General features: G+C 39.8%; 6 protein-coding genes and 1 long non-coding RNA gene across 7 annotated transcripts; 6 read left to right on the top strand and 1 right to left on the bottom strand.

Moving 5' to 3' along the window:
- The first annotated feature begins 9,703 nt into the window (after positions 1–9,703).
- On the top strand, positions 9,704–11,062 carry LOC126603656 (early nodulin-93-like). Its single transcript, XM_050270575.1, has 4 exons — positions 9,704–9,876; positions 10,457–10,518; positions 10,614–10,689; positions 10,805–11,062. Exons 1-4 carry the CDS (start codon positions 9,798–9,800, stop codon positions 10,909–10,911), a joined length of 324 nt encoding a protein of 107 aa, XP_050126532.1. The 5' UTR covers positions 9,704–9,797; the 3' UTR covers positions 10,912–11,062.
- Positions 11,063–13,479: 2,417 nt separating this feature from the next.
- Positions 13,480–14,046, top strand: LOC126603658 (uncharacterized). The gene is made up of 2 exons (XR_007616318.1): positions 13,480–13,887; positions 13,956–14,046. It is a non-coding gene; the product is annotated as an uncharacterized LOC126603658 (long non-coding RNA).
- Positions 14,047–35,837: 21,791 nt separating this feature from the next.
- Positions 35,838–38,215, bottom strand: LOC126603654 (pentatricopeptide repeat-containing protein At1g08070, chloroplastic). Its single transcript, XM_050270573.1, has one exon. It carries the CDS (start codon positions 38,139–38,141, stop codon positions 35,931–35,933), a length of 2,211 nt encoding a protein of 736 aa, XP_050126530.1. The 5' UTR covers positions 38,142–38,215; the 3' UTR covers positions 35,838–35,930.
- Positions 38,216–45,216: 7,001 nt separating this feature from the next.
- On the top strand, positions 45,217–46,901 carry LOC126601984 (RNA-binding protein involved in heterochromatin assembly dri1-like). Its single transcript, XM_050268752.1, has 4 exons — positions 45,217–45,376; positions 45,825–46,154; positions 46,402–46,472; positions 46,581–46,901. The coding sequence occupies exons 2-4, from the start codon at positions 45,838–45,840 to the stop codon at positions 46,586–46,588; spliced, it is 396 nt and encodes a 131-aa protein (XP_050124709.1). The 5' UTR covers positions 45,217–45,376; positions 45,825–45,837; the 3' UTR covers positions 46,589–46,901.
- A 3,394-nt stretch (positions 46,902–50,295) lies between these two features.
- Positions 50,296–51,054, top strand: LOC126605942 (uncharacterized). Its single transcript, XM_050273398.1, has 2 exons — positions 50,296–50,493; positions 50,576–51,054. The coding sequence occupies exons 1-2, from the start codon at positions 50,350–50,352 to the stop codon at positions 50,942–50,944; spliced, it is 513 nt and encodes a 170-aa protein (XP_050129355.1). The 5' UTR covers positions 50,296–50,349; the 3' UTR covers positions 50,945–51,054.
- A 6,934-nt stretch (positions 51,055–57,988) lies between these two features.
- Positions 57,989–60,598, top strand: LOC126606015 (zinc finger CCCH domain-containing protein 39-like). Its single transcript, XM_050273477.1, has 3 exons — positions 57,989–58,340; positions 58,445–59,339; positions 60,049–60,598. Exons 2-3 carry the CDS (start codon positions 58,571–58,573, stop codon positions 60,300–60,302), a joined length of 1,023 nt encoding a protein of 340 aa, XP_050129434.1. The 5' UTR covers positions 57,989–58,340; positions 58,445–58,570; the 3' UTR covers positions 60,303–60,598.
- Positions 60,599–61,353: 755 nt separating this feature from the next.
- On the top strand, positions 61,354–63,738 carry LOC126602522 (nudix hydrolase 19, chloroplastic-like). Its single transcript, XM_050269421.1, has 6 exons — positions 61,354–62,009; positions 62,225–62,365; positions 62,449–62,553; positions 62,674–62,773; positions 62,883–62,975; positions 63,193–63,738. Exons 1-6 carry the CDS (start codon positions 61,407–61,409, stop codon positions 63,477–63,479), a joined length of 1,329 nt encoding a protein of 442 aa, XP_050125378.1. The 5' UTR covers positions 61,354–61,406; the 3' UTR covers positions 63,480–63,738.
- The last annotated feature ends 6,629 nt before the right edge of the window (positions 63,739–70,367 follow it).

The following is a 70,367-nucleotide window of genomic DNA, read 5'->3' as shown; positions in this document are numbered from 1 at the left end:
GGTTGGTGATGTGTTGGTCAGCATGTTTGCTCTTGACTAGCATATCATCAACGTAAACTTCCATGCTCTTCCCAATCTGTTAGGCGAACATTGAATTGACCAGTCTCTGATAAGTCGCTCCTGTATTCTTTAGGCCGAAGGGCATGACTTTATAGCAATATAGTCCCCTGTCAATAGTGAAGGTTGTGTGTTCTTGGTCCGGAGGGTTCATGAGGATTTGGTTGTATCCTGAGTAAGCATCCATGAAGCTCAGGAGTTCACACCCTGTCGTAGAGTCTATAAGTCTGTCTATGAAAGGAAGAGGAAAGCTATCATTCGGGCATTCTTTGTTTAGGTCGGTGTAATCGACACACATTCTCCACAAGACCTTTTGGAGCAGGAGACTTTCCTTGGTTGGATTCTTCTTAACAAGGACAACATTTGCTACCCATGTTGGATAATTGACTTCGCGGACGAAGCCTATGCCTTTGAGTTTTTCAACTTCTGCCTTCATTGCCTCGTACCGTTTAGCGTCATAAGATCTTCGCTTCTGTCTCACTGGCTTGGTCTTGGGGTCAATACTTAAGCGATGACAGATTATATCGGGAGAGATGCCTGGCATGTCCTCGTATGACCAGGCGAAGACCTCAGTGTTCTCTTGCAAAAAAGAGATCAATGCCAACCAAATGGGTGGTGACAAAGTGGTACCAATCTTCACCATGCGATCTGGATAATTTTTTGAGATAGAAACCTTCTCCAACTCTTCAGCGGGTTGTGCTTGCTGGGTGAAAGAGTCATCTCGAGGATCGTCAGGTTGACTGTTGCCACCGTGAAGATCCAAGTTGTCTTCGTCTGGGCTGGTCTTTATGACTTGGTCATGTATAGAAAGGGTTTCCTTGGGCAAATGCAGGTGTTGTTGCTTGACCGAAGTGTTGTAACATGATCGTGCACTAAGTTGATCTCCTCTGATGTAACCATTGCCATAGGGGGTTGGAAATTTCATCAACAACATATGTGTGGATACCATGGCCTTGAGATCATTGATGCATGTGCGTCCGAATATGACATTGTATGCCGTTGGGCAATCAACCACCAGGAAGTTAGTGGTAATGGTAGCTGTGTAAGGGCATGTACCAATGGTGAAAGGTAAGTGTATGCTCCCCAAGGGTTGCATGATATCACCGGAGAAGCTTATCAAAGGGGAAATCGAGCGGTCAAGCAAGTGTTCAGCTACATTAAGTACCCTGAAAGCTTCAGCAAACATGATATTGACCGAAGCCCCCGTGTCTACCAGGATTCGTCGTACTTCAAAGTTGGCTATGTGAGCTTCCACGATCAGTGGGTCGTTGGGAGGGTAGATGATACCTCTTTCTTCCTCAGGGTAGAAACATATTGGATCCTAGTTAGGCCTTAAAGCTCGTTCACTATTTTTCATGGCTCTGTTGGAAGATTTAGATATGGGTGTGCCGCCACTTATGGAATATATCACATTTACCTGGCGTTGGTTACGGTTACCCCTTAGAGGGTGAAGAAGGAATTGATCAATTTTTCCTTCACGTGCCAAAGCTTCAATATGATCACGAAGGGTGATACACTTCTCGCCGTCATGGCCGTTATGCTCGTGGTAGTAGCAAAACGTGCTCGTGTTCTTCGTGGGCTTGTAATCCGGATGCCTCGGCTTTGGCTTTGGTATCAAGTGTGTTATGCTGGGGTAAATAGCCACGCATGTGGCGTTCAAATGTGTGTATGCCTCATACCTCAGGGTAGGGGTTGTCCTGACACGTGCTTGACCCACTGTGTTGACTGCTTGAGGTCGGGGATTATCATGGCGATACCCTTAGTTATCGCGATAGTGTCCCTTACTCATTTTACTAAAATGAGACTGGTGAGGATGGAAATCTTTCCTTTTGAACTGAGATTGATATGTCTGTTGACTTGGCAAAGTATTAAGTAAAGCAGGGGGAGACACTGCTGCCATTTGGAAGGTCGAGGTCTTCTCATTTGGTTGGATATGGCTTCTACTCCTTACTTGCTGATAAAGGGTGGTTGTGGAGGGTTTCCCTTGATATGTCCTTACCTCGACGAAGGCATGGTCGTAAGCATGTGCCATCACCTCAGGGTAAGTTTTCCAAGTGTTGGCATTGATCATGTACTTGAAGAAACAATCACGTAGGCCTTGAGGGCGGTCATGTCATCTGCCTTAATGCAGCGAGAATACTCATGGCTGAAACGACCAGCATACTCTCGTAGTGACTCGTCCGGCTTTTGGTAAATAGTGTACAAGTCATCTGTAGAATGCAAGCGATCGGTCTGGAAGATGTGTTGAGAGACAAACAGTTTCCTCAGTTCTTTAAATGAGTCTACTATCTCAGGTGGAAGACGGCAATACCAGTTTAGAGCTCCGCCGGAGAGGGTGGAGGGGTAGAGAAGACATCGTTCTTCGTCGGTGTGGATCTGATATGCCATGGTGGACTCAAAGAGGTTAAGGTGTTCAATTGGGTCCTTTATTCCAGTATAGAGTTGTAAACCAAGCTTTTGTTTTATCTTCGCTTGAAGGGGGTGTCAAGGATCCTCCTTGTGAGAGGGCCAGGCCTGGGTTGGTTCCAGTCAGGTATCTCGGCCTGACGTTCGGCCTTCAACTTGTTTACTTCCTCAAGGAGCTGTAAGACAAGGGGTCTTGAGTGGAGTCATGTATCACTAGGATTTTCTTTCGTAAGTCTCAATCGCCTCTTGGAAGTAGGAAAGTTTGAGCAAGGGCGTGTGATTTTTCCTTGGACTCGCCGTCCTGACTTCTAAGGTAAGTCTGTCGGAATACCTCAGAGTCCCATGTACCTTCATGTACATCTAGGACATGTCGTTCTTTCCCTAGATTGGCAGTTGGCCTGGGTCGTGGGAGGGGACCGAGTCTTTCAGAAACCCTTGGGTCATTAATCTTCGAGCATATGTGGAGGGGATTATCTCGACGTTGCTTTAGGAAGTCTCGGCAGTCACGATAAACAGTTTTCGATCATTCCAACCCTTCTACAAGGAGGTATCTTCTTCCATTTCTCCTGCTTCAGGTCGAAGCAGCTGGGTTGAGAGAAGTCTCATGTTGATCAATGTTTTGATGATTAGCTCGCTCCTCATCAGGGATACCCATGTCGAGGAAAGGTGACCCTCCGTGTTGGGGGGCACCTAGATGATGGTTATGTCCACAGGAGCAACAAGCTCGCGTGTTTGAGTACGTATAGTTTCGTGAAGCGTCTTAAAGAGCTTCTCATACTGCTCATGAATGACTTCATTCTTCATTGCTATCTTGTTGTTTTAAGCTTCTAGCTTATCGACTGTAGCTTGAAGAGCAACCCTCTTTCCTTCCTTCTTTCGTTGCTTCGCACTAGGTGCAAGAGAGGTGTCATTCTGTGTGATGTGGCTTTCTTCACTCCCCATGTTGGAGAGGGATGCCTAGTCAATAGAAAGTACGAATGGTGGAAACCAGCTTGACAAAGTTGAAGAAAGTGGGAATAAGTGTCGTTCCCACAGACGGTGCCAAATGTTGATGCACAAAATCAGTGAGGACTTTGGTACAACAGAAAGTGTTAAGTTTGTGACCTTCGCTAGATTGCTCCGGTCACTAATGTGGATAAATAGGTAAATGGATAGAGATAGGGAAGCAAACACAAGATGTACGTGGTTTACCCAGATTGGCTACGTCCATGGAGTAGAGGAGTTCTCATTAATTGTGAAGGGTTTACACAAGTACATAGGTTCAAGCTCTCCTTTAGTGAGTACTAGTGAATGATTTAGTACAAATGACATTAGGAAATATTGTGAGAGAATGATCTCTATTTATAGAAGAGAGTTTCTAGTTTCATTCTGACATTGACACGTGTCGTGTTGTGATTGGCTTCTGATTTTGACACGTATCGCCTTATGATTAGCTTCTGATGTCGACACGTGTCGCGCTATGATTGGCCTCCTGGTTGTAGGGAAACTCTTCTGGGTCATTGACGGTATAATGTTGACCGGTGCTCAGTAGTTTTGGGATTGGTCAAGTATGGTATAAACAAATTATAAAAGGCAGAATTACATAGGAGAGAGCAGTCGGGACATTAACATTAATCAGAATCGAAATTAGAGGCCATACCTTGGTCCATAAGCTAGGGCAACTGGTGACTGTTATAGATGTTTCCAGCATGGCCACAAGTCTAATAATTGTCCAAAGGGGAAACAAGCGAACCTTGTAAAAGGAACCGAAGAAGTTGATGATCACGGTGGAAATTATAATGATGATTATGATGGGGCTGAGTTTGCATATAAAGATAATCATGAGGTTGTGAATTTGATGATGACTCGTATTGCTAATGGAGTGCTCAGCATGATGCTACAACAAGCTCTCATTTCGCCTAAACAAGAAGGGCAAAGAAATCATATATTCAACTCTTTATGTTTTGCTGACAACAAGGTGTGTACATTGATTGTGGATAGTGGTAGTTGTGAGAATTTTGTGTCACAAAAGCTGGTTGATTATTTAAAACTTCTGACAGAGAAACGTACAGATCCTTATATGTTGGGTTGGGTGAAGAAATAACCGTCGGTGAAAGTGACAAAAGTATGCAAGATTCCTCTTTCTATCGGTAAGCATTACAAACATGAGATTTGGTGCGATGTAATTGACATGGATGCCAGCCATGTATTACTGGGAAGGCCATGGTAGTTTGATGTTGATGCTACCCACAAAGGGCATGATAATGTGTTTATCTTTGAGTGGGGTTCTTGCAAAATTTCTCTTGCTCCTGTTGATCAATTTGGAAAATTAGAAAAACCACAAGTTGGGAGTTCATATTTTCTAGCTATCTCCAGGAATAGCCACGAGTTTGAAGACATTATCAAAGAAGTTGGATTCACGTATCTAGTTGCACTTAAGGGGCTCATGGTGACAAATGTTGATATAAGTCATAGAAGTGCAGGAAATTTTGAGAAAGTTTGAAGATTTGGTTTCTGAAGATTTACCAGAACAACTTCCTCTTATGTGAGATATTCAACATCAGATTAATTTAATCCCTGGAGCAAGCTTTCTTAATCTACCCCATTATCGGATGAGTCCAAAAGAAAATGCAATCTTGAAGGAAAAGATTGAAGAGCTACTAAAAAAAAGATTTATTCATGAAAGTATGAGTCCATGTGCAGTCCCTATCTTGTTAGTGCCAAAAAAGGATAACATATGGTGTATGTGTGTTGATAGTAGAACCATTAATAAGATCACCATCAAGTATAGATTTCCAATTCCGCTATTGGAAGATATGCTAGATGTTCTTGAGGGTTCTAAGGTGTTTTCGAAAATTGATTTGCGCAGTGGCTATCATTAGATTCGAATTAAACCAGGAGACGAATGGAAGACATCATTTAAGAGCAAGGATGATCTGTATGAATAGCTGGTAATGCCATTCAGATTATCAAATGCACCAAGTACTGTCATGCGACTTATGAACCAAGTTTTGCGTCCTTTTATTGGGTCATTTGTTGTTATGTATTTTGATGATATCCTGATTTATAGTAAAACCAAAGAAGAGCATTTAGTGCACTTGAGACAAGTTTTGGATGTTCTGGAAGAGAATAAACTTTATATTAATTTGAAGAAGTGCACATTCCTTACAAATAAGTTGCTATTTTTGGGGTATATTGTTAGCGAAGATGGAATTCATGTGGATCAAGATAAGGTACATGCAATCAGATAATGGCAGACTCTAAAGATCGTAAATGAGTTGTGTAGTTTCCATGGCCTCGCTACTTTTTATAGACGTTTTGTACGAAACGTTAGTACCATTACAGCTCCTATTACTGAGTGTCTTAAGCAAGGGAAGTTTCAATGGGGTGAAACACAAGACAAAAGCTTTGCGTTGATTAAAGAAAAGCTTAGCATTGCACCGGGTTTAGCCCTTCCCAGTTTTGAGAAGATATTCGAGGTTGAATGTGATGCAAGTGGATTGGGCGTGGGAGCTATGTTGTCTCAAGAAAAAAGACCAATGGCATTCTTTAGTGAAAAGTTGAGTGAAGCTCATAAAAAATGGAGTACTTATGATCAGGAATTTTATGCGGTTGTGCATGCTTTGAAGCAATGAGAGCATTATCTAGTGCAACGAGAATTCGTTATTTATACTGATCATCAAGCTTTGAAGTTCATCAACAACCAGAAAAGTGTGAGTAAAACGCATGTAAGATGGGCCACTTTCCTTGAAAAAATTCCTTTTGTGATTAAGCATAAATCTAGATCTCTCAATCGTGTTGCCGATGCTTTGAGTCGGAGAGCAAACTTGTTGATTACTTTAGCACAGGAGATTGTGGGGTTTGAGTTTTTAAAGGAATTATATGAAGCTGATTTTGATTTCAAAGAAGTTTGGGTGAAGTGTGATCAGAATCAACCTGTTTCAGATTACCACATTAGAGATGGGTATTTGTTTAAAGGCAACATGTTGTGCATTCCTAGCTCATCCTTACGAAAGATGCTTATTTGAGATATTCATAGAGGAGGTTTGAGTGGACACTTAGGCATGGACAAAACCATTGCAGGAATTGAGGAATGTTATTTTTTGCCTCAGTTGAAGAAGGATGTTGGCAAAATTGTGAGAAAGTGTTATGTTTGTCAGGTGTCAAATGGTCAAGCACAAAATACTGGTCTTTATATGCCTTTACCGGTTCCTACCGATATTTGGCAAGATTTGTATATGGACTTTGTGCTAGGACTTCCTCGAACCCAAAGTGGGGTCGATTTTGTGCTTGTAGTGGTTGACAGGTTCTCTAAGATGGCACACTTTATAGCTTGTAGAAAAACTTATGACGCTACTCACATAGCCAAATTGTTTTTCAGGGAGGTTGTGCGTTTGCATGGTGTACCAAAACTATTACATCTGATCGTGACACCAATTTTTTGAATCACCTCTGGATTATGCTATGAAAGCTCTGTGGTACTACTTTGAAACGTAGTAGTACAGTGCACCCACAAATCGATAGCCAAACGGAGGTGACTAATAGAACGCTTGGCAACATGGTTCGAAGTGTTTGTGCTGATAAGTCAAAGAAGTGGGATAATGCCTTGCTTCAAGTGGAGTTTGCTTACAACAATGTTGCTCATAGTGCCACAGGAAAGTCCCTTTTCTCTTTGGTCTATACTTCAATTCCTAACCATGTTGTTGACTTGGTTAAACTTCCCAAAGCCCATGGAGTTAGCGTAGGCACTCAACATATGGCTAAAAACGTTATGGAGGTTAAAGAATAAGTGCGAGATAAGCTAGAAAAAACCAATGCTAGGTACAAAGCTGCTGCAAACAAGCATAGGCGTGCTAAAGTCTTCAATGAGGGAGATTATGTGATGGTGTATCTTAGAAATGAGCAATTTCCTGTTGGAACCTACAATAAGCTGAAGCCGCGCAAGTACGGACCGTATAAGATTTTGAAGAAGATCAATGACAATGCTTATGTTGTTGACTTGCCCGCATCTATGGGAATTTTGAGCACTTTTAATGTTGCAGATTTGTTTGAATACCGTGAAGATGAAGTGCTTTATCCTGAAGATAACTCGGGGGCGAGTTCTTCTGAAGTGACGGAGTCTGACGTAGAACGTTTAGCGGAGGAATTCGAAGCACAGCTTGATAGGCGTAGGGTGAAGACCAATAGGTCATGAGTTACACTATGATTTAAACAGCATTCAATATGTATAATTAATCTGATGTTACTAGTAGAATAAATAGGCAATGTAAGTGTTGCTCTAAGTTTCATCTTTTGTATTCCAAATTTATCAATATAGTCTTTGAGAATTCTCTCACTTTTCTAGTGGATTCCAGATGAATCATTAAGGGTGAACGTGAGGATCCTCTATTTATCTTCTTGCTGAGTCACCCACTCAAGGGAAAACCATGAACTGGGAAAGAGAAACCCTATCCAGGATTTTGGATGATATATATATGTATATATATATATATATATGAGTAAACTGTCGGTTTACCCCCTGAACTTTCACCTCACTTTCGATTTCCCCCTTGAACTTTTTCATTGGAAAATTAAGGACTCAAACTAATTTTTTTAGCCAATTTGCCCCCTACCGTTAGTTTTTCATATATTCCATCCATATTTCCGTTAAGTGAGACCATGTGCACAACATGTGAGGGTAGTTAAGTTATTTCACTCTTAAAAATGATTAAAAAACTGAAAATAATAAAAAAAGCAAAACTTTCCCTCTATTTTTTCCCGCTAATTCCTATCCTTGATTTTATTTTTCCCTCTCATTCCTATGCATGAGAAATGACATATGGTGTTATTGTCTACCATTTTTATTTTCTCTAACAAATTAATAATTTGACAAATGCTAATGGTGCTATTGTCTCCAAAGCAGTGCATTAATATAAGAAACCCTAGTCTTTTTTATGGACATGTTTCTTATATTAATGCACTGCTTTGGAGACAATAACACCATGAGCATTTGTCAAATTATTAATTTGTTAGAGAAAATAAAAATGGTAGTACATGCTTCAAAAAAAAGATTAACTTAGCTACTTATGAAGACAATAACACCATATGTTATTTCTCATGCATAGGAATGAGAGGGAAAATTAAAATTGAGGATAGGAATTAGCGGGAAAAAATAGAGGGAAAATTATTATTATTATTATTTATTTTCAGTTTTTAATCATTTTTAAATTGAAATGATTTAACTATCCTCACATGTTATGCACATGGTCTCACTTAACGGAAATATGGATGGAATATATGAAAAACTAACGGTAGGGGGCAAATTGGCTAAAAAAATTAGTTTGAGTCCTTAATTTTCCAATAGAAAAGTTCAGGGGGGAAATCGAAAGTGAGGTGAAAGTTCAGGGGGTAAACCGACAGTTTACCCATATATATATATATATATCTGCAACAGCAGATCACTTGGTGATCTAAACCCTTGTTTTTAGGACACCTGTCTCAATCTCATCAATTGTTGAGGTGCGTATGGAACGAAAGCACAAGGGCAAACCCATGGTATTGCGGCAGCTTTGTCCCAAACCAGTTGCAGTTTCCACTCCCAACTCAACAGAAAATGACTTTAATAAAAGTGGAATATAGTACCTAAATAAAAATAACGTGCAAAACTTTGAAAATAAGTCAGATTGTTTGATTCGTGGGTCACTTTAGTAACATCAATGGATAATATAAGCAGTGTGGATTTCAAAACTGGAGAGATATTTTAATAGAGTAATACCAAGAAAACTCTCTCAAAAGTAAAATTTTCAATAAATTTTCTGCCACCTTATTTTTAGTATAATTTATGTGTTAACATTGTAAAAAATTGTGCAAAAAGATATGTGATGAAAGGTCCATGGAGAGTCTCATTTTTTAAGAGTCTCCTTTGCATTTCTTATTTTAATACAATCAAAATTTTTAATTACTGTACCGTCTAATAAACATTTATCATATGTTTTAAAAATTATATTATTTGTCAAATAAATAATTATAAAGAAATAAATTGATGACACCAGAAAATCCCTCTATATTTGATTTACATTGGTACCCTAAAGGCCTCAACCATCACTTGGTTTACCCAATATCCCAGACAAAACCATGGGCACTTGGAGGATAAAAAGCCTGAACTGACCAACCAACAACCAAAGGTGAAACTGAAAACAAGTGACTCGGACCCCAGAATTCAATGAAACCACTCACTCACTCACGACATCTGTGCTTCCTAAACCTTTATAAATATCTACCCAAATCCAACATTTCAATTCATCCAAAGAGTTTCAAAAACCTTCTTCGTTCACTTCTTCAAATACCTATTTTTTACAACTAGTTAATCTCCAACAATGTCAAAAAATATGGCTCAGTCTCCCTTTGAGAAGACCTCAATTGACCAACTGGCCATGGCTAAGCGCTATTCCCGTGGTATGCTCGAGCTTCTTTTCTCTGTGGCTCCGCTCTACTTGTATATTTGTCTTGCAACCGGTTATAAATTTCTTTTATTTTATTCCTCTCTCATCATATCATGTAACAAGCATTTTCCGAAAAAAGCTTTTTCCCTTCGACTAACTTCATTCATATAAGCATTATATTAATTAATTACTGGTTTTTTCTATTTATTAATTATTGGCTATATTTTATATTATGATGGCTTTTGAATTTGTCATGTGGTGATTCATGATGTTAAGCATCATGGGATTTCGGATTCCTATGAATTGCAGCATATAAAGCTCTTTACCATGACCCTCTCTAAAAAGCATATACATTTGCAGACTGCAATCTGCTAATAATGTGATTAAGATTTTGTATTGTTTCCATGTAAATGGCTTTTCTTCAGAAAATGGATAAAGTATAAGGTATCCTTTTTTTCAGTGGGGGACCGCACTCAGCCATATATCCCAATATTTTCATTTATATAAATTAATTTTCTTCTCTTTTCAAGTAATTCACTTTTACAATTTCTTCCGGAAGTGTAATTATTTTTCTTTTCTAATTGGATCATCAGAGGGTGTAAAAGCAGGAGCTAAGGCAGCTGTTGTTGCCACCATTGCCACTGCCATTCCAACTGTAAGTTTTCGATCTCATCATATTTCAGGCTCTATAAATTACTAGCTACTGTTTCAGGGTTTACATCTAATTTTATATATGCTTAATATATGCAGATGGCTAGTGTGAGGATGCTACCTTGGGCAAGAGCCAATCTCAATCCCACTGCTCAGGCCCTCATAATCTCCACAGGTTTTATTTAATCCTTGCCCTAATTATTTATATCACAATCTTCTTAAAACTTATTAATTACAGCATAATTATCATTATAATTGAGGGAAAATAATGTTAATTTGATGGCATGCAGTGGCTGGAATGGCATATTTCATCGTGGCTGACAAGACTATTTTGGCAACTGCAAGAAGGAACTCATTCAATCAAGTGGCTCACCATGGAGCAAGAATTAATCACTAATAACTAGCTAGGGTTTATGCTCTTGTTGCTGCATGGTGAACCCAATCATCTTTAAATATATAAATAAATAGAGATGTGTTTCAATCTAAAAGCACTAGAGCGTTTATGTACTAAATTTTCAGCACTAATTTATGAATGCAAATTTTATAAAGCTTTTGAGAGGGAGCTGTACGTAAGCCTCCAAGTCAACGTTGTATGTGCTTGAAGACGTCAATGGAGGCCTAATTGATGTGGAGATCAGTACATTTTGGCTGTACGAGCGCAAGCAGCTTCTATTCTTCTTCACTCGTGTGCAAGAAAGTGAGAGTATTAGCTATATGGTCCGGTTTAGAGCCTCTCAAAGGGTTGTATTGTTTATGTACGTGTTTGGATTGAAACTTGATTTTTGGCCCACGGATGGAGCCGGCCCAAAAGGAGGCCTGGAGGAATAGAAGATCAAGGCCCGGCCGAAACTTAGAGAAGCAGGAAAGGGCCTTTTCTGACTAGATACAATTCATAAGGGCCACTTGCCTACCTACCCAAGGACCAAGTGGTGTAGACTGATCAGACTGCACAGCCCATAAAGTACTTTATGGGGGCATTACATGTAATAAAACTGATGAGTCATTACCCTCAGACCGCATTCGGGCAAAGCTGTCGCTACAGGAGCCAAACCGAGTCGTCTATAAAAGGAGGAAGAGAAGACAGGAATAAGGACACTCAATCAAACAAACAAAAGCACAAACTCTGCTCAAAAAGCCAGATTTGCCTTTCAAAACGAAGCTGTAGTCAGCCCAAGCCTTCATCCCCCGCGGGATAATCCTTTCTCCCAACCTTTGTAATAGCTCTGCTACCTTGTTCGAACTTGTTGTAGTATCGATTCACCTTTTGTATTCTCCTTTCCCCTCTCCCCCTCTAAGCTTTCAGACCTTTGACAGAACTACAAAGATAGGGACCTGCAAGACGATCGGCCTTAATTGATAAAGTTTAATCTTGCCCAACCTGCTTTGCTCTGTCTTTGTCTTCTCTTTCTTTAAAGTCTAGCAATATGTTGTATATTTCCAGTTATATGCAAGTTGTTTCTAGCAAAATCACGATGACAAAGCTTTCTCAGTACTTGGATCCGATTTGAATATATCTTCAGTGTTTAAATCAGATCCAAGTCCTAAGCCCTCAGGCATGTAAATCTGATTAGTTTAAAAGTCCTTGACCTCAAGGCATAAAAAAGAACTTTATGTGGACTTAACTCATCCACGACAATCCTTGATAAACGAGAAGTCCGAAGTTACTTGGGGCGCAAGTAATCGACCTACCTCTTGGTTTTATTTCTATTATATCATGATTATCATAGAACGCTTAAGTATGGAATGGATTCTGATAGGAAGCCTCAAGGCCTACACCTAAGGCCCCACAAAGGCACTTATTTGGATTCATTCTATTCTGCGGTCTAGATGGTTTGAGTATAAGAAAGGACTCTAATGGGAAGCCTCAAGGCCTACACCTAAGACCCCACAAAGGCACCTATTTGGGTTCGCTCTACCTCTCAGACTTGGATAATCAGAAATATAATAGTTATAAGACTCCGACAACCATAAAGACCAAATATAATATGCTCAAGTACTGGTTTAGTTTGACAAGAAGCCTCAAGGCCTACACCTAAGGCCCCACAAAGGCATCTGTTATATCTAACACGGTTTCTCGGGCATATGCATATTCACAACTAAAACTTGACATCCATTCGACATCTGCCATGCTGAAGATGGCAGTGGCACGCCTGAGCACTAAAATGTTAACCTTGATTGTGAGCCTCAATGCCTACACCTAAGGCCCCACAAAGGCACCTCTAAAAGTTAACACTGTCCTTCTCTTTCAGCCTTGCCCGAAGAGTCTTGCCCGAAGAGTCTTTCCCAACGAGACTTGCCCGACAAAGCCCGACAGGAAAGCAGAAGCCCGACAGCAGCCCTCAACCGGCGCCGAACCTCCAGGGGAGCTGTGTGCTCGTCGGCCAGGAAACATCCCCGACGAGAATTCCTGCCACGAACAGTATGACTTTCTTCAGGTTTCACCATATGAGAAGTTATAATATATAAAGAATTTCATATCATGGTCATCGATCTGATTGCTTTTCGAGCTTCATAGTGTTTGTTCAAGTTCCATGCAAATCTTTGACACAACGATTTATATCTGCTCAGGCCTGATTAACTGGATGTATTTGAAAGCAAAGGGCCAGTTTGAAAACTTCAAGCTGATTTGTATACCAAGGAACAAATATATAGTAAACTAAATTCAAAATTGTCGTTGTAAACACGGAATTCCTGCAATGAATGAGACAAGAACACGTGTACAAAATAATATTTGTATTAATGATTTAGGGGTTACAATCTCTTCTACGAATTTGGCCTCTGATTCTATCTTTGAAACGTGTAGATGTAGTGTTGTTGATCCAGGGGCCGTCGAGGCTTGATCTTGGACGAACAGTTGATGAATGATGAACACCTTCTTCAAGGGCCGTCGGGGCTTGATCTTGAATGGGTGGAAGTTCTTCAAGGGGCGTTGGGGCTTGATCTTGAATGAGGATTTCACGAAGAACGAAGAGGGCTTTCTTGATCCTTCGGGATTTGCTTGAGAGCTTCTAAGTTTCGAGGCTTCAAGGCTTTGGTGTGGTGTGACTTCTCTTCCAATTTGGGAGTAGAGAAAGTGTATGTAAAAAATCCTCCTTTGATTCTTTGATGGAGGAGCCTATTTATAGGCTTTGGGAATGAACCACCACCATCCATTTGTTTTGGTGGATGTTGTAGGTGAATTGGTGGATTGTTGTAGGTGAATTTGGGTGGAGGTTGTAGGTGAATTTGGATGGATTGTTGTAGGTGAATTTGGGTGTATGTTGTAGGTGAATTTGGGTAGGTGAATTTGGGTGGAGGTTGTAGGTGAATTTGGATGGATTGTTGTAGGTGAATTTGGGTGTATGTTGTAGGTGAATTTGGGTGAAGGTTGTAGGTGAATTTGGATGGATTGTTGTAGGAATTTGGGTGTATGTTGTAGGTGAATTTGGGTGAAGGTTGTAGTTTTAATGCAATGGTCAACATTTATTTCACTAAAATTTCAATGTTTACAAATGTAATTTTAATGTGATGGCTAACATTTATTTCAACGAAATTTCAATGTCTACAAATGCCCCCACTTCAAGGCGCGTAGTATACATGTTCTTGTCACGTGTAGAAGATGCGTTTTGAAGTCCCTTAATGTAGATGTCGATCCAAGGGCCGTTGAGGCTTGATCTTGAACTGGTCTGGGAGTTTCTTCAAGTGCCATTAAAGCTTGTTCTTGAATTTTGTTTGAAATTTCTTCAAGGGCCGTTGAGGCTTGATCTTGGATGAAATTGGACCACAAGGAGCTTCACGTAGTAGACGATCCTTGGCTTTGATAATGGATGAATCGGCACGTATTTTGTTGTGCTTGTTGACTTTCCACATCTTTGATCTTGAACTAGGCTGGAGGAGTTTTCTGGTTTCCTCCAAAGGACTTTCCACAGACTTAATCTTGAACTGGATTTGACTCAAGGGTGGTGGACACTTGATCTTGAGTCAGGGTCGTTGAGGCTTGATTTCGAACTTAAACATGACCACGAGCAGTTTCAGGACATGCACGCTTTGAAAGATCAAGGAAGTTCGCAACATTTTCATATGAACCCTGAGCAGTTTGGTCAACAGTATGATCTTCAAGATTGATGGGCTCTTCTTCCAGTTGGTGACTTGATCTTTAAGGATTATCGAGGCTTTGCTCTTCGGTGACGGTGCCAGCGAAGGGTTGTTAAAGCTTCTCGAGCCTTTTGGTTAGAGCAACGCTGTCCAGCTTGGATCTTTACTTGAACTCCTCCGTCTGGATTGTGTGGTTATGCAGGGAAGGGCTTCATGCTTCATGATTTATTCCAGCTCGTTGTATTGCATTCTTCTCTGCTTGTTTCTTTTGCATAGCTGAAGCGGTGTGCAACCTTTTGCCTTTAAATGGTTCTTCGGAGCACAATCTCTCAGCGACTCACCCATGCTTGGCAGCTTCAGTGCAAAGCGCCGATGTTAACAGATCCACACTCCTGAAGCATTTGCTGAGGGAATTCGAGACATATCAGCAGTTGAAGATGAGCACTCGAGAGCAACGCTAGGTAAGTAACCAGGCAAAGGTTCCGGGCAATCAGTTCCTGGTCGGACATTTAATTTCAGGTTCCGACTGATTGCATCCTTTCTCCTTGTTCAGCAGGCAAGAGCAAGGGCAAATGAGAAGATGGGGGAAGAGCATGATATGAGATACCTTTGCTTTCGACCCCAGTGATATGAGATACTTTTGCTTTTGAAGAAGTAGCGGACGATCAGCACATGCATTCGTCGTGCTTGTCTCCATATGCTTCGATGCATCATCTTCATCTGCATCATCTTCACCTGCATCATCTGTTTTCCAGGCAGACGTGGTATACGAAGAGGAAGCAAAAGATGTTGAGGATGAGTACTTGAGAGCACGGCTAGGTGAGCAATCAGGCAAGGTTCCAAGCAGTCGGTTCCTTACCAGGAGCTTGAGTGGAGGTTCCGACATATTGCTTTCTTTATCCTTGTCTTTGCAGTGAAGAGGGAGGACAAAGAAAAGGATAGGGAGAAAGCATGCTATGAGATACTCTTGCTCTCAACCTCAATGATATGAGATACCTTTACTCTGGTGTGGCTTGGTTGAAGAGGCGTTTCTAGGGAGGAAGAAAACTGAGTTTTGGTTGCAGATGCCCTCGGCGAGGAAGAAAGGTCAGGCTGGATGTGTTTTCAGGGAGGAAGAAACTGAGTTTTGGTTGCAGATGTCTTCGGCAAGGAAGAAAGGGGTCAGGCTGGATGTGTGTCTTGCTATGGGATGGAGGTCGAATTATATGGTGAGCTCTCAACATCAAGTGGCAGGGTGAGCGTGGCCTTGTCACCCACGCTTGTCGGCAGAAGTGCGGTAGTTGGCATAATGGACCTCACGCGTTTTCAACTTTGTCAGTGATATCTGACAAAGTTGCACGTGATAGCCGAAAGCTGAGATTGTGTCTGAAAAGTGTCGACGGACTTTACGCAGGAAAATCCAGGTTTTGAAATTCGGAGAGTGGTGTCTCTTCGATTTACGAACGAATGGTTGTGCTGCCTCTCATTTTTAAGAGGTGTCAATTGTATTCAACACGCACAATTTGAAGATTGCCTGCCCGTGAAAAATTATCTCTGCTACTCTTTGCTTCATCCAACCTTTTTCTTTTAGTATTTTTTGAAAATGGCTTCCCCTTTTAACATTTCCTTAGATTTGAGTCTTAGCAGTGACACAGGTGCACCGCGTCAGGGTAATGTATGGCGCCCGTCTTTTTTTTCTTCTAATGGCCCTCTTACAGTTGAGGACTCTGTGATGAGGGATGCAACCACGGCTACGGTTGTAGCTAGAAACCTCATCACTCCTAAAGATAATAGGATACTTTCACGACGGTCCGATGAGTTAGCTGTTCAAGAGTCCCAGGCTCTCAGTGTCCAGTGTGCGAACTCTGTTTCCAACATGGGCCAACGCTTACTTGCTCGAACTCGCCAGGTTGAATCATTGACAGCCTAGGTGGCGGCTCTTAGTCAAGAGATTAGGCAGCTCAAGCGTGAGAATAGAGAGTTGCATGTGCTTGCAAATAGTTATTCGACGAGCATGAAGAGGAAGCTTGATCAGCTGACGGACTCCGAAGGTCGAATTCAAAGTGACCATCGGAAGTTTGTGGATGTATTCCGGAGGCACTTTTTGCCTTCGTCATCTGGAATTCGACCAAGTATTGAGGCTCCGAATAAGCTATCTTCAGTGCCTCCCTCCTTTAGGGTTCCACCGAGTACCAAGGCTCCAAGTACTGAGGCTTCACACAAGTGACATTCGTGAAGGCTTTTTTTTTTTTTTTTTTTTTTTTTTTTGGTGTAATTTCTCGGAGATATTAATGGACATGCCTTATTTTATTCAGTATGTTGTGTTGAAACGCAAACAAAACGCATATCTGACTAAGATGCATTACTTCCTTATGCACCCACTTCCTTTTAGATGGTGACTAGTGCACCCATTTCTTTTTAGATGGTGACTGGAAGCATCATTTTGTCATCACCACCCATTTCCTTTTCCATTATTGACTTGCGAATAGTAATACACACTCGTGAGTGGCTTGACGATAGCACAGTTGGTTTTTTTTTTTTTTTTGGCATTCCTCACTGCATTGCGTTCTTCTCGCATGCGGACCATCTTTTCACTTGCACAATCACCTTATCACAATCTTCATTGGATGCGGATTGCTTTTTTACACAGTCACTGTATCGCATGCGGATCACTGTTTGCACAGTCACTGCACTACGTGCAAACCGGTTTTATTTGCAGCCTGTTGAGACCAATATATATATACACACGCATTCATACACACATGCATACATACATAGGGCATTGCGTAGTCTTTACATAGACACTGCACCAGCTTACTGCCCTGAATCTTAACTGCACTCTCCTGTTTCTTTGCTGCGACGTGCTCTTCTCGTCTGCCGTGTGGTGAGCTCGGTGTTGGACAAAAAGTGGTGCAGCTTCTTCAACCCCATCACCCTGCAGTCAGTCACGTCTATGTTCATCGTGTTCATCCGAAGTCTTCACTGCGGCAGAGGAAAAGCTCACCATCATCAAAATTAGGGCAGCAACAACAAACTTCATTATCCTACAAGCTTCAGGGAGAGTTGCATGAGAGTATGAGGACGGAAGGATGAAGGACTGCAGCATAGTTGCTACAACCGCTCGGGCTTCCGTTTATCGTCCTCGATGGCGCTGCAAATGTTTCCACCAATGGAGAAGAGGAAGGAGGGCGCTGCCTTCACTCTGTGAGGTATGTTTTATTGCTGAGGACGGTTTGCCGCATATATAAATATATATATATATATATATTTTTATTTTTTATATAGTGCTCTGTCAGGCTGAGGTTGCTAAACCGGCGAAGAACCTAGGAAGGCATCAAAAGTCTGCTCTGCTTGACTCGGTCAGAGAAAGTGAATGCGAGTGCAGGTTCGAATGACAAGGCCGAGTTGCTTTCCCCGTCTTCAACCGCTGCAGCTTCATTCTTGTTGCTACAGGTTCGTCTTTGCTGTGGCTTGGAGAGAGAGACGTCGCTGCAAAGGAGAGAGAGAGAAACACCACATCTGGATTCAGATTTTGTGCATCTGCAGGTCTTCCTTTCGTTTGTGGGTGACTGTGCAACTTTTATGAGAGGAAGAAGAAGAGTCAGCGGAAAAGAAGGTGTTTGCAGACGAGGTCGCGTGGCTGACTTGGAGGTCCACTTGCTTCGGGTGTGCGCACCATGTGTTGCAGGTGGGGTTTTGCTGTGTAATGCCTTTTGGTCACAGTTTTCCCTTGGTGGTGACGTTGGCGTAGTGCTCACCTTTGTAATATGGCTTTGTAACCAAATCATTTCTTTAAAGAAATAAGATATTCATATCTTGAATTGCTATTTATTCTTCAAAGTGTTTGTGTTTTTGTTGGTGATGTGACTGTACTTGAAGTTTTGAAGTTTCAAGTTGCCTACGTACCCCCGGTTAATGAGGGATCAAGTCATAACGTAGTTCAAATGAACGATGATTTTTTTTTTTTTATAGTGATTTTGATGATGATTTTGCCGTACACAGTTTATGCTCTTGCGGGCCAGGAGCTTTGTGCCGTGTGCAGTTTAGGCTCATGCAGGCAAGGAGTCTGGTCGTCGCCTTTTTAGGGGTAGTAACGCTTCAAGAATCTACCATTGATGGGACCGATCTTCAAGCCGTCTTCTGCCATGATTAAGTAGGTGCCGTTCGTGTAGACCTCTTGTATTACGTACGGTCCATCCCACTTTGATGTGAACTTGCTTTTTGTCTTGTGAGTCGTGATGATAGGCCTTCGCAATGCAAGGACGAGATCTCCAGTTTGGAAAGACCTTGGGCGGACCTTCTTGTTGAATGTCTTGGATAGCCGCGCTTGGTAGCATTCCAAGTGTTGTTGAGCTTCGAGCCTTCTTTCGTCGAGTGATTCCAACTCTTGAAGGCGCAACTTTGCATTATCTTCATCAGTCAAGCCTTCTTGTATAGCCATCCTAAGTGAGGGGATTTGACTTTCTAGCGGTAGAACAGCTTCCACGCCATATACGAGAGAATAAGGGGTAGCTTGGGTAGGAGTCCTATGCGTCGTCCTATATGCCCAAAGTGCTTCGCTTATTCTTTCGTGCCAGTCTCTCTTTGTTCGGTCGATCACCTTCTTTAAGAGGTTACACAATGTTTTTTTGAAGGCTTCTGCAAGACCGTTGGCCGGAGCATGATACATGGAAGACTTGTGCTGCTTGAACTTGTATTTCTCACAGAGCTCGTCTACAAGTCGGTTGGAGAACTGTTTTCCATTGTCAGTGATAATGTAACGAGGCACACCATATCTGTGGATGATATGCTCTTTGATGAAACGGACAACAGTTTCCTTTTTTACTTCCCTTAGGGGTATGGCTTCAGCCCACTTGGAGAAGTAATCTGTTGCAGCTAGGATGTAAGCTTCTCCTGCAGATGACTTTGGAGTAATTGGTCCCACAACGTCCAATCCCCATGCATCGAATGGCCATGAAGCAGCTGTAGGGTGTAACGGTTCAGGTGGTTGATGTATGAAGTTGGCGTGGAATTGGCAGGCTTGGCACCTTTTGGCATGTTCCAGGCAATCCTTCACCATGCTTGGCCAGTAGTAACCCATTCTTTTGAGCTGGAAATGTAGCTTTGGTCCAGATTGATGTGCCCCGCACACGCCTGAATGTGCTTCTTCCATGGCTTGATTGGCTTCTTCCTCACCTAGGCATCTCAGAAGTACTCATTCGAAAGAGCGCCGGTAGAGTGTTTCTTTGTAGTAGAGGAAGCGAGGTGCTCGTCGACGTATTTCAGAGCGGTGTCTAGGATCATTTGGAAGTTTCCCATACTCCAAGTAGTCAATCAATGGTTGTCTCCATTCTTCAACATCGACCGGAAGTACCGAGATGACATTTGTATCATCTAGTAGCATTTCGGTGGCGATGGGGATGACCCATCTTTGGAAAACTGGCACATCTGCAGCTTCGTCTTCTCCTAGTGTCATACTCGAGGCCAGGTTAGCGAGAGCGTCTGCCATTTGATTTTCTTTTCTCGGCACATGTTCTAGTGTTACGGCCTCGAACTTTTATAGCAGCTGAGTTGCCAGTCGGAAGTACGGAACGAGATCATCTTTCCTCACCTCGTATTCAGTCAAGAGTTGACTAATTATGAGCTTAGAGTCGCCATATACCTTAAGGGTTGTGATTTCCATGTTGATCGCCATTTGGAGCCCGATGATTAGTGCTTGGTACTCAGCGACGTTGTTGGAGCATAATTCGCTTAGTTGGAATGAATAAGGTAGTATTTGCCTTTGTGGCGACATGAATACTACTCCTGCCCCCGCTCCGTCTGCTCGTGCGGATCCGTCGAAGAACATCGTCCATCTCGGGAATATGTCAATGTAGAATACCTCCTCGTCAGGCAAGTCGTCTGAGATTTTCCAATCGGCTGGGATTGGATGATCGGCAAGGAAGTCCGCTAATGCTTGTCCCTTGACGGCTTTAGCTGGGACATAAATGATCTCGTATTGATTGAGAATCAACGCCCATTTAGCTAGTCGCCCTGTCAAAACTGGCTTGGACATGACGTATTTAACCGGGTCAGCTTTAGCAACCAAGTGGATGGTGTAAGCATGCATGTAATGTCTGAGCTTCTGGATGGCAAACACCAGGGCAAGGCACATTTTTTCTATTGGGGAGTAGTTCAACTCAGCGCCGGTGAGTGTTCGACTCAGGTAGTAAAGCGCTCATTCTTTCTGGAATTCGTTTTCCTGTGCCAAGAGTGCTCCCACTGAACCTTCCTGAGCGGCGATGTACAATATGAGCGGTTTCCCGGGCACAGGCGCCCCCAGGACGGGTGGACTTGATAAATATTTTTTTATGCTTTCAAAAGCATTGTGGCACGCTTCGTCCCATACGAACGGAACATCCTTTTTCATGAGTCGGCTAAACGGTTGACAACGCCCTGCAAGGTTGGAGATGAAGCGTCTGATGAAGGCTAGTCGTCCTTGTAGACTTTTCAGCTCGTGCAGGTTTCTTGGCTCAGGCATGTTTTGAATGGCCTTGATCTTCGATTGGTCCACTTCAATGCCACGGTGCTTGACAATGAAGCCGAGAAACTTTCCAGAGGTGACGCCAAACGCACACTTTAACGGGTTCATCTTGAGGTTGTATTTTCGCAGCCTTTGGAACACTACTCGCAAATCCTTCAAGTGATCTGATCTTCTCTTTGTTTTGACCACCACGTCATCCACATAACATTCTACGTTTTTGTGTAGCATGTCATTGAAGATTTTCTGCATTGCTCGCTGATATGTGGCTCCAGCGTTCTTTAGACCAAAGGGCATCACCTTGTAGCAGTAGATACCTTTTGGAGTGCGGAATGCTGTTAATTCCTCATCTTCGAGAGCCATACGAATTTGATTGTACCCAGAAGAGCCGTCCATAAATGACAGTGCCTCGTGGCCAGTGGTTGCGTCCACCATGATTTCGATGATCGGCAAGGGAAAGTCATCTTTCGGGCAAGCGTCATTAAGGTCCCGGAAGTCTACACAAACACGTATTTGTCCAGATTTCTTAAGGACGATGACGATGTTGGAGATCCACTTGGGGTATTGCACCTCTCGAATGAAGCCTGCTTCGATTAGCTTGTCAATCTCTACCTCGATTTGTGGAATGAGCTCGGATCGATAGCGCCTTTGAGTTTGCTTTATCGGTCGCGTTCCAGGCTTAACTGCAAGATGATGTACAGCGATGACAGGGTCAAGGCCGGGCATTTCCTTGTAAGTCCAAGCAAAGACGTCTTTGTACTCTGATAACAGTTGGTAATACTCGTCTACCTCGTCTGCACTTAGCAGCGCACTCACGAAGATAGGTCTCTGCTCCTCTTTTGTGCCTAAGTTGAGCTCCTTGAGATCATCGACCGTGGATTGCCCCCCATCCTCAAGTTGTGGTGGCGCAGCAGTGACATCTTCTTCGGGGATCGCATCTTCTTCGCTTTCTTGGATCGTGATATGGAAGACATCTTGGAATTCCTCTTCGGTGTCGTCCTCTTGGGCTGGTCGGCATGAAGATTGTCCAGTGTGGATGATGGTGCGCCTTCTTACTTTCAGTGGTCCGTTTGTGTCCACCTTCAAGATTGCTTGGCGCTTCATCCTTGAAGGAATTGAGCTTCGAATATCACATTTTTCTGCTATCATGTCGAGCTTTTCTTCCTTTGACATTGTTTTCCTATTTCTAAAAAACTTCTTGTTGTCTTCAAGTCTTTCCAAAGCTGACTGACGAGGAAGAGAGCTAGTCGTGTTGCTTTGCTTTTTAGGTTTTGACAACCTTTCAAAAACAGAGCTTTGGGACGCTGGCATGTTAAGTCTCTTGAAGACGGAGGTTCGGTTTTGACCACCAATGCGGTTAAGTGCTGACATTCTGGGTCTTGAACGATTCATCCTATCGAAGACCGACGTCCGAGGGGTGGATTTAGGCTCATCATGATCTTGTTCAATACTCACGCTGATGTGTTGAGTGCTAGCATTTTTCGCTTTGCTTGAAATCTTCACGGGTGCATTTGGTGTGAAGCCTAGTCCAGCTTTGTTGTTATCAACTCCGTAACCGTGCTTCTTCAACTTCTTTTGAGTCTCGGTGAGGTCACGTTCTTTATTGTTAACGGTGTTTGAAACCTTCTTTCCATGATTCGAAGAAGAAGCGAAGTCGTAGCCAGCTTTCGACATGAGTTTATAGGCGTTTGGATCAAAACCTTCTTCGGTCCTCTGGGTTGGGAGAAGGCTTGGTTCCACCCCCTTTGGTAGAGTTTTTATGAAGCCTTGTGGTAGTCTTGTGACCTTAGTGCCGCCTAGCTGTGTCAGAGGTAAAACTGCATTCGTCTTGAGCAACTTTACATTATCCATATGCCTCTGTGCATCGGCTTTGTTTGCTCCAGTTTCGAACGGAGATTGACCATTCTTTCTTCTCGACATCGGGATGTATCGGAAGACGGGTGTGTTTGGTCCATTTGAGGGCGTCCTACTCCCCTTTGTTGTTGCACGTTTAGCCAGTTCATTATCGTTCTTGCTTGAAGACGGCGTAACTTCTTCTTCTTGCTTCTTGGGCATGGCTTGTCGCTCCTGCTTTTTAGGTGTTGCTTTGCCCGTGGATTTGATCTCTTTTGGAAGAGCTTCGGGCACCATGTCTTCATCCATGTAGAACTTGGCGTCTGCGAAATGTGATTCGGCTTCAGTGAATGGTTTGGTGTCGCCATAGATTACCTTCACTCCTTCTCGGTAGAATTTTAAGCATTGGTGAAGGGTGGACGGTACTACTCCATTCGCATGGATCCAAGGCCTTCCTAAGAGTAAGCCGTAGGAAGTTCTTGCATCAATCACGTGGAATATCGTGCTCGACTTGAGTTCACCAATAGTCATCTCCACTCGGATCATGCCCATCGCTCTTTGTCCTCCTTGATTAAAACCTTGGATTAGTAGACGACTTAGGGACAGTTCATCCGCCTTGATGCCGATTGTAGTCATTGTCGACTTTGGCATGATGTTTATGGCTGATCCACCATCCACAAGCATGCGGTTGACTTTGTGCCCCTTTACATACCCAGAGACGAAGAGAGGACGGTTGTGAGGCTTGGATCCTAGCAGCAAGTCTTCATCGGTGAAATGGATTGCGTCCTCGATGGCACAACATGTGGCACATTCATGTGGCCGAGGCTTCAAGCCTTCGTTCTTGCTTTCTTGCCCTTCGTGTTCATTGGGACTTTCCAAGACAGTTGCTAATGCTATTCGCATCTTCTTTGGTAATCGTAACGCTTCCTCAATGCTAAAGTGTGTTGGCAGACCTTCTTCGAGCGTGAAAGTTTTTTCTCCCTCAGTGGTTATATCTTTGCCTTTTGAAGGTTCTTCCATTTCTACTTCGACCATATGGCATGCAGCGATAGTGCACCGTTGGAAGAAGTCATTCGGGAAGTACTCGTACAAGGAGACAGGAATGCGTAGTTCTTGCTCCATAGGTTCCCCAACATACGTTGGCTTATTGACTTTTACGTTTCTTTTAGGCTTCCTGCTGTTGCGGCGACGGTATTTTCTCACTTGTTCCACCTTTGGTCTCGTGGCTTGTGGTTTTGGTTTCCTTGTTTTTTTGTAGGTCACCAATGTCCATTCTTCATCATCATCGGTATACGCATCTTGTTCGTTTTCCCCCGGCGATGGTTGTGTAGAAGGCGCCGTGTAGCTTGCACATTGATGGGAATGGTCGGGTGTCGTTTGGAGAGGCACGGGATCGAAGGATCCGAACGCCACCGTAGTAGTATGTGTTGCGGCTGTGTCCTCAAGGTCTAGCTCGATTCTCCCTTGTTGCGCTAGCTTCATAATGAGTTCTTTGAGGACGAAGCACTTGCCCACGTGATGGCTTACGATACGATGGTACTTGCAGTACCTAGGATCGTTCGTTCGATTCATTTCTTCAGGGCGCTTGCACTCTGGTAACTCAATTACCTTTTTTTCCAGCAAGTCATCTAACATCGCATCCACGTCTGAGTCAGGAAAAGGGTACGTCTTTTGCTCCAACTCTCTCAAGGTGTTTTTATACTTGTCTTGGGTGCGAGGAGGCTCACTTCTCTTTGTCTCCTTTGCCTTGGTCTTGGAGGAAATCTTAATAGGCGCAGAGGTGGTCTTGATAGGCGCGGATGGGGTTTTGATGGGGGTAGTGTTGACAGTAAAAGTTTCCTTGGCAGGCTTTTTTCCAGTCTTGTCCACACTCGGGGCGAACACCTTATCCTTCTTGAAGTGGGTGATCGGCTCATTCTTTCCGTGATTGGCGATACTCAGCTCCATGTCATGGGAACGCGTTGCCAGCTCCTCAAACGTTCTTGGTTTTATGCCTTGGAGAATGTAATGTAACCCCCAGTGCATGCCTTGAACACACATCTCAATGGCAGAGGTTTCAGAAAGCCGATCTTTGCAATCCAGACTTAATGAACGCCATCTATTGATGTAGTCGACGACGGGTTCCTCCTTCCACTGTTTCGTACTGGTCAGCTCCAGCATGCTTACGATGCGGCGCGTGCTGTAGAAGCGGTTGAGGAATTCCTTTTCTAGCTGATCCCAACTGTTGATAGACTCGGGCTCGAGGTCGGTGTACCAGTCAAAGACGTTACTTTTCAGCGAGCGCACGAACTGCTTGACGAGGTAGTCTCCTTCTGTTCCAGCATTGTTACAGGTTTCAATGAAGTGGGCGACATGTTGCTTCGGGTTCCCCTTTCCATCGAACTGCATAAACTTTGGTGGTTGATAACCCCTCGGCATCTTCAAAGCGTCAATCTTCTTGGAGTAGGGCTTTGAGTATAGTACGGAATCATGTGAGCTTCCTTCATACTGCGCCTTGATGGTGTTGGCGATCATCTCCTGCAGCTGCTGGATAGAGAGAGACCCCATGAGTGTCGCCGCTTGGTCTGGCTTCAGCGTCTCTTCGACGTTCTCCACTGGAAGTTCCTCATCCTCGTCGTTTTCCCTCTTTACTGGATTATCCCCTTGCCTGACTTTCTCATCGGGCTTTGCATCTAGTTGGTTAACGAGTGCTGCGATTTGCAGGTCTTTGTCCTCCACAGCCCTTGTGAGTTTTGCGATTGTTTCACTCATCTGAGCCAGCTGCTCCTCAATTGAAGTAGCTCCAGCAACCATGACTTGCATAGCTATGCCGCTGCTTGAGTCAGCATCAGAAAGTAAGGATTCAGAGTACTTCCTCTGGCTTTCCTCTCTTGGGGCCCTGAGCGAGGCCAGGGTGATCACCGATTTGTGCCTCGGGTGCTCTTGTGCCTTCGGCGGAGTTGATGCAGGGGCGGAAGAGGCGGCAGAAAGAGCTTTTGCCTTGCTTCGAGTTATGATGCCTGAAGTGACGCCCCCTGTCGTGATGACGCTCTTGTTTCTTGCATTGGCAGCGAGAACAACTTGGGCCTTCCTTGACGCCATTTGTGCTTGTTGCGGATTCAAAGATAGAGATGAGAGGTAGAGACTGTCCCACTGGGCGTGCCAAATTTGTAAACACGGAATTCCTGCAATGAATGAGACAAGAACACGTGTACAAAATAATATTTGTATTAATGATTTAGGGGTTACAATCTCTTCTACGAATTTGGCCTCTGATTCTATCTTTGAAACGTGTAGATGTAGTGTTGTTGATCCAGGGGCCGTCGAGGCTTGATCTTGGACGAACAGTTGATGAATGATGAACACCTTCTTCAAGGGCCGTCGGGGCTTGATCTTGAATGGGTGGAAGTTCTTCAAGGGGCGTTGGGGCTTGATCTTGAAGGAGGATTTCACGAAGAACGAAGAGGGCTTTCTTGATCCTTCGGGATTTGCTTGAGAGCTTCTAAGTTTCGAGGCTTCAAGGCTTTGGTGTGGTGTGACTTCTCTTCCAATTTGGGAGTAGAGAAAGTGTATGTAAAAAATCCTCCTTTGATTCTTTGATGGAGGAGCCTATTTATAGGCTTTGGGAATGAACCACCACCATCCATTTGTTTTGGTGGATGTTGTAGGTGAATTGGTGGATTGTTGTAGGTGAATTTGGGTGGAGGTTGTAGGTGAATTTGGATGGATTGTTGTAGGTGAATTTGGGTGTATGTTGTAGGTGAATTTGGGTAGGTGAATTTGGGTGGAGGTTGTAGGTGAATTTGGATGGATTGTTGTAGGTGAATTTGGGTGTATGTTGTAGGTGAATTTGGGTAGGTGAATTTGGGTGGAGGTTGTAGGTGAATTTGGATGGATTGTTGTAGGTGAATTTGGGTGTATGTTGTAGGTGAATTTGGGTGAAGGTTGTAGGTGAATTTGGATGGATTCTTGTAGGTGAATTTGGGTGTATGTTGTAGGTGAATTTGGGTGAAGGTTGTAGTTTTAATGCAATGGTCAACATTTATTTCACTAAAATTTCAATGTTTACAAATGTAATTTTAATGTGATGGCTAACATTTATTTCAACGAAATTTCAATGTCTACCGTCGTTACAAAATAAATTAAAATATAAATGAATTATTATAATTATCTTAATTGCAACCATGATGCCAAGACGATATATATTTAAAAGTTATGAGAATCTGAACAGCTATTGCTTGCATACTTTCATGTTCATAGGCTACTATTTTTGGTGGGGTGGGGGGTGGAATCAGAAATATTGAATTGACAAATACAAATCGAGCTACAGAAACTCTTAGTCGACATGGTACATTGTCCATATTAATCAAACTAAGGATCTTTTTATTGACAAAAAAAAAAAGGAATCTTTTTATCTTTAATTCCTTTACCCATTGACTACTAAGTTAATGCTTCGGAATGACGAAGGGAGATGTCACCTGTCACGGGCGCAATGCAATGTATGTCTATCTTTTTCTTAAGCACTTGGCTGTGTAAGAGGAAAAAAAGACCCAGATTTATTTGTGTGTGAACAAATTTTTTAATTGAAATATAAGAGATATGTTAATATTACATGTAGATGAGGTTTAAAAAAAAAATTTTGATTTGTACGAAATTACATTATTGTTCATAACTTTATTTTGTAATAGAAAACTGAAATTTCTTTTTAACCTTCTTTTTATTGTTAAAGACGGTTGTTAATGAGCAGTTTATATTATATTTTATTGTGTTGGTCATTGAGTTTGATGAGGTTTGATTGAGTTGGTAGGTTTTCCAAGCTACTGCCTCCGCCTCATTTCAACGAGGTAAGATGAAAGTTGAATGCGCTACCCCACGGTAGCTACTGTGCACTGCCATCTGGCGGTGCAAAGACGAACAACTTATGAAACCACTGCCCCCCCCACTCAAGGAAAAATCCTGTAACATTTTGAATGCTATTCTGCAACAGAAGATCACTTGCTGATCTCAGCCCTTGCTTTTAGGATACTTGTCCTAATCCATTGAACAGTTGATGCGCATGGAACCAAAGCACTCCTGAGCCAACCCATGGTTTTGGCAGCTTTGTCCAAACCAGTAGCAGTTTCCGCTCCCAGATTTATTTGTAATTAAAACGACATTACGTTCTTGTCTAGACGTTAACAAATATAAAATTTTCATTTTGTACTTTATTACATCAATTAGAATAAGCTGAAACTTGAAACTGATCGTATATCACTAGTAGAAAAGATACCTTCCGCGACGAGATTTTGCGTGATAAAAAAAGTTTCGTCACCTAACTGGCACTTGCATGACGAAAACATAGATTGGTCACACAAAAATGGCACGATACAAAAATAAATAAAATAAAATTATGCGACGAAAATATTCGTCGCGTAAGGATACTTCACGCAATGAACACGTGTGTTTGTCGCGCAAGGAAAAGAGGAAAATAAAAATTTGCCGCCAAATGTTTGCGCGACAAATTCGTCACTCAAAGTTTCATTGAAAACGGTCAAATGCCCTTTAAACGCTCCCATTTAGTGCACATTTATAACGCATTTTGTGCGACCAAGAGGTTCGTGGCTCAAAGTGTTACGGGTTCTATATAAACAAAATTTCAAAACCCTAGTTTTCAGAGGTTTTGTTTCAAATGCGATGATCGATTCGGTTCTTGATTCAACGAAAAGTTGCGAGGGAGAAGGCTCTCACGAAGGGAAAGGTAAAAAAGAAAATTATTGTTGAATTAGTTGTCTTATATTTGATATGGTTGAATTTTTTTTTAATAGTCTATTACTTTTAAAATTTTGTGGTAGAAAAAGATACGAGGAAAGCAATGTTGCAAATAGAGAGGTACCGTCGTAAGCGATTGCCCTCCTTTGAAGACAAAAGTAGGGCTGATGTGTACACCAAACTTAGGTTTGATATTGGGGTTTGGTGCGGAACCAATGTTCTACCGAGTTTAAGTCTTGGAAAATGGTGCCTGAGGAGTTGAAGAAATCCATGGTGGCGGGAGTTATCGGTAAGTTTGTATTAAAGAATGTATAATTATTTTTGTTAAAAAATAGTATTTTTTTCTTTCAATTACTAATTTATTTTTATTGGCATTAATACAAGTTCATTGGGATGTTGATGAAACCGATGAGAAGCAGTGAAAGTATTTGGATGACCTTTTCAAGATGCATTTATGGCGGTGGAAGTTTAATGTGCAGCGGGCTGCGGAGTGTGGGGGAGTTCCCAATGCCACTACTGATGCCTCAGAGGAGGAGGATTGAAGTTTATTTGTTTTTTTTTTATGAAATAAGATATATTTGGACGTTATGTTTGACTTTATTTAATAAATTTATGTTATATGGATGACTATTAATATTTACATTAGTTATAATATGTATTTGGGTTAATAAATTAGCTTTATTAATTATTGTGGTAATGTTTAATTAGGTTTGAGTTTTTTATTTAGATTAAAATAAAAATTTATATTTGTTAAAAAGAAAACAAAAAAAAATGAATTTTTTTTAAATATGCATGTTGCACGACCAACTTAGTTTTTGTCATAGCCCGTCCCAAATATATAATTTTCGACGATGTGGAATGACGGAATTGCCCTCGGACGTTAAATAATGTGTGTGGGTTATTATTGGGTTAAATTGTTTTAGATTGGTGACCCAATTAGAACTAAGACTTTTCTTAGTTTTGATTGGTGGCATTTGGATAACACACACACCCACCTACCTTCTCTCTCTTTCCTGTGCTCTCTCTCTCTCTTGCAGACACTCTTTCTCTCCTTCGAACTCGTACGGACAAACACCCAAAACCCTTGAAACTTCACAGATCGTGATCAAGGTTGGCACCATTGTGTTCGTGGAGCTCAGACGAGTCGATTGGTATCGATTTCAGGTAAAGATACCTTCGAAAACCCTAGTTTTCACAACCCCCGATTTATGCACTGTTCATGCACACGTAATTATGGATGTTTTTGGAAATTTGAAGCTTGTAGGAAACTTAGTGAGGTCCCAAGGAAGCTCGTAATGAGGTCCCAAGGAAGCTCGGAGTGCTTCGTTTGAAGGTTTTGGACGTTGGGATCGTGTGGACGAAGTTTGGCCGATTTTTCTTGGAATTTTTCGGTGAGATCCCGTGACTTTTAGAACTTTAAATTCGTATGATTGTGTTCTACAAGTTAAGAGCTTCATTTTGGTATAAATTGCGTGAAAAATGGTGAAGAATCGAGTGAGAAATCAAAGTTCTAAAAATCCCCAGTTTTCCGGCGACGGCGACGGTTACCGAAGTCCCAAGGTTGAAAACGACGGAATATTCCAACGCCGTTAGTTAGATTTAACGGTAACACTTAGAAGTTAACGGAATATTCTCGGTATATGCCTGACAGCGTTAACTGACGCCGTTAGTATGCCTGGCACGTGGCCGCGCATGGGGGGCGCGTCTGGCCGTGCCATTGTCGGCGCGTGGGGGCGCGTGAAGCTTCCAAAAATTTATCTAAAAATATGGGGATGATCCTGAGGTTGTGTAGGTCACTGTGGTATGTTCATATACCCATTTTGAGCTATGTATGAGAAGTTATTAGCTAGTTTTGCCTATGTGTTTTAAAATAACGTTTTTATAGTTAATTCGCATATAAGTGAGACGTATCCCAAGGATGAGCGTATCCAAGGGTGACTCGGGGGTTACGACCCTTCGACATACCAGTGAGTGGACTTTTGGTTTTCAGTATATATTATATACTTGATATTTTCCCAAAAAAATGTGTTTAAATGATAGTATGCATTAATGCCATGCATATAAGTTATAATTCATACATGAATTTGGTATGTGATGCTTTATATGTATAAATGTGGTGTTGTGGATGCTTAAGTAAGCTCAGGTAAGTTGTGTTTGGTTATGTGAATCATCGATGAGGTAATATATGATTGATTAATGTTGAGCTCATAAAACTGCACTTAGGGTGATTGTGATTTAGCCAGAGTTATGGCACATGCCTGTTTATTATGTCACCTCCCGCACCATATGCTCATATTGGATCCAATTTAGGTGCACAATCTTGTCGTACAGACCTTATTTATGGTTCCGACTCGTAGGTGACTAGCGATTTATCGCCCAGCTATTATGTGAGAGTAGTATTGAGCATGATTATATTTCACCCATTATTGTCGTATAGACCTTTTTGTTTGGTTCCGACTCTTGTGTAGTATATTGTCGTATAGGTCATAGTAATGACTCCGGCTAGAGTGACTTTTGAGCTATGAATTCAGCCGTACAGACTACCATAGGGGTTCCGGCTCACACGTTATATTTATATGAAATTATTGCTTACTTTGTTATATCTTGGCATGATATACATATGAATATGATTATGTGTAGCATGAATTGAATTGATATGATTTCATATATATATATGTATATGCTTATATCTTGATTCTGGGAAAAATTATACACGTTTTACAGCGAGGGGTTAGTTATATTGATAGATTAAATGATTTTGTGAAACATTTGTTTTTGCCCACTCATGTTTTCTGTTTTGCGCCCCTTCAGGTTTTAAGTAAGCTTGTTGTTGGTGGCTTGAGGATGTCGGCAGTTCTGACCTATCTAAATAATAGTAGGACATTCCTAGTAGTGTGTAACTAGTACTTGTCCTACTGGACTGCACCTAGACTTATTATGCTCTGATTAGAAGTGTTTATTGTTGTAACTAACTCCTATCACTTCCTGTTTAGTAGTGCACTCTAGTAATTTGGTTTTTAATTATTCGTATAATTCTTATCATTATTGCTTCCGCACTGTACACATGGCTACGTCACTCTCACGTGACGGCCAATATGCCTTGATCTCGGTCGGGGTATGTTAGTTTTCGTCGCCCAACTTGTTTACATTAACTAATTATAAAGAAAACGAAAAAAAAATTAAAAAAAATTATTTAGACTTGCGCAACGAATATATATGTTCACAAAATGATTTGTGCAAAAGAAATCTTTATAATGTGACTTCAGCTGCAGAGGCAAAAACTGCAATAAAACTGCAAAATCCGCCTCTGCACCTTCTCGTCTTTCGTTTTTCTTCAATATGGCATCTGTCACTTCCATTTTCTCTCAATTTCATCATCTAATACTCCCTCCATTTTCTTCACTAGGTTGATTGAGCTATCTCGGTGTGTCTAGTAAGCCTTTTTTTAGGGTAAAAGTATTAATGTCAATTCATACTAACGCCATGAAATTCGTTGTCTACAGGGATATTGTGTGTGATTAGCGATTGGTGGAGAACGATTTGGAAGGTATTTTCTTCATTTTATTTTTTAAAACATATAAATTAATTAAATTATGTTGAAATTATGTTTTTATGTTTATATTATGTTGGGAAATTATATTTATATTATATTGTTAAATTTGTACGTGACGTACAAATATGTGTTGTGATGTACGGAGTCAATTGTAATTAGGTTCATGCCTTTATTTTTTAGTAAAACTTAGTTTCCCGTTTAAGGATTAGTTGGATTTCACGCATGGATATGAAAGCATGACTACGGTCCAATTGATTCTTGAATTGTCCTATTATTTGGACAGTTTGGGAATGCAGTTATGGCATGTAGTTTATGGTTCAAGGATTAGGTTTAGGTCATGAGGATTTCGGTGTCATCTCTATACATTATTTGGGTGGCACATAGGTATTTCATATCTACATCGTCCATCTGAAGAACTGTACAAAGATGCTGTCGAAATTCCTATACGTCGAAATCTAATCTGATGTAGCTGTAAATTACGTGACATAACTTTGCATTCCCAAATGGGATAAAGCCCTTACCGGAGGCATAAGGTGACAAGATTATGATGAAGTTGTTGTGATTGTTGTACTGTTATTATGGTTGTAGGAATTTTGGACAGAACGTGGATACAAAAACTGAACAGATGCACGGACGAATGCTTGGATGGAATCGAGGATTTTATTGACTTTGCACGTACATATAACTCGAGTGCAACTAGAATTCAGTGTCCTTGTAGGAGGTGTAACAACACGTTAAGGGACACAATTGAAAATGTTCAATTTCATTTAGTAATGAATGAAATGGTATAGACCTATAATACTTGTAACCATCATGGGGAACAATTAAACAATATCTCGTCTTCAAACGCCACAAGAATGGGCAATGTTGAACCTAATATGGATCCCGATGAACAAGTCATGGATATTTTAAATGATGTTTTTCCATTTGCATCAACAAACACCAATCAAGAAGGGGAAGATGACGTGCCTACACCAATAGACAGTGCAAAATTTGAACAATATGAAAATATTGAAAAATGCCAACTAAGAGTTATACCCGGGATGAGAGGACTTTTCGGTTCTCACAACCTTTATGGAACTAATGCATGGAAAAATGAAGTATCATATGTCGAACCAATGTTTCGATTACTTTTTGGGACTTTTCAAGAAAATGTTACCAAATGGTCTCGGATTGGGTTATGAAAAAATTCACACTTGCAAAAATAATTGTATTTTATTATATAAAGAGAATAAAGCATTGAATAAATGCCCTGTATGTAATGAGTCGAGGTTCCAATGACATCTCAATATAAAACTACTAAGATCCCACAAAAAAAGTCATATGTTATCTGCCTTTGAAACATGGGTTGCAGTGATTGTATATGTCGACGCATACTGCCACCGACATGAGATGACATAAGGAAAAAACGGGTAGACGACAATGTGATGAGGCATCTTGCAGATAGGGAGGCATGGAAAGATTCGATCGAACGTTCCCCGAGTTTGCTGCTGATCCCCAGAATGTTAGATTAAGATTTGCCAGTGACAGATTCAATATGTTTGGGGTTCTAAACCAACACCACAACACTTGGCTGCTTTTCATATTTCCATAAAATTTACCGCCTTGGAAATGCATGAAAAAGGAATACATGATGATGACTCTTTTGATAATTGAAGACCCTGGTAGGTCAATCGATGTTTACTTAAAGTCGTTGGTTGATGAGCTAAATGATTTATGGACAAACGATGTGCGCACATACAATAAGTGTAATGGGAAGATGTTCACTTTGCGGGCAGCAATTATGTGGACTGTGAACGATTTTCCTGCATATGCAATGGTTTTTGGGTGGAGCACTAGGGTTATATGGCATGCCCTGTATGCAAGGATGATGTAACATCTGGTAGGCACGCTGGAAAAGTTTGTTACCTTGGTTATCGGAGATGGTTGCCATAGGACCACGAGTGGCGGGAAAAGGATAAAGAGTTCAACGGAAAACAAAGCCTCGCCTTAGACCTAAAGAATGGTTCAGTGATCAAATTTTGAAACAGCTTAACCGTTTGAATTTTGTTTTATTTGGGAAAACAATAAGTAAGACCAGATCTTCTACACATATGAATTGGACGCACAAGTCTACGTTTTTTGAGCTCCCATATTGGTCGAAACTTAAATTGAGACACAACCTCGACGTTATGCATGTTGAGAAAAATGTATTTGACACATTGGTGGGCACCATTCTAGATATCGAGGGCAAGACAAATGAGACAATCAAAGCTCATCTTGATTTGGAACGAATGAGAATACATAGGGTTTATGCAATGGGGATAAGCTATAAGGGATCCCCAGAATGTTGGATTGGGACTTGCCATTAACGGATTTCATCGCGACGAAGTTTCCATCGCTTTGACGTTTGTGCAATGGGGATAAGCTTTGCACGACCAATTTGTGTTCATCGCGTTAAACGTTAAACGTAGTAGTGTATATATCTCCTTTGTTTATCTTTCTCATTACGTAACTAAGTTACGTTACAAAAGAGGTTGACACAATTTAATACAACCAGGATTAGCTAAGATACTTTCCCTTTTGACCAACTTGATTTATATGCATTTTCTTAATTAATTATTGGATATAAGTTATATTATATATATAGTTAAGCATCATGAGATTTGGGATTCCTATGAATTGTTGGAGACTAAATCTGCTATGCGAATTATGTGATTAAGATTCTTTTTTATTGCCATCTTGCTCTTGCAGCCATATATTGCACACCAAGCACTTTTTTACTGGGGGACCACACTGATGGTCATATATTCCAATATTTTTATGTATTTGTAATTATTTTGTTTTTATTTTCAAGTAATTCGTCTTTAGAAATTCTTCTAGGAGTGTGATTCTTTTTATTTTCTTAATTAACAGCCGTTGTTGCTACCATCGCCACTGCCATTCCAACTAATCTAATAATTGTCAAGAAAATTGGACAATCGCTGAACTGAATCTAAGGGCACAGAGTGTCCGGCATTTACAACCGCTCGTCTAAACTACTTATATGGGATTTACATCTAATTTTCTATAATTATATATATGTAGCTGGTTAGTGTGAGGATGCTGCCTTGGGCTAGAGCCAATCTCAATCCCACCGCTCAGGCCCTCATAATCTCCACAGGTTTTCTTTAATCCTTGCCCTAATTCCCCATCATAATCTCCTTCAAAAGCTATTAATGTCTGCCTTAATTATCATTAATTAGTTTATGTGTGTGTATATATATATTGAATGCAAATATTGTTAACTTGATGGCAGTGGCTGGAATGGCATACTTTATCGTGGCGGAAAAGACTGTTTTGGCAACTGCAAGAAGGAACTCATTCAATCAAGTGGCTTACCATGAAGCCTGCGTTCATCACTAATTAACTAGGGTTTAAGTTCTTGTTGTTGCAGGGTGTGTGAACCATTTATGAGGTTTGGCCTTGGCCAATTATAAATGATCAAAATAAAAAATTTGCGAGATGAATTGTGGGTTATGATCAAAATAAATCACATGATCAAACTTAACAAAATTGTGGATTGAAACAGAATTTAGATGGAATATTGTTAAAATGTTTGAAGTTTGGATGGTTGACTGTAACTTTTTTAGTCAGGGTGGTAAACGAATATAAGTTATAGAAAAAAATTTAGGTGTCATTTGTGTTAATTTAATCATTAAGACTCTCAACTGCATAGAGGATTTAAAATGGCCCTTGGCCTAAAAGCGTATACAATATGTACAAGTGGTTTTCACCAATTGTCATTACATGAACAAGAACCATCTCTAAAATGGTGGAAACGGTTCCCATCTCTTGCAATAATCTCCCTATTAAAGATCTTGGATATCAGCTTTGTTGCTGAATGGCAATTCCCACAAACACGAAGATTCTTTACTATTCGAATCGTTGTGCCTGGCTTCGTGCTGATCAAACCGAAAGCAATGGCTAATTTCTCACTGTGATGACTCAAAGCCACTTCCTTCCACTCCTCACCCATGTCGTAGAGCACCTCCGATGTATCCGGCACAAAACCCGCCTTATCCAAAAGCCTATCGATTTCTTCCAACATCTCGTAGATTTCTTTACTTAATGGGTGAGATTTGTCACTGACGAGAAACTCATGAACAACACTATTGACCACAATAGAGGTAGAGCCAGGAACTTTCTTGATTCCCAAGTCATTCAGCCTCGTTCTTATTCTTGCCATATCATCCCACCTGCCAGCTCCTGCATAGATATTTGATAGCAGAACATACGCCCCGGCATTTTCAGGCTCCACTTCAAACAGATGTTTGGCAACGGATTCACCCAGCTCCACGCGCCTGTGGAGTCTACAAGCTCCAAGCAGAGAACCCCACACAGCACCATCTGGCTTCATTTCCATGCTCTTCATTAGGGCCCCAGCTTCATCAAATAACCCGGCTCGCCCTAGAATATCTATCATGCATCCATAGTGATGCAGTTCTGGTGAAATATGGTAATCCGTCGTCATGGAGCTGAAGTACTGGCGTCCAAGGTCTACAAGACCACCATGGTTACAAGCAGATAAAACTCCTACAAATGTGATAGCATCTGGGTTGAATCCTTCATCCTCCATTTTTGAGAAAAGCTCAAGGGCTGCATGCGCATCCCCGTGCATTGCTAAGCCGGATATCATTGCATTCCAAGAAGCCAAGCTTTTGGTTTCCATGCCATTAAAGACTTGTTTTGCTGCCTCGATGTTTCCGCATTTTGTATACATGTCAATCAGGCTCGTCCAGAGGGAAGTATTGGTAAACTTCTGGAAGTTCTTATCTATGTAGGCATGAATCCACTTGCCAAGATCAAGAGCTCCTAAATGAGCACAAGCTGGAAGAATGGCTAAGAATGTGACATCATTAGGCTGCGTATTTGATCGTAGCATCAACCGAAACTGCATCAAGGCTTCTTTGTAGTGGCTCTTATGTGTATAACCACCAATCATTACATTCCATGAAATTACATCCCTTTGCTGCAAACCATCAAATAAACCCCGAGCTATGTCCAATGCACCACACTTCGAGTACATATCAATAAGTGCACTGACGAGGCGAAGATTTGAACCAAGTCCATGATCCTCAATCCAAGACGCAACCCATTTGCCCAATTCGAGAGACCCTGATTGAGCACAAGCAGAAAGCACCGTAACCATAGTACTCTCATTGGGAGAGACATTTGCTTTCCGCATCTCCCCAAACAAAGCCAATGCCTCTTCAAATCGGTCCCTTTGAGCATAACCCGAAATCATGGCATTCCAAGACACCACATCTCTCACAGGTATTTCATCGAACAGAACACGAGCATCATCCATACAACCCCTCGAAACATAACCGCTGATCAACGCCGTAAACGAAACAGCATCTCTCAGATGACTTTTATCAAACACCATACGTGCACTAACCAATTCACCATTTTGTGCATACATATTGATAAGAGAAGTGTGCACAAAGGCATCCGACTCCAGTCCAAGCTTCACAACATGTCCATGAACCTGTTTCCCTTCGTGGGTCGCCGCGGTTTTCGTACAAGACTTCAAAAGAAAAGGGAAAGTATAAGAATTTGGCTCCACTCCCGAAAGGATCATCCGGACATAGAATTCCACGGCCTCTAACGGCCTGGAGCTCAAGGAATAACCTCGAATGATCGTGTTCCAAACAATCTGATTTGGGTTCTCGATGGATTCGAATACCGAGAGAGCGTAAGAGAGATCCCCGAAGGGCGAAACGGCGCAAAACTCGATGAGCTTGCTGAGTGCAAAGTGGTTGTTGTGGAGGCCGGTTTTGACGATGTGGGTGTGGACTTGTTTGAGATTTTGGATGCTTTTGCATTTGGAGAGAAGGGTGAGAGATGGATGGGTTTGGAGGAGTTTGTACGGTGGGTCAGCGGCGGGGAGGACATGAAAATTGCAGGGTAGAATTGGCAACGATAAAGAGGAAAACACCATGATTGAGTGACTTGAATTTTGGTACACTGAAAAACGTAGGGATAAGGGAGTATGGTAGGTACAATTTGAAATACAGTTTAGTGGGTTAGTTAGGATTACCCGCCAAAATTAACTACATTGGCCCTTCTTAATAATATTGACTAATCTTGGTTTTTTTTTTCTTCCCAATATTTTGTGTAAAAAATTCTTTTTGTATCTTTTCGATTAAATTTGATTATTCTATTTAAGATGATTTAGATGTTTAGTGGTGTCAAAATTATGGACTATTTTTACAGTTACAACTTATGAGAGTAATTGTTTTCTTATTAAATTTATAGATTATACATTTTGCCCATTTTTGTGACCGAACAAAAGAAGGATAAATCAGCCGGTTCTTAGATTTTTTTTATTTTTTGGTTTTGATTTAGGTTATGGTTCAAGCTATTTCTTTACAAAAATATACAAGGGTAAGTTGTGTGTGTGTGCACGTAATTTATTCTGGATTGTTGATGGAGGTTGAGCTCAACATCAATTTCACATTTAAATATATAATGAGAAATAAGTCTCATGCGACTGACGAAAGCATGAGAGTCATTGTTTTATAATTGTGACGAAGGCAGAAAATAAGTATCTTGGAGATAATGCGCCACCCCTAGGTTCACATCCAACTTGGTAGGCATGGCAATGCGAAGTCCAATTCATGCAGTATATTATCTTCAAGTATTTTCCAAATATTGCCAGGAATATGGAGACCCAGTTTAGTATATTCACATGCTCAAATATGGGATTAGTGGTTCTTATATATTCTTAGGTTTCATAAACTTAACCTAGAAATCTACGAAAGAAAAGCCATCAAATAACCCTATTCGTGTCACTCAGTAATAAGGTCTGGTGGTATTTCTCTTCACTTAGAAGTGAGAGATTTTAGGGTCGAATATCATATGTGGTGAATTCGATATCAAATTAGGCTGCTCATTGTGTGGCTTTACCGAACTCCATGTCTCCTTAATGTAAAAATATCATTTTCATAAAAAAAAAAAAAAAAAAAAAACCCCCAATTCATTACTCACACATTTTGTTTCCATAATTGACCTTGCAAAAGATAGGATTCATATGAATTACGAGCAATTTAATTAGAGAGAAAATTGTTTAGAGAGTTTTTGGAGTTTTGCAAGAGTATGAACTTAGGTTTTTAGAGAATGTTTTGAAGGTTATGGAATGATTAAAATAAATAGCTAATTGATTAGCTTAAAAAATGGAGAAAGAGGTAAAAAATATATGGAATGAAATAGGTTTTGGGAGTTACCTTGTAGAAGGGATTTGAGGAGATAAGTTTTGAATTGTTTACCTATTTTGGGCACTTTTGATTTGGTTGAAGGATGATTGTCTGCTGCTCGCGCGTAGGAATCCCATTGTACCTCAAGGGTATTTTTGTCTTCTTTTGTCCAAAAATTCACGTGTTGCCTTGTGATTATTTTTGGCTCCACAATTAGGTTTCTAAAATCTGAACAAAATCCACCAAAGAATAAAGGATAGGATAGCAAGGATAGAGCTAGCTTTTAAGAATTGATGTGTTCTCTATTATTTCACACAGCTAGTCATTCCTCATTAGTGATTAGTAGTGTTCAAACTTTTTCAATCTAATTAAGACGTTTCTACGCGATCAATTAAGGTGATTAGGGTTATTGAGTGTTGTCTATCTAAAAAATATCAATCCATACGGGTGAGAATATTCAAATATTCCAAAGGATAGGATATTTTTGTCTTCTTTTGTCCAAAAATCCACGTATCGCCTTGTGATTATGTTTTGCTCCACAATTAGGTTTCTAAAATCTGAACAAAATCCACCAAAGACTAAAGGATAGGATAGCAAGGATAGAGCTAGCTTTTAAGAATTGATGTGTTCTCTATTATTTCACACAGCTAGTCATTCCTCATTAGTGATTAGTAGTGTTCAAACTTTTTCAATCTAATTAAGACGTTTCTACGCGATCAATTAAGGTGATTAGGATTATTGAGTGCTGTCTATCTAAAAAATATCAGTCCATACGGGTGAGAATATTCAAATATTCCAAAGGCACGGCTATTTTTTTGCTGGTTATGCATGTCGATGGGCATTGGGGATCCGATATGGAGTTGTAGATTCTCCAAAAGTGTGTATAATTGAGGGGAAAGGTGGCCTCATCCTTCCTTTCCCCTTCCTTTTAAAAATAGTCACACGTATTTGAGGGAATAAAGATTGAAGGGGCACTGTCCAAGGTTTTTTTGTTTTAATTCACGTGGAATTTCATCATGTCTGGTGACCGAAAATGTGGTCATCGATTAGGATTCTCCCTTATCCAATCATAGGTCAACACGCAAGCATCTTTTTGCTACCTCGGATTGCATGGGACTTGTATTTCGTTGACATGTCAGCAAATGTGGACACCGGCCCTGTGCTGCTATGAGAAAATTTTGTGGTATTTGGATCCCACATGTTATAATAAAAGTTTTTTTATCGGTATTATTGATACATCCTACTTCAAAAATATCTCTAATATTCAGAATATTAATAAAGAATAAAGGTTTTTTGTCCAAAGTAATTCTTATGATTGGCATAATTCTTCAATTCAGTTTCTAATATTTAAAAGGAAACTGTAACGAAAAGCTTCCGGTACTGTTCACTTTAACGAAAAATCACATTTTTACACTAAAAAGTCAATCCTGGTACTATTTACTTTACCCTTTATTTTGTCATTATCATTAAAACTCAAAGTTTTCAAGTCATTTTCATTAGTTTTTCTTATTTAAAATCGATAAAAGTGGTTTCTGAGATTGTCCACCGATAATCATTTTGGTCATTTTGTGAGAAGTCTTCGTTAAATTAAGAGTATTTTTGTCAAATCAACATCTCCCCTTGAACTGATGGTTTCTTCAATTTAACGAAAAATTTTCATAGAAGATCAAAATGATTGACGCTGGACAATCTTAGGGACTACTTTTATCGATTTTAAATCTCAGGAATCAAACTGAAGAGTTATAATAATCTCAATGACTTTTTTGGCTAAAAAGCTAAAAATAAATTCACGTGTTATATTTTGAATGAGGTAATAATCATTATGAAACCAATTCATCATATTTTGAGTAGGCCAAAAAATTGCTCCCAAGTCCCAACTATCAATCACTTGGATGGTCAGAGAGGGCATGCAAATTATCTGATGCGTAAGTTTTCATGTGCATGAATCATTTACTTCAGAAATATTCTTGTTCTGGATGAGGTTTATGATGCAGTTGCTAAAATCCTAGATATGCTATTTCTTTCTTTTTGATCATGCTGAACCCACGTGGGAGGTGGATCGCTGACCCAAGTTGACCTTTGGAAAAATGCTTTGGCTGATCAAAGAGTCTAATCAAATATTGGCTGCTTGAGAATATGATCCAAAATCAACTATATATTAAGGTGTAGAAAAATGGAACTAGAGTTCATGCCTTGAGTAGTAATCAGTTTGATTCTATTCATGCATTCTTCCCATGCATGAACTTTGAAAAGAAAATATTATAATAATCCATAAAATATTATAATACCAAGCTAATAGACATGTGTGAACTTAAACTAATATAACATAAAAAATGCACTATTGATTGGATTTAGAAAAAAATGAAAAATCAGGTCGTTGCATTCTCAAATTTTCGTAAATATTTTATGCCATACCCCAAATTTCCCAAATTGGTGTTCCCACTTGTAAAAGGATACTGTTGGAGATTTGGAGCTTTAAAAAGAAACCCCCCTGAACTGTGTTCATTGGATTTGCAGCAGCATGCATGCCTGAAACCCTAAAATGTTATGGGGCAGTTGAGCTACAGTCTCCCCAGACAAGAAAAGCCTTGTGTTGAGACCACTTTTGTGAAATAGCAGGTTTGGTTCTCCAGCTCATTCTGCATAAACGGCGTCGCCCGCCGCGATGCTTATTCCAATTTCTGAGAGAATTCCTTTTTTAACAAAAAGAAAGGTGGAATTTGGTGTTAGGCGACCTATAAGATTTTCTAGTCACACCCGTCTTTGCTTTCTTGGAGATTGATTTTCAAACACGTGGCCGACATTCAACTGTTAGAGGATCCAAAGTCACCTCATAATTGAGTTTAGATATTCCTAAGCAAATCAATAATTTAACTTAATTTCACACGTGTGTGTAGGGGTGTGCTATCCATACACCCTATTTTACTTTTCACACATCCTTTGATAATTTTTATCCGTTGATCTTCTTCAATTTATCCGATCCGACGGCCGAAAATTAAAAAGGTGTGTGAGAAATAAAATGGGATGTGTGGATATCACACCCCTATATATATAATGCATGCAGAAATTAGAAGAATATGACTCTACATTATATATTTATATTTCTTATAATGTGTGAAGGAAGTTGAGATTTCACTATAAAACTAATTGATATAAGCTCATGCAAGGTCTCTTCTCATCAATGTATCATCTCAACACGCTCTCGGTAGAAAATTGGGGTTTCACTGAATAACCAAGTGGCGATATATGAAACAGCCCCATTTACTTATAAGCCCCATGCCAGCTCACTCATTCCATTAATGTGAGATTCATTCTCAACATGCTCTCTCAAGTGTGGCGAATTTTCAAGCTTAGCACATGAACAACACAAACAAGATGACGTGGAGCACATGTAGCAATTGAACTTCACACGCCGGACAACCTACTCTAATACCTATGGTGGAACCTCCACTTTCTTCATGGTATAGAGCAAGTTGATCCACGTGTGAAGCCCAATAGCTACACATACTCAACATCACCTCATTGTTTTGTCCACATGTTAGGCTTGAAAATTCGTCACACGTGAGGAAGACGTGGGAGAATGTGAGGACAAAGTCCCACATCGGTGAGGGAGTAAGCTATGGAAGCGCTTATAAGAGGTTGGGCTACTCCCCATATTGCCAATTAGTTTTATGGTAAAACCTCAACTGTCTTCACTCCCTCATGTGTGTGAATTTTCAAGCCAAAGCATGAACAACACAACTGGTGTGACATGAAGCATGTGTGACCGTTGGACTTCACAAATGGGACAACATGCTTTGATACTTCACAACTGGGACAATGATATCATGAAGAAAGTTGAGATTCCACCATAAAATAATTGGCAGTATCAGAAGTAACCCAACTTATTTATAAATTCATGCAAGATCCCTCCTCTTATCAATGTGAGATTCATCTCAACAATATGAACAAGTTTCACACGAGTCTTATAATATTTTTTAGGACTTAAGGTGTACTCGTCATTCTACTCTGAAGAATTAATATTTGCCTAATTCAATTTTTTTTCTAGTTTATATTGTTTTTAAATATTCATTTCAGTCTCGACCAATATGAAACAATTGAAATGAATTGGATTTTACTATTAAAAATCCAATTCACATGCATAAAGATTAACACTAACATATATAGTTAAAGTTATTTAAACAAATGTGGACATCTAAGTAATCTTCGAATGGCATTTCAATTATTGCCAAAAGGCGAAAGGGAATCGAGAGAGAAGGTAAGAAGAATTTTGCAATGGATGTGTATTGGAGGAATTGATTCCAAGTGAAAATATTTTTAGCAGCATCGAAAGAGTTGTGTGCCTATAAACTTCCATCTGGGGAAGGTGTATTTGCCAGATTGGATGAGAATTAGCCCTCTAGGCGTGTGACGTATGTGTGCATGTAAACTTCCATCTCAGCTTTCCACGTGAAAACCAATGTGAATATTATAACATATATATAGGAAACGAAGATTTACAAAACCATGCATGTTTTTAATCAAGAGTAATGTTACGGACACTAAATTTATTCACCAAATCAAGTTTATAATAGTTAATTTGTGTCACATAATAATTTATGATAAATACATGTCACATTCCGGCCCGGGCTCCCACCACATCCTAGGCTTGACTCCGTCATAGTATGATATTGTCCGCTTTGGGTCCCGACCACACCCTCACGGTTTTGTTTCTGAGAACTTCCTAGTGGGTCACCCATCATGGGATGGTTTTGTTTCTGGGAACTCATACGAGAACTTCCTAGTGGGTCACCCATTATGGGATTGCTCTCGCGCGAACTCATTTAACTTTGGAGCTCCGATGGAACCCGAAGCCAGTGAGCTCCAAAAAGCCTTGTGCTAGGCAGAGATGAGAATATACATATAAGGCATAGAGAATCCACTCCCCTGGGTGATGTGTGATGTCACATACACATCAACAATTGTAATATACACAATAGAAAAAAACATAGGGAACTTTAACGAAAAGCTTATGTACTGTTCACTTTAATGAAAAACCATATTTTTACATTAAAAAATCAATTATGGTACTATTCACTTTACCCTTTATTTTGTCCTTATTGTTAAAACTCAAAGTTTTCAAACCCTTTTCATTAGTTTTTCTAAAAAAAATAATGCTTAGATACACCTCATTATTCATGCATTCAATTACAATTAACGACTATTCATCATACACATGTTGTGATAGAAACCGTTCATCTTCCTCCACACAAAGATCATGTACCCAGAAAATGAATCATATTAGAAATGATTTAGGCACAATTTCACAATTTATTGTGATTAATATATATGACTGGCTAAACAATGTCAAACCCTTTAAATATTAGAAGAAAATTATATTCCTGGGGCCTCTTTCAAACTTTCAACTTCAGTTAGGAGCCTCCCCTCATAACACCTACATATCTAGATGTTGTGGATATACTGAGGACATGGAGAATAAATGTTGCATGGAGAATAATGTAAAGATGGGGCAAGGAAGGGGGTTACTCCCCTAGTAGAATTTTGTTGGGAAAACTATGTGTGCCTGCACTCATCAACTAGCCAGGTTTTTCTCACCTTTAGAAACCCACTTGCCACCCTTTAATTCTAACTCCCAGCAGCAGAAGTAACCATCCAACGTTTATATGGAAAAACAATCTTAAGGAATCCCAATCCCATGCATATTATTAAGGGAAAAAGAAACAAGCAAACCCATCTGAAGAAAGCTGGCAGAGAATAAAATAGGAACATCCATGGCCCCCTTTCCAGAGTCTCACAGTCCACGTAGGAAGCCTAGCTTGAAGAACTACTATATAAACCTCCTTGCCCATTCAAAACAAGATCACCAAACTCATTTGACAAATTAAGTTCTTCTTTTAGTGTTCTACGCTAAGCTAGCACAAGTCAAGCACAGCTAGTACAGTTTTCAGTTCATTTATTCCGAGCTTCTACGTACCTTCAGGTGAGCTTTCTCTTCCTCCTGATTTGTGTTATGCAACTCACATCATTCCGTTCGTTTGAAACGTGTGTACACACAGTTCGCCTCTGTGCATGACATCCTGTCTTTAAGAAAGATAGGATTGTTTGAGGAACATCAAGCTCGTATATGTAATATATATGATACATATAGTCCATCTTTTGCAAGAGGACCCGTCTTTAAGAAAGGGAAACCTCAAGCTCTTATTTGTTATAAAACATTGCAAAGGGAAGGATCCAGTAGACTATTAATTTCTTTACAAATGTACAATGCATTTTCTCTAACAGATTTCCATGGAAGGAAGCCTGCCTGCCTGCCTGCCTCTAATAAATTTCTAGAAGAACAAAATGAAGAATCTAGTTAAACTGTTGGTTTGTAACTAGTATTATATATATATGCTAATCAGTTCTTATACTATTTATTAAATATGCAGGTGGGAATTAAAAATGAGCTGGGCAGGAGACTGGATGTGCGGAGCATGCCAGCACACGAACTTTAAAAAGCGCGATGAGTGTCAACGTTGCGGGTACCCCAAGTATGGCGGACCTGATCCATCAACATATGGATGCAACCGGACGGAGGTCTTGGCCGGGGACTGGTACTGCAACTGTGGAGCTCACAACTATGCCAGCAGACCCAATTGCTATAGGTGCAGCTCAATGAAAACTGACTATGGTGGTAGCATGATGCCTTCTGCAGGAGGCTATGGTTCCGATGCCAGCGCCCCACCTGGATGGAAACCCGGCGACTGGATGTGCAGTAGGTAATTAATTAGCCTACATACACTATCTAAAACCCTAAATTGCCTGCATTGTTCATATAAATATCACATTTAACTAAGAAATGTGTGCTAGTGCTACTAGCTAGTAATTGTGAGGATGTGGAACATTTCTTCGCATCCTCACCTGTCCCCTAGTGTGTACCAAATTTATGGTGAATCCTTAACTTCTTTTAGCACCGTCATTTATCTTTAATTAGTTTGCTAATTTGAGTGTATTTTAATGGATCAGAGTTGGATGTGGAGTGCACAATTACGCGAGCCGAATGGAATGCTTCAAATGCAAAACACCAAGAGATTATGGTAATAAGTTTGCATTAGTCTTCAAAATTATCGTCTATATGTTAATTTATGTGCACAAGTAAAAGTGGCTCAGCATCTAATTTGCAAATCTTTATTACTTGGTTGCAGGTCTGTAACATGATCTACTTGATCAGGTGGTGCTGTTTAAGGAAATGGAGCATGTAAAGAATTGGACTCTTATGCACCGTCTCTTTTCGCATTTGCACACATCTGATCCCACCTCAAGTGGGGTCTATTTTTTTCCGAACTTTTCGTTTTTAGAGATAAATAAGGTTAGGTTGATCCTGGTTGAAGGCACACTTTCACAGGGATAGCCTTTCAACTGACAACTGTATTAGATGGACGGTTTTCTAGGTTTCTGTAGCAAAGTTGCTCTTCTATGGAGCCCAGAAAATCCCTTATTATAATGGAATTACCAAGTTTTCTGTATCAAGGCTGCAAAGATCAACAGAAACGTTGAAGTCTTAATTATGTTTTCAACCCAAGAAAATAAAATTCAACAGATATTAGATTCAAGGAATCTCTTTGAGTTGTTCACTTTAAATGACAAAGGGCCTTCTCTCACTGCAATAATGTATGAACCCTTTAAGCATCAAATATCCAGAGAAACAAATATTTATGCGGATAAGAACCAGATGCTCTGATTCAATAAAGCATAGATGCAATACAATATGGCAAGTTCAAAGTGAGTCAAATTCAACTTTTTTCGTTTGGAAATTTAAGGGCTTTTGCATTTCATATGATAGCTAGCAACGCAAAGCACACAAATTTATAATCTCTCAAGGCCTCACCATCATGCGCAATAGCTAGAAAGACACTTGATTCCATCTTATGCATGCTTGCCCTCCCCCTACTGCTAAATTTGGATAAAAGTTTTCAACTTCCAACTTCATGAGCATGCATAGGTTCCCTTTCGTTATTTACCTTAAATTAGTGCTCAGGTTTAGGGGTATCCCATATCATTCAGATATGCATTGTCATGTGTTTAACTTTTTCACATGCATATAGAAGCGCGTGATTGTCTTGATATACTGCGATATGACATCCCCGTTGCAAAGAAGTTGCTCTCGCAACTTTATGGTTATATGCTCCATTATTTGGCTTTTATAAAAGATTCTGGGTTTACTCCATCTAATTTATACCTTTATGTTCATATGCTTTTACATATTACTGCTAGAGCAAAAGGGTCCAGTGTTTGGTGAACTAGTTTCCCCAGCACATAATACTGACTTTAAATTTACTTTTAGTTTTCTTTTCACCTTCCTGTTTTGGTATCATAGTCCAGGAAAAGGGTTCCAAGCGCTGAAGATCGTATGATCAAAATTATACAGTCCAAGATTCTGAACTCATTATGTCTGGCTTCCTCCTCCATCTTTTCCTTTCCATAAATACAAGTCCACATTAAATTATGAGCCCAAATAATTACATGTATTCTTGAAACGACATTATTGTTATTTGTTACTGTCAAACTTTCATAAATAAAGCCTCATGCTTTGTCCAGATTGAGAATACTGCAGAAATCCTTCTTTGCGTCATCCAAATGTAGAATATTGAAATCCATCGCCATCGTGTCTCACCATCCAAGGCCGATGAGAACAATTGAGAGAACCCTTTTCGTAACATTGCATGAAACCGGTGATCAGTCATGTGATAGCTGCTGACATGATGTAGTAATTACTAATTATTAAATGTATACTAGCCAGAACAAACACGACAACAAACAAAGACAACATATCCAATTCATGCTTGAATGAAGATTTCAGCCATTGTTTCACCAAAAAAATAGAGCCATATTACAGTTGCATGTGCAAATAAACTATATGTAGGGAGAACCTGCAATGATTCTGTTGGAGAACAATTCAGAAATAAACAAAATAACAGAAATTTCACTATTTTATTAACCAAAATATATTTGCTGTGCAGAATGAAAATTATACAATGAATATAGAAATTGATGTTACTAACTTGATTACAGAAGGTAGAGGTTAACGTAAAAGCTATGTCTTTCGAACAATATTTTCGTCCCACTCCTGTGCTTGTGGTTCTACGACGTCTGCTCGACCAGGATTCAACTACCTAATTCTACAATCCGCACTGGATTCTAGAACTCTAGCGAATTTTCTTTTTGTGTGTTTACTCTCTAGAAATTCGTACAGAAGAAAGGAACAAGAAAGGATGATCCATTTGGAAACTGTGATTGCAGATATATAGGTTGTTTCACACCCTTTCAAATATATGTTCAGTGTATTTGAAGGTACACAACTCTTTCTAAGAGCTGTGTCTTTTAATCAAAACGTTTTTAATTAATAAATTAATTAAAAACTTAATCTGAAAATTAAAATTAATGAATCAGATTAATTTTCAGTTCCAAGGCCCAAGGCCCTTGTCTTGATTAATTAATATTAATTGTATTTAGGCTATATTATACAAGCCTAATCCACACAACCATAAGGCCCAAACCTTCAATCCATTTCCAAATGGCCAATGTTGTAATTACAAAACTAAAACATTAAATCTATATAAAGGCTCTTAAGAATCTTGTTTTCCCCAATATAGAACAAAAGTCTCAAAACTTCCAACAGATTCATGCCACAAGATATCAAGCACAGCAAAAATGAACTGCTGTGATTCATGCCATCTGGGACTGCAGTTAAAACTTAATTGATTTGTTTAATCGATCATGGCATTGGCATCTTATTTTATCAGCGACCTTTGGCCACCACATTGTTATAATATTGATCAACCGTGATGTGATAGCCAAATAAATATTGCATTAACTTTCATGCCTTTGCTGCAAGTCCATGCTTTTTATTTCATATGGGGTTTTGACTCAGTTTAAAAGTCGAGTGCGCTGAAACTTCATGCTATTTTCTTGACTTATTTTTCTATAGTTTAAGGCCTCATTACAACTAAATTAGACCCTAATTTAAAATTCCTAAAATATAAACGGAATGACTACGTACAAAATACAACTAAGACATGCAACGTAATTAGTATTTGTTATTTTGGTCTAAGGTAATGAAATTTTTCTACAAAAAACAAATGTGCATAAAATTGTAAATGTAGATTATAAGTCATGATGGATTTTGTGTGCACTTTACACCTAAATTCAAAACTGCATCTTCTAAGATAGTGACGGATCCAGGAAATAATATTAGAGGGGTCAGTAAGACCAACTCCAACCATGACTTATAACCTAAAATTCCTCTTCCCCCCCCCCCCCAAAACCCACTCCAACTCATGACCTAAAATAAACCTAAAACCTAAAACCCAAATAGGGGCCAAATTCCGATCACATTTTAAGCCACAAAGTAAAATGGGCCCCACATTTCTGCTGAAGAAAAGCAACCCCATGTGGGGGTGTTCCCCCAGCTTTCAATGCAAAAAGTAGCTGTTTGCTACTTTATATCATCAGCCCAATGCAAAAAATAGCCGTTGGCTACTTTATATCATCCAAGTTCAAATTTTTTTTAGTTATATATATATATATATATATTGAATCAAATGGCTTAGATCGAATATAATCAAATCTAACGGTAAAAAAAAGATCTAACGGTCCAAATTTAAATCCAATGGCTAAAATAATTAAAAAAATATAACTTAAAATTCAACCAAAAACTCTATAAATACCTATGTATTTGTTCAAACATCCACACAAAACTCACTTTTCTCCTACATTTTTTCCAATTTTTCTTTCTACCATTTCTTCTCATTTCCAAAATTTTCAAGATGGCAAAAAAGCATGTTAGAGGTCGTAATTGGACCTTTGATGAAGATATTGCTTTATGTTTGACATGGATTTCTGTTAGTGAAGATGATGCCGTCGGCACCAATCAAAATAGAAAGGATTTGTGGGGTAAAATCGTTGATAAGTTCCATGAAAACTCCCAACGTCAGTCGAAGGGAAGTTGGTGGTGTTTATGATCGGTGGAAGATTATCAACAAAGCGTGCACTTTGTGGAAAGGAAGCTTGGAGAAAGCCATGGTTGACATGCCTAATGGAAGGGGCGCCTCAGAAATTGTGAGTTTCTTTGTTAATATTTTACTTGTCATGTACATAATAGTATTTAGCAACTAATTATTTTTATGTATTTGTTGCATAGGGTGACAAAGCAATGACAATTTACAAGACAAGAACTACACCAAAAAATCAAGCTTTTAAGTTGCATCATGCTTGGAACATCCTCAAGGATTGTCCGAGGTGGGGAACCGATGTGAATCAACAATGTGGAAGATTATTTCATAATGAAGCCCCACCCCCAAATGATGTCAATGAAGGTGTGAATTTTGCCAACAATGAAGGTATCGACCAAATGAGCCCAACTTCTTCTTTGCCAAGGCCCTCAGGTAGAGATAAGCAAAAGGAAGCAAAGAGAAAAGGGAAGTCCCAAGATCCGATACGTGCACAATTTGCTAGCGAAATGGCAAGAATGAACGAAAACCAGTGTCGTCGGCAAAAAGAATCGGCCTAAATGTTTTTGGCCATGAAGCAAGAAGGGGATAGGGAGCAAGAAAGGTACGAAACTAATTTGATAATGGAGGACCTCGACAAATACACTCCAGAGAGGAAGAGATACTTACGTGGTAAGCAAAAAGAAATTTTACGCAGGAATGCCACAAGGAGTATATTTCAAGATGATGATTCATCTCAAGACTATCACCTAAGTCCACCACCAAGTCAAGATGATGGATATCATTATTAGGTTTATGTAGTCTATGAGTTTTCGATTGTATTAAGTTTATGTGGTTTATTAATTGTATTTTTTTTAAGTTTATGTGGTTTATCATGATTTTCATGTATTGATTTAGTGATTTTTCAAAATTTATCGGAATTTAAATATTTTTAGGTTAAAATGTTTATAAAATTAATTTAGGATAATCTACATAATTTTTTTTTAAAAAGTTAATTTAAAAAAAATTAGCCTTAATTCATTTTTCGATAATCTGGGGCTAAAATTTTAGGCCAAAAGGGTTGAAGTAGAAAAGCTGTTTCTGGGCTAAAACCTAAATTTTCTGGACTAAATATTTTTAGGTTTTAGGTCAGGATTGGAGATGGTCTAAGCAAATTTTTTTTACTAGAAATAGCATGCATATCGTCATTTCAACGAGTTTTGGTAGGCTTAAAGTCATTTGGAAAGGCATATTGCACACCTGTTAATGTATGCAAGGGGTAGCACCCAAGTTTTCCATGGACATTCACCGAGTCTTGGTAGGCCTGAAGTTAGTTGGAGGGCATGTATGAAGCCAACTCTAATCTTCAAAAGGGCAGCACCCAAGGTATCCATGGACATTCACCAAAGTTCGGGTGACCTCCCTGCCCCTCAATGCATCCGCCACTGTTCTTAGGGAGTAGTTTTATAATATCAGAATATTAAAAAAGAAAAAAAGTAAAGATGATATAAAAGCTAACAACGATTTTCATTTTCAATGTTTTTAAAAAGTGATTTTAGAAAGAAAAAAAATATTTTTGAAACCAATCAATCTTTAGTAAGAATACAAATTAATCTTGTAAAAGTATTTGAAGTGCTTTATGCATGTTGAACAACAAAAATATATAACATATAAAAAAAATAGAGTTCATACAAATTGGGTCAAATTACAAGACAAAACAAAAATGTAATTCAACCCAAAAGATGAGGGTGGGCCTTACATACAAATCAATATCCATAAATAAATAATAAAATATACATTTCTTCCTACAAAAAGGGGAAGAAACGTGCAAAACTGGTGCTTCCCCATTTTCTGCAACAAAAAGAAACGTGGAGTCAGTAAGGGGGGTTAAGAGAAAGTGGCGGAAAAACATGGCCTCTATCTCCCCCACATAAGAGCTTTAGAACCCTCTTAAGATGTCTATAAATAGGCATCAGTTGCAGTAAGAAGGGGGGAACAGAAAAAGAGTGGGGAAACTCTGCAGAAAATAAGCGAAACCTGGAGAGAAAATACCAAAAGCAACGAAGTGCTGCCAAAGAAGAGAGCAAGTAGTTCAATCATTTGTGTTTTCATGTCAAGATCCAAAAGAAGAACATTCATCACCAGGTATGAAACAAGTTCTGTTAATTTATTTATCTCTCTTGTTTAATGTTGTGTTGCAGACAAAAATGAAAACAAAAAGGGTGTAATCAACTACCTAGAGTATGTAACCTTCAGTTTATACAAGAAAATTGCAATGTTTAAAAGAGAAATGAAGAAGAGGATCTAGACTCCCCACTAACAGCAGCAGAAATAAACTCCAAAATCCCATGAATTTCTTCGAGGTGGCCTAAACCACCCCGTGAAGTTCCAATCAGATCTAAGAGATCTGTATTCACTGTCCATGCCAAGAAAGAATGAGCCATTGGTGTCACGACAAGCAATGGATTTGATAAAGAAAGAGCAAGATTTCGACTCCAAATATCGACCACAACCTGTTTTTCATTCAATCAACAACAGTGCAGAAGCTTGTTGGCAAAAGTAGAACGATATGCTCCAAGAAGGTGGTACATTGTTGATGTCCTAAACTTCAAAGATTACTCCAGTGAAATGAGAAGGAAGAAAAGTCTTCTAGATAACATGAATGCCATTCACGTGGTTATCATGTTGGGTAAAGCTAAAGAGACTTGAAAAATAACAATGGATCATTCTAATGGCCATCTGTAAAAAAAATCAAGCTAAGAAAGCAGACACAGGAAGCCAAGTCTTATATGCAAAGTCATTTTTTGCGGTCCAATGAAAGAATAAGTGCATGTGCAGACAAATGAACAAGGGAAAAGAAGTGACCGACTCATGCTTGGAAATTCCCCAATTCAACTTTTGATAAAAACAAAAAAAGAGGAAGACATCTTTCAGAGGACTTAAATGTGGATACCATTTTGGTCAAATATTGGGTCAAAATATTGACCAAAAGCATTGAAATGAAATTAATAGATGCTACGAGACAAAAGGAAAGAAAGAAAATTTGCCAATCTCTAAACAAGTAGCTAAAAGGCATTTGCTTCTCTGCCACATGAAGTTCTATTTGGACCTAAAAGAGTACAAGTTGTCACAAGTTCACAGAGAAGGAAAAACTTGTTGTCAAACTTCCCAAATTAATTGGGAAACTCATTCACATGGCAACCTTTGTATTAACACCCAAAGAAATAGAAGACAAATCAAAACTACAAAAGATTTTGGGAAAAGCATCACTTTGTACAAGTGTTAATGAGAAAGGATGGCAAGTATCGAAGGCAAAACATGAATTGGAACACAAAAAGGGTGTCTAAATGCCCACTGTCAAGACCAGTCAAATAATTCTCTATGTGGAAATAGAAATGCTATAGAGTGATGATTGCACACTAGTACATCAAAACCCATTCAAAATATGGCATATACTATGAGTGCGTTACTACAAATTTTAGAGTGCAATTCTCACATTTGGAGCCATGAATCAACAATTGTCTTTAACAAACTCGATACTGCAAAATAGTTTGTCCAACAACCATGTCAAAAACCAAGTTAAAATGGTACTGAAAGCTACTGTTGATAAAGGAAAAGTTAAATAAATTTAGACTACAGAAGCTACCAACATCAAATTAGGCTTATCATCTACCATTACACAAAAAGAAGGGTTTTTACAACCCAACCAAGCTCATTACCTAAAGGAAACAACAACAAACCAAATTGAAGAGATGTCATTGCCCGGGATGCCTGCACAAAAGAATTGATAAGTTCATCACAGTTAAAGTTTCATTCCACTCCAAATACATAAGCAAACCCGGAACATAAAGAAAACGAAAATGGGTAACCTGCTTGATTTCTCCCCTTCTTCGTTTTGAGTTTTCGATCCACAAAGGAAGCACACGAGCAAAAGAACAAGGCAGCAGAAAAACAAAGGCTCTCGTGACTTGCATAAAAGAAGAAGAAAAAAAAAACCCTCTGCGATTTAGGAGGAAAAGAGGATAAGTTGGAGCAATTCAAAAGAGTTTGAACTCCACCAATCTTACCCATCTTCGTTTGGAATTCAACGGCTAAAAAACCCAAAAGGAATTTTAAAAAAAAGGCGAAAACATTGCGAAATCGATGGGGAGCTCGAGTATATCGACATCGCTGTTTGGAGGAATGAATACTGGAACTGGGAAGATCTCTAATTGGGTTTTTGAACTGTGCATCTCATGTGGGACTTGGAGTCCCACTTTCTACTTAAGGAAAAGACAAAGTCTTATTTCATTTTGAAATGTGCATCTCACGTGAGGCTTGGAGTCCCACTTTGTCTTCAAGTCTCAGCTACTTAAGGAAAATATTGAATTGTGCATCTCACGTGGGGCTGGGAGTCCCACTTTATGTCTTCAAATCCTAAGCTACGTAAGGAAAAGACAAAATCAAACTCCTATTTCTCAAAGCCTATTAGGTAAATACCAAAGGTCATATATGGGTTTTAAATAAATCCAAATAGCTTCTCATTTTGCCAAAGTCTGAACACAAATCCAAATCAAATATCTCACGAACTACGCCGATTTGATTCCGTTAAAGATACGTAGGCAGTCTGATATCAAATTTTAGATGCAATCATAAAACCGAAACGAATCCTTGGTTTATATAAACTAAATTCACTCCTACCACTTTGACCAAGTAAATTACAAAATTCTACAAAAAGTAAAAGAGAAGTCTGCATCCCACGTGGGAATGTTGCTCACATGGAGAAGGAGAGAGGTTGCTGATGATAAGAGGAATTTGGAAGCCAAAGTCCTATTTGAACATGGGACCCTAATCTCACAAAAACCACGTTTGAGATAAAAAAGAGAAGAAAAAAAAAAGGAGATAATGATGCTTGCTGCCAGATTGGAAAGAAGCTTGGGTGTTAGGTCAAACGGGTTCAAAGTCCCACGTCAAATGGGTTTGAAAGTTCAAAAAAAAAAGATTATAAAAAAGGGAGCTGCTTCTTGAGAATTCCATCAAAAGCCTTTTGTGCTAGGACTTCGACGCCACGTGACATCCTATCTGGACTGGGAAAATTCAAGTGTACAAGGGAAAGAAATAAGAAGTTTTCCGTAAACAAAGTTCTCAAATTAATTGGGAATGTCGCTCGCGTGGGACCCTCAATAGAAAATGCATCAAAAGAAGTTACGTTGATCAACCTTTCCCAAACCGTGTAGGATGAGTCCCACCATATGAAAAACTCTTAAAACATGCACATCACTGACTCAACAGGCATGATCACTCACTTGTGCCTAATTACAAGTGTACCAAAGGAAGGAAGGCATAGACAAAAAAAGTATGGTGAATTAAATCCAACCATGGAAAATAGCTCTACAAAAAGAGAGGCTTAATGCATTGATCCAAACTCACTCTTCAAGTTTTGATTGGTTATTTATCAAAAATGTCCATCAAAATTTTATTTAACGGCACGAAGCCACGTCAAGATTCAAAAGGCATGAAGCCGTATAAAAAATCAAATGGCACAAAGCCGCTACAAATGGCACAAAGCCTTTACAAATGGCACAAAGCCGCTTCAAATGGCACAAAGCCGTATCGAAAATCAAATAGGCATGAAGCCGCGACAAAAGTCAAAGGGCACGAAGTCGCGCATGCTCCAATGGCTCAAAGTCTCGCCCACACGAGCTAAAACTACATAAGGCATCAAACACTCCTTGCCTGCACGAGCTAAAATTGCGCAAGGCATCAAACATTCCTTGCCTGCATGAGTGGAAATTGCATAAGGCATCAAACCCCAACAAATATGCAAAAAACTACGAGTGACTTGACCCCTCAACAAGGGTACGTAGGTAATCTAGGGCTCGACCTAGGTGCAATCGCAAAATCAAATAAACACCCAAATCCCCAAATTACGATTTATTCAAATTGGAATCAAAGGGTATTCCTTTCCCAAAAGAAGGGTTGTAATTAATAGGCTAGAATGTGTCAAACTCGAATTAATAAAAATCATCTTCTGAAAAAATGAACGAGGGTGATATTGTATTGAGTGGATTATTTGTTTACATATTCGTGTACAATTTTTGCTCAACAATGCAAGAAGCAGATAACTTATGCTTCTTGGTTCTTGCATGCATTGCTTTTGGAACCCAAAAAAATTTATTCTAAAAGTGTTTTCAGACTTCAAATTTAAATTGTTGTGCTTGTCAAAATTAATATAAACCATATTGTGATTTAAAATTAATAATATAGCGGTTGAATATTGATGACATAGAGATTGTTGAAACCAAATTCGCACACCACCATGCGTAGAGAAGATGCACAAACTCAACTACCTGTATAAGAGTAAACGAACGTAAGACAAACTGAGCACTGGTGGGGTACCGGCCAAAAGTTCCCCGATGATCAAGTTACTAAGCAATTTATGAGACTCAAGCAGTGGGCAAGAAAACAGAGTATGTCATAATTGCTTTTACCATAGATGATTCCTAGATGGGTGTATTTAATATTTATACTAGTCGAGAGAGATCTTTTAGAGTGTGAAATCAGTATTGAAACAGGAGAATCCAAGAGAATATCTAGGAGTAGATGTAGTGTCCTCTTAGGAATGATTATTTGTGTCGCACGCTAATTCCTAGATTATAGAAATCTCCAAGAATATAGGAAACTTATATAAGCCCCAATCAGATCAGGTTTCGTATCTTGTAGAACAAGAATGATCAATTTCAGCGAAGACGGTAGACTCCGCAACCTTTCCGGAACACAATCGGCTCGTTTGAGCAGTTTAATCTAATCGAAGCTTGAGTTTATGACTGGACTTCTGAGTTATTCGTGTTTCGATCCGGCCAAGAAAAATCAAGGTGCCACATCGATTAAACTCTATTTTGGCACTTAGGGTTGGTTCATGTTTACGGGAAGAAGAACGTTGTGGCAGATGATCTTGCCATTTGAAGTTATAATATGAATCATGGGTGCCATTATTTTGAAAATCCACCTAAATGGATTGGAACTCATTTATTTGATGATATGATCGAAATCTCTAGGACTCAAGCTCCTTGTAATAATTTATTGATCTAGGTTTGCGCTGATCCATCCCTTATCTAAATTTTATATTAATGAAAATTTTATTGTCAATCAAAAGATGATGAAAATACATTTAATCTTGTATCACAAAATAAAGTTGTGAACAATAAATTAATTTTGCACAAACAAAACTTTATAGTTATTTTTTAAAAAAAAACCACAAACTCATCCTCATTTTCACGTTCTATGTTTATCTTTCTCTCTCTATTTCTCATTTTTAAAAAAAAAATAAAAAATTATCCACACACTATGTAAGCATACGCTAGCGTTACCCAAAAAAAAAAAATCCCATTTTGGTTAATTTCCCTCACTAAAAAGAAAAAGCTAAAGCAAAAATGGAAAAAGGAAAGAGAAAGTGAAAACCCGGGAAGATACACGTGGAAAGCCAAAGGTGGATGGCCCACAAAATTAGTAGTCCCCGCAGGTGACGTAACCAACCCTCCTCCGTGCGTGCATTTACAAAAGGTTAAACAAAAATTTACTGCAGCCGCCGTAACTACCACTTAGCCAAGTCAATACCCGCCAGTATTTTACCCCGAAATCGCAGGGTTTTGGGACGCGTTTAGGGGTTTAAGGGCTTCTTACACAACTCTTCGCCCACTCAGTAGTCGTGGGTGGGACTCTGAGAGCCAGTTGTGCTCACCGATTTCCCTTCTCAAATTAGGGTTTTTTTGGCGGCTAGGTTTTGACTCAATCCCAATTACAATTTGATTTCTCTGCAAATCCTATTGCTTCCAGGCTTTATGCGTTCCCCGTCCCTTGATATAATAATATCTCAAGAGTTCATCTTTCCAACTCCAATTTGGTTTTTTAGCCCCAGTTATTCTCTGGGTGTCTTGATCAAATTTGACACTCCAAGTTGTGAACTTTGATCATCCCTCTCATCAGAATCAATCAAAGGTTGGTGGGTTTGTGTAGAAATTTGGGATTTTGCACAGGTTTTGTGATTTGGGTTTTCTTGAATTGGACTCTGCTTGTTGATCTGATTGTGTTATCTGGTGCAGGTCTTTGATTCTTGCTTGCTATCATACATTGAATTTGTATAGGTTTTGTTGGGGGATTGAAAGTTTTGATCTTTATTTGATTGGTTTACTGAGGAAAGTTTCGGCTCTAGAGTAGTTTTCTGAGGTATGAATTTTTCTGATCACTCACAATTTATGCCACCGCAAACGCCTTACAATGGCGGTGGCAGTGACGTGGTTAATTGCTGGCCGCCTGCGTTTTCAATGAACAATGATGACCAGCATTCTCAGGTTGAGCAGCAACCTTTTAAAAGGGCTAGGAATTCTGAAGAACGCCAATCGAATCCGATGCCATACCCGCCCATGAACTATAGGGTTCAGCAGCCGAGTGCCCCGGTTAACAAGGGAGCAAGCAACATTTTCTATAAGACCCGTTTGTGTGTAAATTTTAAATCCGGTATGTGTAGGAATGGTGAGAATTGTAACTATGCACATGGCATTGAAGATATCCGCCATCCCCCGCCCAATTGGCAAGAACTTGTTTCCGTACGCGATGAGGATCGGCCATTGTCTGGTAATTGGGATGATGATCAGAAAATAATCCACAGGATGAAGCTGTGCAAGAAGTTTTATAATGGTGAGGAGTGTCCTTATGGAGATAGGTGTAACTTTCTTCATGAAGATCCATCAAAGTTTAGGGATGATTCGGGTAGGTTTAGGGAGAACACAGCAATAAGCATTGGAACTACAGGAGCACCAGTGGCTCATGGGAGTGGCTCTAATCCTCCTGAGGAAAATAGGCTTGTAAACACGGGTATGGATGCTTCCCGGGGAAATGTGAAGCCAGTGTATTGGAAGACAAAGTTATGTAATAAGTGGGAGACAACGGGTAAATGCCCCTTCGGCGAGAAATGTCACTTTGCTCACGGGCTAACAGGTTCTCAGTGCTTGTGCTTAGTATCTTAAATTAACATTTATCGTTATGCTTGCTTCTCTGCTTAGTATGATCAATTTTAACATCAAATCTATGTTAGACTTTAAATTTAGGCTAACAATCGTATTTGGAACTGAATCATTGTTAGCTTTTGCAATAGGAGTCCTGGCATTTTACTGCGATTTGTAGACGAGGTTAGAGGAGCAATGGTGCTATTACTTAAAGCATGTAGGTTTCGTTTTGAATGACACATAAGCTGACTGGCAATGTTGTTTCATAGATTGAAATTATTCTGAATACAGGGTAACAGAGGTACCTTTGTAAATAGATGTTTCGGGTAATTATTCCATTTCATTTCAAAGGAAACTGTTTCGGTCATGCATGCATTTCTTTGATTCTTATTTCAAGGCCTATGCACGAGTGTACTGTGTGGTTGTTGGTGTGATTTTGAACTTTGGTGTTCCTAATGCCTACTCTAGGAATTATATATTTTGTCATGTACTCAGTATATATGTTAACAAGCAATCTATGGATGTGTAGCGTTTATTTGTTTTTCGCGAATGGCATGCTATTAGATGATTAGGGATTTTTCTAAAGATATTTGTGTATCGTGTAAATGTTAAGGAAGGTGATTAAAGAGATGGTTAAAAAATGTGGGAACTGCCCTTTAGATGCTTACACTGGTTTTCTACTATTGAACTTTTGATTTCAGAGTTGCAAGTGCCCGGTGGACGTACTGTTGAGGCAGAATTTCTGAATACCCCTCCCTTTTCAATACCCCAAGTTGTTGCTGCTGTCAACTCATCCGCAACTGTAATAGCAGCACTTCCTCCTTTAAATGAAGAAGGGGGGCAGAGGAAGAAGGGCATGCTAAAATGGAAAGGGTCTAAGAAGATCAATCGCATATACGCTGACTGGCTTGATGATGTTCCGCTGGTGCACCAGCACAACTTAGTCGAGAGCTAAATTTGAGTTCAAGCTCTTATCTCGGAGGCATTTTCGAATTGGTTCAAAAATTCCAGTGTGCTGCTGCCGAGTTTCTAAAGTTTTGATCTTGAGGATAATTGGATTACAGCATTTGATCATTGTTTGTTGGTCGGTCTATAGGTTTCTGTTTCTTATTGTTATTTATAGTATTGGTTCCTCTATCCTCAATAGAGATTGTTCTAATAATGTTGCAAAACTAGCTTCTTCTTTTTTTAATTTTTTTTTTATAAAATGACATTAATGACTGTGAATAAAGATTTTATGTTCAATTTCTATTTTTCTAGTTTTTTTTTTTTTAACAATCAATAGTATCTACACTGAGATGAGGGGTATGGGCTCAGACTCACAATGGACTAGCAATAATGTGGCTCAAATTCGTCTTTGGCGAGAATTGAACCTAAAACCTCTCGTTTACAAATGAAGAGGAACATCACTAAATTGTAGCGACATTTTATAAAAAAAAAAACTCAAGTTTGTACACCCAGGAGGCCTCGACCACAGACAAAAAACTATAAATTTATAACTCTTATGTTCAATTTCCCTTCGCCCAATCTCACTTATGAAGAAAAGGAATTACCAAGTTCTCCTATGACCAAAAATAGCATATCACGCGCCATAAGTTGCTAAAGCAAATGAAATATTATTATGATAATGCAAATATTTTCTACTACTTTAAATAGGATGACTCAATTATTAGCATTCAATCTAGTGGTGTTATATTCACTTGTCAGTGAACTCTCATATTTGACTCTAAAAATAAATATAACGCCAACTCAAATTTGAATACCTTTCTAAAAACTGTGACTGACGTAACCCATCCTTATAAAAAATAAGCTGTTTCCCTTCAAATTTCTGAGAGGGCCCGAAGAAGGGGTCCAGTCCAAATATTTGAAGGCTCCCCCCGTTAACCACTTGGGCTTTCTCTGAATTGTAATTGTGTGTGGCCTTGTCTCATGGCACCGGGCAACGGTAGCTGTGCGTCTCAATCAGTGACAGTTGTCATCACTCCAGCCTCCTTAGTCACCACCTACCGCCGTTCGCTTTCCTTCTCTCTCCTCTAAACCGCCACCACCCAATGTAAGCATGGTCAGGCTCTATCTCCTCTCTTCTTCCACTCACCTCCTTTCTTTCTGTAGAAAATACACTCTCCACACCCTGACCATACGAGCTCTTTCTTCCACCTCCACCGCCGCCACCATGTCCATAAGCCTCCAGTCCCACGCCTTCGCTGGCAATCCTCTGCTATCCAAGACCCCAAATCCCAGCGACCCGTTTTCACCATCCCAAGCCCTCGAGACCCTCAAGACCCAACTTTTGGAAGGGGCCCAATTGCCCTCTTCCCTCGGCTTCAAGGTTCTGCCCTTCAGAAAGGGCAGGCCTTTAGCCTCCTCCAGCGGTGGGGCCGGCGATTCCGCGCCAAATTGGCATCTGGGTTGGATCAGTTTGTCTGAGTGTAAAGGTTTCCTGGCCAATTGTGGGGTTCAGCTGAGTGGAGAGTCGCTGGTTTATCTGGGTTCTCGGCCCGAAGACGATGTCGTTTATTGGGCAATTGATGTTTCTGCTGAGAGTAAATTGGTTACTGAATTGGGTAGCAAGCAATTGTGTTTTGTTGAGCTGAGGACGCTTATGGTGGCTACTGATTGGGCTGATGCTCGAGCTATGGGGGAGTTGGCTATTGCTGGACATGTAAGTGCTTCTGCTCAAAAGTGCTTAAGAATGCCTAATATTTTAAAATTGACGTGTTAGTGAGATCAAGTTCTTTGAATTGCAATGTGAATGTCTTTGGTATGTTTAGTGAATGAACCAATTGAAGTTTTTTATTGCCGTGCACCAGTTGTATGATGGTCTCAATCGGTTTTGGAAATGATTTAAGATATGTTGAATGATTTTGGTGTGATCAGGCCAGGGCTTTGCTAGAATGGCATAGTATATCACAGTTTTGTGGACATTGTGGAGAAAAAACAGTCCCCAAGGAAGCTGGGAGGCGGAAGCAATGTTCTAGTGAGCAGTGCAGAAAGCGGGTCTACCCTCGTGTTGATCCGGTATGGTTGTGCTTGTGAGTTTCCATTTCAAGCATTGGTTCAACCTCTTGTTTAGTTTTCCCATACCTTTACCTTTTGAACAGGTTGTCATAATGTTAGTCATTGATAGAGAGAATGACCGTGCTCTATTAAGTAGACAGTTTCGATTTGTACCTCGAATGTGGAGCTGCTTAGCTGGTTTTATAGAGGTAAGCTCTATGGGATATATCACTTTTGTTAACACTTAATAGTTTTAATATCAGTATCAATGCTAACTTTCGGGAGATCCGTAACAGTTTAACTAGTTTCGATCCTTTTGTTGTCCTTAGCCAGGAGAAAGCTTAGAAGAAGCAGTGAGGAGAGAAACGTGGGAGGAGACCGGAATTGAAGTAGGAGAAGTTGTCTATCATAGCTCTCAGCCATGGCCTGGTATAAACTTTGTGTATGTGTGTTGTTTACAGATTATTGTACACCCCATATGGATTTCTTTCTTTGTTTTATGTTGATTGATTGAGTTCCTGTTTTGGTTTGTTTCCAGTTGGACCAAGTAGCATGCCGTGCCAGTTGATGGTTGGGTTTTTTGCATATGCAAAGTCACTTGAAATAAATGTGGACAAGGAAGAGTTGGAAGGTACCCACTAAATTAGCTTATATTTACGATTTTATTGGACCTTTGACCATGTTTCCCCTTTGCTCTGTCCTGAAATTTATGTTTCCCGTGAAAAAACCTGCAAGAATATAGTACTTATGCGAGGCATTGCATCTGATAGTCATAAGAGCAACCTTGTACGCAGCCGATCAGATGAATTTCTAATATTTGTTTCTCCTTAAATTTTTTGTTTAACTAGATGCTCAGTGGCACAGTAGAGAAGATGTAAAGAGAGCTTTGACATTTGCTGAGTACAAGAAGGCACAGAGAACGGCGGCATCAAGGGTAGAGCAGATGTGCAAAGGAGTAGAGAAAGAGCAGAGCTTGTCTGCCGACTTCAATGTTGAAAGTGGCGAACTCGCCTCCATGTTTATACCCGGGCCATTTGCAATTGCCCATCACCTTATCTCTTCATGGGCCTATCAGGATGCAACCGATGGTGCTGCAGCTCTAAAACAATCTAGCGGTTCTACTTCGAATTTGTAGCATGGTTCAATTCTTTTCATCCGTACTCCAAATTCCCGGACTGGTAGTCTTTCGATAATCAAATAAGCTCCGATATATGTTGATTTGGATGGTGTAGGGTTATGGATGTTTGAATTTTTCGTCTTCTTCTTCAAGATTCACATCATTCGATCATTGTAAAAGTTTATCGTTCAATTTTTATTTGATGACATTTTGGCTGTCCACTTGTAACTCATAAATCTGAGTATATATTTCAAACCAGAAGTTGATTTTACAAGAAGTTTCATCTGAGTTGATTTAAAGATTGTTTATATCTTCAGAAAAGAAGAGAAATATGGCACAAAGCCACCAAGATTATGTACATTTTATTTAGCCATGTTTGCTCCGATCTCCTATCCACCGTTGCCGGTGACCCTTGCCCATTTTATCATTGACCTAGCCAAAGCGATCCATTTCTTAAGAAGAAGATTGTCCGGAGGCAGAACGGCCTGCAACTCGTCTGAAACAATGATCACGGCGTTCACCGCCTTCACCAGCAGGACCTGGACTGCAATTCTTGACGGCTTTCGTGTTCCCTCCATGTCCCGTATTTTTATCGCTTTCAATTGCCGGAATCAACACATGCTCCTGTCAACAATAGCTATGGAAGCTGAAAGATAGGAAAGACTAGAGAGAGAAAGAGAGAAAGCTCAAATAGAGAGAGAAACTGTAACTGATTTATTATTTCAGTTAACTCTTTATTACAAGAGGTATTTCACTATAAATACATGTTGACCTATCTATCTCAACTCATATAATCCAATGACACATGTCATAATCTTGACCACTAATATACTCTAACATTCCCCCTCAATCTTATATCTGAGTCGAACCAAGCATAAGATTGGAACAATGAGTGGTAAACAATGGAGAACATAAACCTTTTATGAAAATATCTGCATATTGATCTGTGGAAGTAACAAATTGCAGAGAGATAACACCTTGTTGAACCCTTTCTCTCACAAAGTGACAATCCACCTCTATGTGTTTGGCTTTAGAATGCAATACCGGATTTGTAGCTAAAGCCATAGCAGAGACGTTGTCACAATGTAAACTGGGAGGAGAGGAAATGTCAAGATGAAGGTCCTGCAGAAGTTGTTGAAGCCAAACAACTTCGGCAGTGGTAATGGCCATAGCCCTGTATTCAGCCTCTATCGAGGATCGGCTAACTGTGTGTTGTTTCTTAGAACTCTAAGAAATGGGATTGGAGCCTAAAAACACAACAAAACCTGTAGTAGACCGCCTATCATTAGGATCACCAGCCCAATCAGCATCTGTGTAAGCTCGTAAGATCAGAGAACCAGGTTGAAAAATGATGCCCCAGCCTAAAGTACCTCGGAGATATCTGAGAATCCTCTTGACAGTAACATAATGAGATTCCAGAGGAGAATGCATAAATTGGCACACTTGATTCACATAATAGGCAATGTCAGGCCGTGTAAAGGTTAAGTATTGAAGAGCTCTTACAATGCTCCTGTAATGTGTTGGATCTGAATAACTAGGACTACCATGAATCAGAAGTTTCTGATTAGGATGACACGGTGTGATACATGGTTTACACTCGAGCATATTTGTCTTTTGTAACAGATCATGAACATATTTAGACTGATGCACAAATAAGCCCGGAGATTGATAGTCTATTTGCAAGCCAAGAAAATAGTAGAGAATCCCCAAATCCTTCATGTCAAACTCTGTGGTTAACTGAGAGATAACAAATTAAACACAAGCATCACTATCGCCAGTAAGAATGATGTCATCCACATATAAGAGCAACACAACTATGTTGGTACCATTATGTTGAACAAACATTGAAGGATCGGCATAAGAAGATTTAAAACCCAATGAAAGTAAGAAGGTGGTGAACCTTTCATTCCAAGCTTTGGAAGCTTGTTTGAGACCATAAAGTGACCGTTGTAATTTGCAAACATAGTCTGGATGAATCTTATTAACAAAACCTTGTGGCTGGGACATATACACCTTCTCCTCAAGAAATCCATGTAAAAATGCATTCTTGACATCAAGTTGTTTCAGTTTCCATCCTTGAGTGGCTGCGAGAGAGAGAATGAGTCTCACAGTGGTTGGCTTCACCACTGGACTGAATGTTTCATAATAATCCAAACCAGCTTCTTGAGAAAATCCTTTTGCCACCAAACGAGCCTTATATCTGGCAACTGACCCATCTGGATGCCGTTTGACTTTGTATATCCATTTACAACCCACCAAATTTTTATTGGGTGGTAATGGAACAAGGTGCCATGTATGTTGCTGTAGTAATGCATCCATTTATTCCTGCATAGCGAGCTGCCACTATGGAGACTTAGAAGCTGCAGAATAAGACGTTGGTTCTTTAACAGAATCAAGATGAACTGTAGTATGATAAACCTTCTTCTTCTTAGATATCCCAGATTTAGACCGTGTCTGCATGGAATGGAAATTCTGAGGATTCAATGGAAGAAGTTGTAACTCAGGAGCTTGAGAAGTAGTAGTATCTGGATGCAAGTCTGAACCTATAGGAGTTTGAGAAGTAGTAGCATTTGGATATAAGTCTGAACCCATGGCAGAATCAAAGATTAACCTCATTGATGAATCTGAGACTGAACTAAAAATGGTCGGCGATGTGGAGACAAGATCACCTTGATGAAGAATATTGGACTGAGTAACTGGACTAGTAGTATGTGGGAATGCAGGAACAATGGCACGAGGTAAGAGAGTATGACTTAATGAAGGATGCTCAAATGAGTTTGAATGAGGGACAGAGAGTGGGACAATTGAGGACAAAGATGAGGTAGACTATAGATGTTGAAGGTTAGTTGAACCAGGAAACTGACTTTCATCAAACAAGACATGCCAAGACACAATTAACTTGTTATCTTTGACAGAGTAACAGATATAACCTTTATACTGAGATGCATACCCCAAAAAAATACAAACAGTGGTTTTTGGATCAAGTTTGGTTGTTCTGTAGGGTTTCAAAGAGGGAAAACAAGTACAACCAAAAATTCGTAAGTGAGCAAGTTTAGGAGGTGATTTATGTAAGACTTCAAAGGGAGATTTCATGAGTAAAATGGAGGTTGGCATCCTATTGATAAGATAGGTTGCAGTAGCACAGGCATGATACCAAAAAATAGAAGGTAATGAAGCTTGCTGCAAAAGAGTAATGGCAGTCTCAACAACATGTCTGTTTTTCCTCTCGGCTAACCCATTCTGCTCAGGAGTATAAGGACAAGACTTTTGATGGGTGATACCATTTTCCCGAAGAAAAGACTGAAAAGAAGCACCAATATATTCCACACCCCCATCACTCTGAAGAGTTTTAATATGAGCATCAAAAGAATTCAGTACAAAGGAATGAAATTGCACAAAATGACCAAAGACAGCAGCTTTATTGATTATTGGAAAAATCCATGTATACCTAGTACATTCGTCTATGAAAGAGACATAGTATCTATACCCCTCAATGGACATACAAGGTGCAGGCCCCCATACATCGGAATGTATAACTGCAAAAGGAAGTACAGATTTTGAAGCATGAGAAGGAAAAGGAAGTTTAGTAAACTTTCCTTCCAAACAGGGAGTACAAGGCTGAGGTTGTGCAGTACAATGGAAAGGAATGGCAGACTTACTAAGAGCTAGCTTAACTATGTGATTAGTAGGATGACCCATGCGACGGTGCCACAATGAAGAAGACACCTTTTGACCAAGAAATGCTGCTGGTAAGGTCCTTGATTTTGGAAGCACATGGAGAGGATAAACGGCATGATTACTCAATCCTTGGAACAATATTCTCTCAGTGATCTTGTCCTGTATACAGAGAGAAAACTCATCAATGATACATCGACAATTATTATATTTGCATAATTGATGCATAGACAGCAAGTGTTGTGACAAACGAGGAACATGCAATACAGATTTAAGTTTAAAAGTATGAGACTTGGTAAGAAGGTTAGATTTGCCAATATGAGTAATAATCAAACCTTCATCACTAGCATCAGTGACAGTATCCGTATTAGGATAAGGAGAGGCCATCTGAAGATTAGAAATATCAGAGGTCATGTGATGAGTAGCGCCGAAGTCAAGAAGCCAGAACTCTTGTTATGGTGCAGATGGAGTGGGAGTAGCTTGAGCCGTCATAGCCACAAGAGAATGAGAAGAACCACTCATGAGGATTGACCATTGAAATGCATGCCAGATGATTGACCATTGAAATGCATAGACTGGTGTGAGGCTTGAGGCTGTTGAGAATGGAACTGTAGAAAAAGTGGTTGATAAGACTGTTGTGATGACTGATATCCCGGAGCTGAAGAATTATTTCTGTCAAAACAAGTTGCAGCCATATGCCCCACTCTATGGCAAATCTGACAACCACGTTGAAAACAATTAATCGCATAATGACCTTTTTTTATCACAAATTTGACATTTCTGCATTGGTTGATAACTCTGTGGAGATAGCATTGGGTGTTGTGGTCCTGATGATGAATACGATTGAGACTGAGGTGAATACTGATTTCCACCAAATGAGAACTGTTGTGGAAACTGTCCTTGATTACCCTGAAAAAACTTCTTGCCTTTTCCTTTGTGTTTGAAATTATTTCCTCTGAAATTATTATATGTACCTGAACCACTTTGAGAGACAAAAGCCAAGGGTCCAGGAAAAAGAAGTTGTTGAAACTGAGGAAAGGGTAATTGTTGCTGTGAAAAGGGTTGTGAGAAAGGAATAGGTAAGAACTGAGGAAGTTGTTGAAGTGGCATATAGGAATATGGTAACTGAGGGCTAGAAGGAGGGCCAAAATAACTGCCAGATGAATCTGCCTTAGTACCAGATGTACCTCCAGTGTCATATGCTGATGGAGAATTATGAGCCAACATAGCAGACATGAGAGGAACTTGTTTAGTGACTTCATTCAACGTATCTTCTTCAGCTTTCAATTGAGACCTCAGTTCTTTTAGAGATATCAACGTTTCTCGTCCACGAATGACAGACTTAATAGTGTTATACTCAGGAGGTAAACCCCGCAATGCAACAATAGCAATGTCCTCATCAGAAATAACAACCCCAACAACAGCTAAATGATCCCTAGCATCTTTAATCCTCTGAAGATATGCATCAATGGATTCAGGGCCTTTCCTAATATTCTGAAGATCAATCTTCATTTGAACAATACTCGTCCGAGTCATATTTGCAAATCTTTCTCGAAGACTAGTCCACATTTCCTTAGAACTTTTACACCCAATAACAGATGATAAAGCAGCAGTCGACAGGGTAGCAATAATAAGCGTCATTAATGCCTTATCATGTATCTTCCAAACATCATAAGCATCAGAATTCAACTCAGTCTTATCAGGACATAAAGCAGATCCATCAAGAAAACCAAAAATGCCATTTCCATCAAGCAATAACTCCATTTGGAAATTCCAAGTCACATAGTTAGAATCATCAAGTTTGATAGTGACAGTATTACCCACAGTGGGAATGAGAGACGAAATTGGTGATTGAGTAATAGCCAATTGAGCAGATGTAACCATTGTTTAACCAGAAACACCAAAAGTAAGCAACGCAAATATACAAAATGCACAACTAGAAGCAATCCACAAATGACGCTACAATCTGACAAGTGATGAACAACTTTGCAGAAACCAAATTTCCACAATCTAGGGTTTGAGACAATACTTGATCAAGACATCAAGATCTCAATAACAATGTAGTAGATATGAGAAGAAACAATATCACCTTCCTGAAGCACAAAAATGAAAGAATGCAGTCGAAACACCAGTGATGAATCGAAGAACTCCAAAAAATAGGGTTCGCGACGAATACCGACAATCAATCGCACCAGCAAACTTCAATAACCGACACAAGCGATGAGCAGTAACGCCAATCAGCGATGAACGACGAGAACAACAAGACAATGCAGAAGCAGATGATCGTCAATCAATGGTGTTACCCTTGATCGGCTCTGATACCATGTCAACAATAGCTATGAAAGCTGAAAGATTAGGAAAGACTAGAGAGAGAAAGAGAGAAAGCTCAAATAGAGAGAGAAACTGTAACTGATTTATTATTTTAGTTAACTCTTTATTACAAGAGATATTTCACTATAAATACATGTTGACCTATCTATCTCAACTCATATAATCCAATGACACATGTCATAATCTTGACCACTAATATACTCTAATAGCTCCATGGTTTGTGTGTCAGGGTACCACAACCTCAAAGCCCTGTTCATTGCCATGAGACCAGAAAAACGTTTTCGCCGGTGACTTAAAACGCAAGTGAAGTTTTCGAAGAAAATCGGAATTGGTATCTTCCAGGCTTTCACATATTTTTGATAAATATGTAAGCAAGAAAGTAACAATAAATTAACAAAATTGACTTTCTAGCTTTTCTTGGTGAAAACCAGCCATCTAAGTTGCATCTGCAGCAAGCACTCCAATCCTTACATTACAATTTACGTCCTTTTTCCAGTGGCTTCAACTTTGCTTCCCTGAGCTCGGGCCACACACTCATCGACGTGAAGGATGGCGAACAGTACGAACATCTATAAATAACACATGAGAAGATCCATCAAACTGCTTAGTGTCAAAATTTCAGAGTCTGTCAAATGATTCACTACTACTCTGCAGCGATAGTCGTCTACTTAACATATATATATATATATAGAATTGTTATTAGCACTCTAACAATCTCATTCTTCATTCTAAACTTTCTATTTTAAGAAAAAAAAATACACTTGTGAGAAATTTAGAATAAGATTTTTAGAATACCAATAACACCCCTATATATATATTTTAATGCGAGACCTATATTCTTCGACAGATCAAACCGTTTACTTTACTACACAACTCAAGTGGCCTTGATGACCCAACAAA

The sequence above is a fragment of the Malus sylvestris genome, chromosome 15 (assembly GCF_916048215.2).
Source record: "Malus sylvestris chromosome 15, drMalSylv7.2, whole genome shotgun sequence".
NCBI classification, from domain to species: Eukaryota; Viridiplantae; Streptophyta; class Magnoliopsida; order Rosales; family Rosaceae; genus Malus; species Malus sylvestris.
The sequence above is the reverse complement of the archived record's forward strand: the minus strand, read 5'-3'. Positions and strand labels throughout refer to the sequence as shown.

Excerpts from the sequence above, each read along its gene's own strand:
- LOC126603654 (XM_050270573.1), bottom strand. The coding sequence starts at position 38,141 with ATGGTGTTTTCCTCTTTATCGTTGCCAATTCTACCCTGCAATTTTCAT.
- LOC126601984 (XM_050268752.1), top strand. The coding sequence starts at position 45,838 with ATGAGCTGGGCAGGAGACTGGATGTGCGGAGCATGCCAGCACACGAAC. Across the intron at positions 46,155-46,401 it reads GGCGACTGGATGTGCAGTAG|AGTTGGATGTGGAGTGCACA; the intron begins GTAATTAATTAG and ends TTAATGGATCAG.
- LOC126606015 (XM_050273477.1), top strand. The coding sequence starts at position 58,571 with ATGAATTTTTCTGATCACTCACAATTTATGCCACCGCAAACGCCTTAC. Across the intron at positions 59,340-60,048 it reads CTTTGCTCACGGGCTAACAG|AGTTGCAAGTGCCCGGTGGA; the intron begins GTTCTCAGTGCT and ends TTTTGATTTCAG.
- LOC126605942 (XM_050273398.1), top strand. The coding sequence starts at position 50,350 with ATGAAAACTCCCAACGTCAGTCGAAGGGAAGTTGGTGGTGTTTATGAT. Across the intron at positions 50,494-50,575 it reads GAAGGGGCGCCTCAGAAATT|GGTGACAAAGCAATGACAAT; the intron begins GTGAGTTTCTTT and ends TTTGTTGCATAG.
- LOC126603656 (XM_050270575.1), top strand. The coding sequence starts at position 9,798 with ATGTCAAAAAATATGGCTCAGTCTCCCTTTGAGAAGACCTCAATTGAC. Across the intron at positions 10,519-10,613 it reads TTGCCACTGCCATTCCAACT|ATGGCTAGTGTGAGGATGCT; the intron begins GTAAGTTTTCGA and ends TAATATATGCAG. Across the intron at positions 10,690-10,804 it reads GGCCCTCATAATCTCCACAG|TGGCTGGAATGGCATATTTC; the intron begins GTTTTATTTAAT and ends GATGGCATGCAG.
- LOC126602522 (XM_050269421.1), top strand. The coding sequence starts at position 61,407 with ATGGTCAGGCTCTATCTCCTCTCTTCTTCCACTCACCTCCTTTCTTTC. Across the intron at positions 62,010-62,224 it reads AGTTGGCTATTGCTGGACAT|GCCAGGGCTTTGCTAGAATG; the intron begins GTAAGTGCTTCT and ends TGGTGTGATCAG. Across the intron at positions 62,976-63,192 it reads GGACAAGGAAGAGTTGGAAG|ATGCTCAGTGGCACAGTAGA; the intron begins GTACCCACTAAA and ends TTGTTTAACTAG.